The 72,089-nt window shown below is 35.7% G+C and overlaps 2 protein-coding genes across 2 annotated transcripts in view; both read left to right on the plus strand.

Moving 5' to 3' along the window:
- Nucleotides 1–33,030: 33,030 nt before the first annotated feature.
- LOC145692316 (uncharacterized) lies at nucleotides 33,031–38,209 on the plus strand. Its single transcript, XM_081767615.1, has 2 exons — nucleotides 33,031–33,958; nucleotides 34,587–38,209. The coding sequence occupies exons 1-2, from the start codon at nucleotides 33,031–33,033 to the stop codon at nucleotides 38,207–38,209; spliced, it is 4,551 nt and encodes a 1,516-aa protein (XP_081623741.1).
- Nucleotides 38,210–70,275: 32,066 nt separating this feature from the next.
- LOC145693242 (uncharacterized) overlaps nucleotides 70,276–72,089 on the plus strand; it is a 2,024-nt gene continuing 210 nt past the window's right edge. The window contains exon 1 of the mRNA XM_081769049.1: nucleotides 70,276–72,089. This exon is cut by the window's right edge and continues 210 nt beyond it. Coding sequence (XP_081625175.1) covers nucleotides 70,515–71,435 — 921 coding nt within the window. The 5' untranslated portion in view covers nucleotides 70,276–70,514 and the 3' untranslated portion in view covers nucleotides 71,436–72,089.

Here is a 72,089-nt window from a genome sequence, read left to right on the forward strand (position 1 = left end):
CGGCATAACCGTAGGACGTAAAACTCAAAGATTTCATTTTCATTTCATTTCAACACCTATAAGCAAGCCTTTAAAAAATATTCCATTTACAATCAACGCACCAGAAGATAAATTTATTTATCCGTTCTATTCTGGGTTTCAGTGAGAAAATAAACTTTTCAGATCATTTTGCACTGCGTAGTACAGTAAGTAGAAAAGATAAGAGCCACTTACGTTATTGTATTTCCTTTTCTTCATATCCTTCATACGAACTTTTATTTTCTTTCTTTACTGGTACATTCCTTCCTTTCTCTTCAAAATTTTTAAGCAAGTAAGTATTTTCTTTCTTTATCGAGTGAAGAAAACAAAACAAATAAAGTTCACTTATTTTCCGGCCGATTTTCTCTTTACAAGAAAATTCAATTCCGTTTGCCAAAACTTCCCATTTAGAAAAGTTCAGCTAAAGAAGTGCGTTTTATTGTTTGCTAGAAAATTCATAATACGGAATAAATATCTTTGAAAACTCTTCTTTCTTTCCTCCAACCTTACATCCCATCTCTTTCCCCTCCGTCTCCATTCCATTTTCCTCTGAATTAAGATAAAAGACAGAGAGAAATTAGAAAGAAAGGTTTGACAGAGAAACCCATTCCTTTCATCTTTTCTTCCTTTATTCTTACTTCGTATTTCTCAATCCAGCATTCCATTTTCATCTGCCTACACCCCTTTATTTTCTCTTTTTTTTCTTTCTTCAGCTTTATTATTATTGCTTTCATGCTTGCTACTCCGCCATTTTATCATAAGAGTTCGGCCATTTTGTTTACTGATTTTTTTAAAAAGAAAGAGAGAGAAATAAAAACTTCTTTGGTAGTGGTAGAAGGAGATTGGCAGTTCCACTATTACCAGTTTCTTTTCTTCTTCGTTTTCGATCCAAAACATATCAAGTTCTTTTTCTTACATTGTTTTAATACTTTTTTGTTTTTGTTCAATCTTTTATTTTTCAATTTGCCATCAAGAAAAGATTCTTGCTTCTGATTTTGGCGCTGAATCAGAAGAAAAGGCAAAGAACAATACATTTTTTAAAAAAATAAGAAGAAATGTGCGAAAGCAAAAGAAAGAAAAGAATTCTTCTTTTTCTGATGCCAAAGAAAATTCCTTGTCATAAAAACGCAGTCAAGTGCAGAATTCAAATTACGCGTTATGAATTTCCTACCCATTGTCTTCAATTCTTTGCCGTATTAATTACTTCTTAGATTCGAGCACAGGGGCCACACAGAGTAAAGAAAAGAATAATGAAGAGTAATGGAGAAAGAGAGAGAGAGAAAACATTCCTTATTACTATTATTGTTATTACTATTATTATTGATATTGCGAAAGCTTTTTCTTAACTCAAAACTCTTGCACCTCACGCTCAAACTTACCAAAGGAGTAAAGTAGAAATTAGAACATTACAACTAACTCCCCCCCCTCCTTCGTTCCCTTTTTTTTAACATTCTTAACGAAGAAGTTGGAAGTATAATACAAACCTTGGAAGATTTTCTTAAAGAATTCTTTGTCTTTTCTTCTGTTGTTTTTCCTTCTTCGTCAAACAGAGCTCAAAGTTAAAAGTTCTTTTTCTCTGTGTCCTTTTCGAGATTCTTTTCAAAATGGCGTCGCTTTTCTTAGTTCCTTTGCTCTCTCTCTCTCTTTCTTTTAAGTACGAGTATTTCTCCCACTCTTTTGTTGGTTGTTTCAGTTCAGTCTCTCTCTGTGTATACAATCTTTTATTCTTCTTTGTCTTTAGCCATTCTTCTCTCCCCTCCGTCTCTCTCATTCTTTGTGGACGAAATATAGCGAAAGAGAGAGAAAAGAGGTGGAAAAACTTGGAAAATCTTGAAACTACAAAGGTTTCATTCTTTAGCGTTTCAATTCCTTTAAGATTTTGAAATACTATATATATACATACATATCCTTATAAAAGACAAATAAATAGGCCCACACTCACAAAACTTTTAAACGTACTTTGTGTTTACTTGGTTTGGCTTTAACAGACGCGCTGTTTTGTATACATTCAGATTCTATACCTATAGCATAATATTCCAATATATTTCCCCTTCAACAGAAATTTCAATAAGCTTTTCTGAAAACAGAGTTATATGTCTTTATTGTTTCATATTCTATCGTGTAACATGGTATTCAACGTTTTCTTTCGAGGTTAGATATAAATGAGACAAGCTATATGGCTTGTTTTGTAGAAAATGCAATTGAAAACCAGGCCTTCATAAAAACAATTTAAACTCTTATTCAGACATATAGAACAGATCCAAACAATATAGTACAGCGAGTAATAATAACAATAATACGTACTTATACAAGCAGACCTACTCACATTTCGAATATAGTCAAAAGACTAGTGAGTATTGTGGGGTGCCCTCTATATACGTATAATGTAAGTGCTCTTTAAAGTTAAGAAATTCAAACATAAGTCATCTAAAGAAATTCTGGAAGTTGTTTCTTGAAGAAGTAATAATAATTCATTTTCTAATGGCGTTGGTTTTCTTATTCATCTCTTGAGAAAACTTTCCTCTTTTCAAAGGAGCAGAATTCACATACACTTATATGGTATACACAAAGATTTTCTGTAAGAAACATTCTTATGTTCCAATTGCTTCTGATGTATTCTGTTGTTATATTCATTAGTTTGAACTTCAGCGGTCTTTATCATTAGGAGCACGTATTTTTCCCTTTGTAAAGATTTAAACTCTTGTCAAGAATAACAAATATGATACATTTTAAGCACGTATTTTGTTTTACTAAACTTATAATCTCTGTTGAACAGAATTAAAGGAATTCACTCAGTGATTCAACAAACTTCACATCAGAAGGATTTCAAACCATCAATCTACTGACTACCCCTCCCTTATCGTCTGCACTTAATTTGATTATTTGGAGCTGAACGCCCAGTTTCAACACTAAACTTTATTACTCGTGACATCCTTCGAGGTTTTGTGTCCCCAGCGCATCCAACGCAGAAGCATCTATACAGAAAGTACCCGTATTTTCCTCAAAGAGGAGCTAAGTGATGTAATGATAGAATTTTTGGTAAGTATGCCTTCGACTGTTCTTGAAATACGAAAAGTATTCAACCCCACATACAATCCTTCTTTCATAAAATTAAGACGGATAAACACCCCGCATCTCTACCATGAGTAAAGGTGCCTCATTATACCTAACCGCACTCAAATTCATGCTCACACCATCAATCTGACATCACGCTCATATCACCACCCAGGGACGTACCCACGTCGGGGGTTCACTGGGTCTGAACCCTCCCTAAAACTTTGTAACTCGATATACTTTTGTACACTTTCCTAATAAAATTACACTTGTTTAGAAGGAAAAATGTTTGATGTAGACTAAAGGTCATATATATATATATATATATATATATATATATATATATATATAGGGTGTTAATGAACTATACCGACAAACTGTAAGAAAGAAGTGATTCCTCACATCAAAATAATAGAAAAAGTTCATATGGACCTAAATGGCGAAAAGTGCATAATTTCAAAGTTAGGGCTGTCCAAAATCGCGAAAAAGCTAAATTTCAATAGGCCCTATTTCGAATTCCAGAAACTGTGGATGGTCGTTCTTATCAGCGTAAAGGTCAAGCATACACAATCCAAAAAGGCATATTTCATTAATTATCAATAGGTGTAGAGGGTATTACCTACATGGTGTTTTCAATAGAGTTTTCAGATATATTTTCAATAGAGTTTTCAGATATACCCTGATTTCAAAAAGGGTCCAAAGTAGGCAAGAGGTAAACCTTGACAACAATAGACATTCAATGTTTCGGAGGGAAGGCGGAAGTGTTAGGAACCGGCAGCTCCATGTTTGTTTGTGTTCGCAATAAAGTGTGATGATATGTATTTCGTCACGGTATATTTCACTTTTTCTTCACTTACAAGCATCAAAGAAAACGCCACACTATGCGTTTTCACGAGTACGAGAGACCGTGCTGCTGACGATTCTTAACACTTCCAACATCGTGCCGAAGGATTCCGTGTTCATTGCTATCAAGGCTTATCGTTAGCCTACTTTGGACCAATCATAATATCAGAGCATATCTCAAAAGTCAGTTGATGGTATGTCTGGGAATTTCACCCTGCAGGAAATAATCCGTATACCCATTGAACATTAATGAAATATGCATTGCGTATGAGTGACTTCCTTTACGCTGACAAGGGCCACCATCCACAGTCTCTCGAATTCGAAATAGGGCCTCTTGAAATTTGGCTTTTTCGCGATTTTGGACAGCCCTAGTTCTGAAACTATGCACTTTTTGCCACAGGTCCATAGAACTTTTTCTCTTATTTTGATGTGAGTAATCACCTCTTAAATTTTGTCGGTATAGTTCATTAACACCCTGTATCTATCTATCTATCTATATATATACATCTATATCTATATATCTATCTATCTATCTATCTATCTATCTATCTATCTATCTATCTATATATATATATATATATATATATATATATATATATATATATATATATATATATATATATATATATATATTCTTCCTTACCTCAACCATAGGTTGGTGGGCAACATGGGAACATTAAAACTTCTCTCTCTTGGGAGAGCTGTTTTATACTTTGGTAAGGTCTCCCCTTCTGGACTGCATCTAGATATTCTACCCATGATCTTCTTCTTCCTGATTTTCCTTCTGCCTTTCCCTCTATCAACACGGTGATCCAATCACAGTGCCGAATAAGATGGCCAATCATGCTGTTGCTTTTTTTTTCCCTATTATCCTCATGATCTGTCGTCCTTCATTAGCTTCCTTTAGTACGTCTTCATTCCTTTTCCTTTCGGTCCATGATATGCGCAGCATTCTGCGCCAACACCACATTTCAAATGCTTCTAGCTTGGATATTTCAGCTTTTCTCAATGTCCACGTCTCTCATCTGTAAAGCACCACGCTCCATACCAGAGTCTTAATAAATTGTTTTCGAACATCCAACGACACATTTTTTTATGTAGTAGATGGTTTTGGAAGATGGCGCTAGTAATCGTGACAAGGAGCAAAAGTATGCACGGTGGATGGTCGTTTCAATCACGTTAGTTGCAAGGATGAGTTTATCACTAGAAGATCATGTGTTTTTGTTAGAGATGTATTTCAAAACGAAATCGTACAATGTGGTAAAAAAATCAATTTCAGATTCGTTTCATATGAAAGTAAGTAAATCAGCTATTTATGGATTAGTCAACAGATTTCGTGAACTTCGCAGTGTACAGGGTAAACCTCGGAGTGACAGGCCGACCGTTTTGGTGAATGATGTTTATGAAGTAGTGTAAGTATATCATACTTCTTTTTGTGTGGTTATTTGAAAGAAAATGTCTACGAAAATAATCTGAGGGATTTGGATACACTGAAAAACAACATCATCTAATGTATGACAGCAATTAATGTGCCTACTCTATGTCGCGTGGCACGAAACATATGCCGTCGTGTCCAATTGTGCATCCTACAATAAGGTGGATATTTTCAGCATCTGCTGTGATATGTTAGTATCTACTCAGAAATCTACTACAAAGCTACAATATCACCTCTAATCGGTATATAAGACCAATTCACTTGTAAAATGTCTTAAATTTCGGGTTCGGGGACTTCTCGATCATTCTGTAATATTGGACCCCTCACAACAAAAATTTCTGAGTGCGCACTTGCATCAGCCTGAACTCATATTCATTCAACCTCACACTCACATCATTTCGACATCACGATCTATGAGTAGTCTGAGATCATGGTCACTTGATCTCACACTGATGACATTTCGGCATCACACTTACTCAAATTCATCGTCACTTCCTAACGCTGAGGTTGGATGAGCGTGAATTTCGAACTGGTAAGTACTGATCACATGAGTTCAGGCAATTTTGACCTCGAGAGAACTGGAGGGAGAGTCTTGCGAAGAGAACTTATTTTCTTCTTCGTGACACAACGGTCCATAAAGACAAAGATCTATCAATCATCTATGACACTCGAGGTGTGAAACGTCTGAAATGTCCAGGATCTTCCTCCCTGTACTCTATTGTAATTTCCTTAAAAACATTTGATTTTAAGACAATTGATTAAAATGTACTCGATTTAATATTTTAGAAGGAGGAGTAAGCAATAAAATCTTGTTAGTTAGTATATGACAGAAGCTTCTCATATTTCCCCAGCGTACACGTCTTTGGTGTGGGAGACTCAGGTTTGATTCCCAGCAGGAACTCCTGTGGTTCGGAAATCCACGTTAAGCTGTAGGTACACATATCATATAGCCTCCTGCTGAAAGGGGTGCTAAACTAAAAATCAAATCAAAATCAAAATAGTTCCCCACCCTGATTCCGAAGGTGTTGCCAACACAGTTACAGTTTGGTTTACAAAACGACTGCGCGTGTTAAGACTCGATGAGATGTGTAAATCTTGTGTAACCCTTGAACGAAAATTATTATTATTACTCTTTTTTTTTTTTTTTTTTTTTGTAATAGATAAGTAGAACATTTACCTCGGCCGAGCTCATTAAAGAAGTCAATCTGCTAACATCTTCACGGGTAACCGTGAGTTTAACCAGGTCTATCCATATCCCATTTATTCATAAAGGTATGCTTCGCGTAAACGTATGTTACTCCACACCAACGAACGGAAGTGTATTTTCGAATTCACTTTTGTGTAATAAATAACTATAGCGTATATCTCAACCAAATTCGTGAATAAACCAATCAGTGTGTTACGATGACTTATCCATAGTCCAATTATTCATAAGTGTAAATTACTCAATATATTTTCCTTTTTCTAAATCTTTTTCCCAATTGGCTGAGGTTGACTTTTCGGGTCGCTGTTTCTGCTTGTTTCTATCTTTTGTGTCATATCTTCACTGTAAAACCACACTGCATCATATCGTTCTTCATACAATCTCTTCATTTCTTTCTTAGTCAGTCTTGTGCTCCTTTACCATTCAGTTCTAATAGCATTCACTCAGTGAGCTACCGGTACTTACTCCGAAGGTCTTCTTCTTACAAGTCCAAAACATCGAAGTCTATTTTCTTGCAGTTTTTCTACTACCTCACCTTTACTATTCTTCGGATCACTTCATTCTTAATTCTGTCCTCCCGTTTCACTCCACACATCCACCGCAGCATCTTCATTTCCGCAAAATGCAACTTTGTTCCCCTCTCTTCTTCGTCGTCCAACATTGATTTCGTATAATTTTGCAGGTCTTATTACTGTCTTCTAAACTTTTCCTTTAACCCTTTCTTTGACAACTTCTGTTCCCCTCTCTTCTTCGTCGTCCAACATTGATTTCGTATAATTTTGCAGGTCTTATTACTGTCTTCTAAAGTTTTTCTTTAACCCTTTCTTTGGCACGGTTGCTCTCAAGGGACATCGCATTCTATTGCGTTATCCGCACGAATCGTAACTTCAGTGATCATTTAATTAGCTTTCATACAATATTCATATACATAATTTGCTGGTCGCTTCTTTAGATACTTCTAATCTTCGTCAACAGTAGACAGTCAAAGTTAGTATTCTAAAAGTTTATCTCCTACGTTCCGCGAAAGCTCTTTTTTTATTTATTTTTTTTATTTGTGGTTTCTTGCTCTAAACTAAACTGTTGATAATTAATATTTTACCACAATAGGGCAATGCTGCTCAGTAGCTACACATAAGACCTGTTTCATCGCAACAGTGCTTTGAAATAAGCATCCTGTATTTTGTAACCAAAGTACAAAAATGCTTTAAAAATTACGAGATTATGATCAGGAAGACATGGTTCAACCACAAACTAAATATTTTAATGGTAATGCTATCAATGCTTGCCAATTAAAGGGTTACAGTATATATTGATACCCTACGATCACACGCTACTTCTGCTGCTTCTCTCCGTTTTGTTCCACCACTGTACATATTCTATTTCTGCATTTCTCTGTAGTACTGATCTCAAGTATTTGAAATTCTGTCATTACCACCCTTCTTCGTTGAGTCGTATACTTGTACTTTCGGCTACATTTTTACTGCCCTTTAGCTCTCCATCTGCACAGAGAAAAATCCGTTCTCCGGACAGCGGTACAAATATACAGTATCCTCTTGCTTACTATAGAAATCAGTACGGGACATACGTTATCCGTATGCTACATATATTCTAGGCACTGCCCTTAGATGTTACATCATGCCGTTGCAGGATGTCTGACATCTAACAGCTTTCCGTATATCACATGCATATACTTATGTTACCTTCGTCAGCTATATGTTATATACGTCCATTTGTATGTGAGATCCTGACCGCCTGACATTGTTTCATACGGAAAGTACGTATAGATGGAACACTTATACAGAAAGTATTATAAAACAAGCGGTTTCAGTTATACGTCTGCTGTACGCTAAGTCCAAAAACTACAGGAATTACGCATATAACCTATCTTTTAAGTACGCCACCTACATTTTTTTTCTCACTGTGTCTAATTTCTCTTGCAGAGCTGCCTTGGTTTCACTCACCAGCACGATGTAATCCGCAAATAGCATATTCCAAAGAGCTAACTCTTGGATATTCTTTGCAAGCTCGTCCATCACAACTGCAAAAAAAGTATGGGCCAAGACTCGATCCCTGATGAAGTCCCACTTTAATTGTGAACTCTTCTGTTATATCACACGCGCTCCTCACTCCTGACCTACTTCCATCATACATATATTGAATTATACACATGTATGTGATCGGAAAATACTTTTTCTTCAATGCCCACTATAAGATTCTATAGCACTCTATCATATGCTTTCTCTAGGTCGATTCAAAGCATATGGAGGTCCTTCTTGCAATAGCATCCTAATTCATATTCAATCCATTGTCGACAATCCTGACATGGAGCCAAATTGGTTTTCTGTTGTTCGGTCTCTTCTTTCAATCTTACTTCTATCACTCTCTGCTAGAGCTTCATTGCATGACTCATAAGTTTTATTCCCCTATTGTCGTGTTCTCGCACAACTCTTTAAAAATAAATAAATAAATAAAGGAACAACGTAGCTGCTTCTCCCTTATGCTGACATTTAATGTTTTCAAAATCCTATTTAAATATCGAGTTAACCACTGGACTTTTTTTTTAACCAAAACTTTTCCATGCTTCGATAAAGATATTATCCGATCCTAAGCTTTACTACTTTTCATCTTTTTCATGGCATTTTCCACCTCAACCATAGTCACAGGCCGAACAAGTCCCTGATACATGGGCAGATTTTCGGAATTTTCCTTCGAATTTTCTTCATTGAGAAGTTTCTGGAAATACTTTTTGCGATATAGTAATTTGCTTTCAAATCTCTTGAGCACTTGTCCACTTTCCACCACTTCGTTCGAACAGAAACATTTTGTTTCTTTCTACTTTTTCCTTGATGTAGATATTAGTTATTACTATCTATCATTTCTGTCTTATAATCTATATCCTCCAGTCTTCTTTCGTATTCTCGTCTTCATAGTCCTATATACTCATTTAAACCTACTAAGATTAGTTTCTCATGTAACGAAAAATTCTGCAGAGTACTATATAGCTGCATCCAAAATTCATGATTTGTCTCCTAATCACACCCACCTTGTGCGGCACAGGCGCTGACTATATTCGAAGTTTGTCTCTCTCCTAGCACGACCCTGTCTACCATAATTCCGTCGTTTGCTCTCATCCGTCCGTCAATCTCTCTTTCATATTCTTATCCAAGACAATCCCAATGCCATTCTGTCTGTTGTTGTTCTCTGTGTGTATAGGATTTATCCATTCCCTTTCCTTTAATCTTCAATACTTTCATTTAGCCTCCTGGATGCATGCTATGCTTACTGTTCTTCTTGCCAGTGTTTCCGATAACTCATAGCTCCAATGTCAAGATCCCGACGTTCCACGTTCCTATTCTAATCTTCTGCTAAGGCCATCGATCCGCGTGTCACTTCTGGGTTACGCCTTAGCTTTTTCTCATTCTTATTCCTTTTTCAATCCATATTTCATTTGCCAATTGTTTTTTCCAGCTAGTTATCAACCTAACGTTAGCCTCTAACCTGGAGGACTAGGATTTTCTGCTGGGCTTTTCTCCCTTGCTACTTCTGCTAAAATTTACCAAACTACTGTTAAAAGTACAAACCTACTACGAAAAGTTACAGAATTGCTAACACACATATTGATCTATTACTGAAAGTAACCGAACTATTACTTGACTCAAATGTAGAGAATATAACATAATAGTTGAGCAATATATGAATTTCATATATGCAGAATAATAAATATAAATCAAAATTAAATAAACCTCAAAACATTTAGGAATTATAGGTTGCATAAACATTAGGGAGGAGCATTTTGCACTTTTCTTGGAAATTCGATGAAGGCTAATGTGGAAAAAGTGTTATTAGTGGCACCGACCTTTCTGAATTTTTTGAGATTTTTTTCGGACAACCTCTTACCCTGCCCAAACAAGTTTTTATCACATCTGGTTAGGTAACAGACACAATACCAACGACAAAAAAGCTACTTGGGGTCGTTTTTAGAGTTGCCTGATGATTATAATACAATTATTTTATTTAAAAAATTGTAGCAATGCTAGTAAATAATTTACTAATATTTATGAGTCGAGTCCGTACGTACTGTCCTCTGATAAATTTACTCCTTGATAAATCGGCAACGATTGAACCGATCTTGGCACTAACTTACAGAAAATATCATTCTCTGAATATTACCAAAAACTGCAATTACATTGATGTATTTTTCTCGGACTTTTTGGTAAAATAAGTTTCAGCAGAAGAAACGAACTTTTGTTGCTGACTGTATATACAGAGCGAAGAGTTGCACAAAACAGATCGTGTTGTAACAAAGACTATGCTTACAATCCGTGGCATTTCGAACAACCTATGGGCATACATCCCAACAACTGAGCTAATATGGCTGTACTTTGACTCACAAACATTTGTAAATTATTTACGGGCATTGCTACAAGTTTCTTTTAATAAAATAACCATCGGGCAACTCTAAAACCGATTATAGTAGCTTTTCTGTCATTGATGTTATACGTGTTACCTAACCAGACGCGATAAAAACTGTAACTCCGTTGGGGCAGGTTAAGCGATTGTCCGAAAAAAAAAAAAAATCCCGAAAAATTCAGTAAGGTCGGTGCCACTAATGGAACTTTTCCACACTAGCTGTCATCGAATTTCCAACAAAAGTGTAAAACGCTCCACCCCTAATAAACATCTGGGCAAAAGTATTTAGATATTCATAGCTCTAATCCATATTATAAACGGAAGTCCATTCGCTCATAAATGAACATTTCTTATGATCTTCTTTACTGTCTTTAGCAGAGTATTTCAATTAGTGTTAATGATATGCGTGAAAACACAGAAAACAAGAAAAAAATATGGAATCTGGCTTTAACGTGTTCATTGAATATTAATGTTGTTTCGGAATATATATCTATTTACCTCTAAGGGCCATAAAAAAAGGAAATTAGAGCTTTCGAGAATGCGATAATTCTTAATAACAATTACATCAAGCACCAGAAGCCGGAAGATGCTGTCCAGTTTTAATGCACGTTTATTGATAGACAGGACGGCAAGCTAACTAAAGAGGCGCAGGTATTGAGCGACCAGCTCTTGCACTTCGCACATCATCTCATTTTCTTTCTACTCAACAGATTGAAAAAAAAAATAAAATGAATACGCCATAGAAACTACAGTAGAGAAGGCGATGATCAGCTGTATACACACTTTACAATCATAACATTCGCCTCTTCTTTTTTCTCTCTCTCTGTCTATTCTGTCGTAGCCCCCCCCCATTCCCTCCCCCTGATAATTCGAAACTCTTCTGGGAGATTTCACCTTAATGAACTTCCAGCGATGACAACAGAAGTGATGGTGAGTTCGAGTTAACGAAGAGGGACATTCAAAAATAAAAAAAATACTAAAACAGATCCTGTGACTAAAGGGAAAAGGGATAAATCTTGCTAGAAAACCAGGAAGAAAACAATTGGTATTAAAGAGAGGGGTTATGAAGGGGAACTACGGATCTGAAAGGGGGAGAACTTGAGAAGCAAAGAAATAGGGATTCAGTGTGAGGGAGAAAAGGGAGAAAAGACAGTTTATAATGCTTTTCACACAGAACTTTTCAATCACAGGTGCCCATGGGGAGGCGAATGTCCGAAGGATGGGATAGGAGGGAGATTATTTCCTTTTTCCAATGATGAATAATCAGACAAAGTGTTGAAGAGACAGAGAGAGTTTGAGACAGAAAGAGAGAATTTAACAATAGGAGTCAGCTATTGCGTAGAAAACAATGCAGTGACACGTCCTTATTTAAAGAAAGAAGGGAATGCGTCTATACATATACATACACTCGTGTGTGTATATATTGGTGACTGTATTCGAAGTTGGTAAAGGGGGTAGGTCTATTCATATATATATATATATATATATATATATATATATATATATATATATATATATATATATATACATTGAAGTCATTGAAAATTTTAACAGGAGGGACATTCATTGGGAAGATTAGACTAGATCATAAGGGAGAGGAATAGAAAAGTCAACAGTTTTCATCATCTCGACCGTCTATAGAAGAACGCTTTTCCAATAGATTTCAGATTCAATACGGACGTTAACTGATAGAGAAAGATGTAATTGGAATGAGTTCAAAACACTACTTTTACTACAGTTTTTATTATTACTACTACTACTAAATGCTTCTACTTATTATTACTACTACTACTAGATAGAAGGTAAATAATTTGGCTTTTCAGCTCCAGAATGGCTATGGTTGACCAAATGGAGCACGTTAAGCAGGGTTATACGTTGTTTGTGGATGGGTTTCGAACATCATTATAAGTACAAGGATTACCGCATATCATGGCAACATTTTTTTATGTAAATGATTATGAAAAATTGTACAAGATATTGTCAAAGTGCAAATTAAAAGTTAGTACATGTGTAAATGTTACATGTAAGGAGTTGGATGAACATACATACACCCTTCTGGATGTAGTACGAGGAAACAAGTACAACGAATACGTGTCTTACTTCGAATTACACCATTGCAAACCATTATAAGTACAATTACAGTTAATATTAAAGCCTAGAAACAGATTCCAACGGCATCTAGAATCCTTCAAAGAAACCTCATTGATGAATTATCATCATTTATGAATTTCGGGCCAGAACCTATGAGCGAGAACTGAAACGCCAGTCAGCAGAGTAGTGTCGTCAGAAATTTCGTCGCAATCCCTGCCCCCACGCTCCTATCAAGTTAATGATCATCACAGCGTTTGATATTAGGACGATTATTTTGTTCCATTTCGTTGCACATAGCTAAACTGTGAAAGCACTATATTACTCCAGCACTTTCCTGCAACGACATTACGTTGGGCTATTCGAGAGAAACGCCCTGAACATCTACAAGATGCTCTTATCCTTCATGACAATTCGACAGCCCGTATGGCAGCGTGTGTGTAGAATAATTTTGTAAGATGGGAAGAGCTCGACCATCCACCACATTCGCCAGACTTATTACCTTGTTATCTTGACCTCATATCAAAGCTGAATCAGCGTTGCGTAGGACACGCGTCCGAACACGTGAAGATTATGCCGCAAAAGTGAAATCAGACAATTTGCTCATTGTGAGGTCAATGGTTATTCTGCGCCTTCCACATGATTACAGTAGTAGTGTAGTAATTCTTTGGAGGACTACTTCGAAGGACTCTAGATGCTATGTGTATGTGTTTCTGGATTTTACGCATAAGTGTAATTCTATTTGTAATACCGTAGTTTGTAATGTTCGATTCACGTTTCAAAATTGAGACTAGAAGTATACAGTGGAGTCACGATTATCCGAGTTTCGATTAACCGAGGTTCTGTGTTATCCGACCTTAATCCAAACACACAAACAACAAAATAAAATAGAATAAAATCTAGTCTGAGTGAGTGATTGGATGCGAGATGATGAACAGTAAGAATTGTCTGATGAGGCCATTAGAAGACGACAGTTGAGATGATGAAGACAATAATGAAATGGTAAATGTTGAAAGAATCAGTCACACGGATGGTTTGAGCGCGATCGAGAAGACACTGCTCTACGTCGAACAGCAAAACGACACGGCATCAGCTGGCATTATGATCCTGCGACGCCTGCGCAATATGGCGGCCAAAAAACGAGGCAACTTAATGAAGAAGAAAACTACGAAAGACTTCGTTTTTTTATCATTTGTATGCTAAACCTCCTTATTTGTATTATGTTTTGTATTGTGGTTTACTTATGTAAGTACCAATATCAAACCTTCTTTTTGTTCACTACATTATGGCTAACTCCTTATGTACTGTACTGTATGTCCAAAAAATAATAAATACAATAATAGTAAATAATCTAATAAAGAGGAATAATCAATAAAGAGCAATGTTAAATACTGTACAAAACTATCTATGTATTCATCCGTGTTAACCGAGTGTTTGCTTATCCGAGTTAGATCCGGTCCAAATTAGCTCGGATAATCGGTACTCTACTTTATTTTTAATTTTGAGACAAGACGAAAACATGGCAATTCTAGTTACATTTTCGAGACAAGACGAAAAATTTCTCGACTCTCGTAAGGATTACTAGTTCACCCAAGTATTACATCTCACGTTGGATTGTACCCCGTGCCCGTTGAATCCATTGTGAATTGTAATTATCTACTGCACTAAGGTCCTGCTTTATACAGATTTATTGTGGCCCCTGGTATCGTAGTCACTAACGCTTTTGCTTTGTATGCGAGCAGTTTCGGCTTCGATTCCCGGTGTAGACACTGGGTTGAAAAGGTGTAGTAACGGCATTTTCAGGTCAGTCATCCTGTGAGAGGTTTTCCTGGGTTTTCTTATTTCATACCAGGCAAATGCCTGGATGTCCCAAAATGGTTTCCTCTTTCCCCCTTCTTCCAATAGTGCGGTCTTCGAGGGATGACATGCTTCATACGTGACCGGTTTAAAGCCATAGATGTCAGAAATGCGAAGAAATGTGCATAAATACTCGTAAATAAAATTGTACGGCAGTATCGTTGCAGCTCAGTGTTCTCCGTTGATTCTGCGTTAGATAATTATATATTTTTTTGTTTTAATTTTGCGTCTTTCCAGCACCGAGGATATATGGGACATGGACCCAAAGCTTATCGTGAAATTATCCGAACTACCGTGATGTGTTTAATACTCTTCCACCAGGAATCGCACCAAAGGCTAGCACGCTCAGAAGTTGAATTCGTTGTTTATTGTCAAGCAGAAGAACAGATCACCTACCAACTTTTCCCAGCCCCCGCCAAGTGAACTTTGTGGTGGACAAACACCGTGTGCGTAGGTTTTCTCGGGGTTCTCCCATTTCCTCCCACTTTCTTCATTCCACCATTTTCATTCATTACTCATCATCACCGTCTCCTTGAGCCTAACGGGCATAACCGTGGGACGTAAAACTCAAAAATTTCATTTCATTTTCACCTACGAACTTTAAAAATGATGGTAATGTTGAATTTTAATTCAATTTTTAAGTAATTGAAGAGTTCATATAACTAGTCCTCGTAGGTTTGTTCACGATAAATGAATTATGTCATATTGTCAGTCTGTTAATGAAATATTTATTTATAAAAAAAAATAATAAAATCACCAGAGTTGTTTTTGAGAAAATTGTCCGAAAATAACTCACCCGCCAAGAATAAAACTACCCCTTCTCGATCGATTATTCCAGAGAAATAACTTACACCACATGATGGATTTGTTTCTGGTAAATTGATTTACGAAATATACACAAAACTTATGGGTCATTTTTTCAGAAAATCGCATTTTGTTATTTTAACCTTTATTTAATTATCCTTTGTTAATTATCCTTATTTGTAGGGGTAGGAGGAAAATTTGAAAATGGCCTCTAGGTAAGTGTACATCAGGACTAAAAGACTGACAACGAACAGATGTCTAAAAATCACTTTTTCGATATCTGTGGGCCATGAAACGTATAAATCCATTGAAATTGATTTTTTTTTTTTTTTTTTAACGATCACTACACTTTATTCTCTTTTTCCGTCGCTCGAAATAAAAAATACAAATTTGTCAAATATGATCTTTTCTTTTCTGGAACTTTTCAATAGTCTGAGTTGCTCGTGATTGCAATGACCCAACAATAAGGAAGCACGTTCTCACCAATTTTATAATAACGTATTTTTCCTGAATATTTATTAAATACGTTGTATTTTTACAAAAAAAAAAAAAAAAAAAAAGTGTGCGCTTTTAAATTAGAGACTTATTCCTTTAGTTTTTAGTTGAAATTAAAGAGAGGGAGGATCGCTCGCTTCAATAAGCACAATCTCACTACTTTAAAAAAGAAAAGAGTTAGAACACCGCTTTAGAAAAAAAAATGCATACAGTGATGACAACCCGTGAGAAAAATTCCATTTTGTGGGATTTTTTGGCATTAATTTTCTAATAAAGATAAAGGGATTTTTTATCAAAATTGGCAACATAGGCTATAGATATGGGATTTTTCATATGGGATTTCATCAACGCCAACAAAATTCTCTATGAGAGGGACGTAGGTTTATGGTGCTTCAATAAACATGAAATCTGTGTTAATTATCAATTAAAAAAAATAAAGTGGATGTTAGTGTGAAAGTGATTTGTACAGGAACTTGTTAATCTAAAAAAAAAAAAAAAAAAAGCAACAAGATACGTAAATTGTAATGTGCAATTTAAAAAATTATGAACGAAAGAAAGTAAATTATCATATGAGAAACTGCCAAGTTCGAAAACGTCTCACTCGGAATAATTGAAGAAAGAAGTTTGTCTAGTTTCATTAGAAGGAGTAGAACATTATAGCATAAAAGCATGATGAAAATAATAAATTCTGACAACAAAATGTTTTTGTTTTCATCAACAATTTTAATAGTCTCTTTTAATTAAGGCAAATACTTATTAGGAATTTAGAAGATTGGAATTTACGAATAATTCACTCAATGTCGAAGAAAGTAAAATATAGTAGTTTCAATTTTGTAAGTTTTGAAAATTTTGTAATTGATGTAGAACTTGGGAAATTTAAGAACAAAATGGGAATTTCTACCTTTCAAAATGGGATTTTATAAGGTTCCAGGTTCGCATCACTGACTGCATGGCAGAAGGTATGCTAAAAGGAAAGAAGACTTGCTGCATGATAGTAACAGTATACAAAAGTCGAAATTCGAAACTTTGACTGATAAAAATATAGAAGTCATAGTTTTAAGGAATAATTTCAATCAACTACCTATTATAGAAACAAATTACCTCTCTCTCTCTCTATGGAGGTGGAGGTGGGGAATGTATGTATAGATAGGTGGGGAAAAACTAATTTTTCGGTTTCCGGTTTTTAGAGAAACCGAAACCGATTTTTGAAAATTTTCAAAAACCGGTTGTAACCTAAATCTGTTTCGGTTTTCTCCAAAACCTGTTGTTTTCACCGAAACCGGTTTCGGTTTTCTCCATAACTGGTTAAGTTTTTCATGAAAACCGTTTCAGTTTTTCCAAAACTGGTTCTATTTCTGATAAGAAAAGTGTTTCGTTGTTCTCCGGAAACCTATATTTAAAATATGTTTAAAAACCAATATGTTTAAAAACAAAACTGCTTTTGTTGTAAACGGATCCGGTTTTCGCAGAACAACGAAACTCTACTCTGGTAAGAAACCGAACAAGGTTTTGGAAAAAGACGAAACTAGATTCAGTGAAAATCGAACATGTTTTTTGAGAAAACCGAACCGGTTTCGGTGAAAATACTGAACTGGTTTTGGAGAAAACCGAAAACTATTTCGCTGAAAACCGAAACTACTCGTATATTTTTTAGAAAACCGAAATCGATTTATGTGAAAACCGAACCGGTTTCGGAGAAAACCGAAATGTCGGTTTTTCTAGAAACCAGTTTCCGGTTTTTATATAAAAAACGATTTTGCCCATCCCTAGTATAGATAGATAATCTTATCTAAACATTAATGTATTTCATGCATCAAATCAAAAACCAGGCTAGCAGAAACTCGGGAAGTGTGGACGCCGTGGGTGTCAAAAGAACAAGAGCTTCTATTACCAAACAAGTAACAATTAAGGTGAATAACAGCTACGAACGTTCAAATATCGTATATTGAAAGTAACTGTACTACCATTAAATCAGTGGTGCCCACCCCCCCTTATGTCCATGACGCACCCCCCCCAATTGTCTATCCGTAGGTGTTCTTCCATGAAAAAATCTTCTTTTCGATTAATTTTACCCCCCCCATCAAACATATTTATATAGATTTTTAACCCCCCCCCTAATATTTCAATGACGCAGTTTGCGTCATAGCCCCCCTTGTGGGCACCCCTGATTAAATTGTTTTAAACAAATTTACAACCAAACAAGTCAACTGTTGGCATTTTTATTTTGGTTTATAAAAATAACTCACTGTTTATTGTATGAAATTCAAACAAATAAGTAGAATAACAAAATTATTATGAATTGTTAAAAGACAAATATACAACTGAATTTAACCCAAAGAAAAAGGTAATAATGAACATAAAAGATTGAACATTAAACCTAAACTTTGTTTACCCAATGTATAGGATTAGATGCACAAAAGGTAATATTGTGATATAATACATGATTGTAAAATATGCATACAACGAAAGCATTAACACATCGGATCATCATTATTAAAATTCATAGAACAAAAGAACCATTGGATATAATTGGAAATAATTTGGAAATATACACATTGACAATGGAAAATGTTTTGTATACATCTATATGGTATTCATTCGCCGCATGAGATTTCCTTTTGTGTACAAAATGCATTGAAGTGTTTATATTCGTAATAAATAGATTATTTGATCCCCTATTTTATTAACTGATATGATGCAGTTTATGCTAGGTGGATATTCGATTACAAATAATAAAGTTGAATTAAGAGGCTTCAATAAATACTTTTATACAAAATACTACGAGTGTATACGTATACTGTACAGTATACAATGAAATCATGCAGGGCACATTGATTACATTTTTCTATTTATGTTTGTTTTGATAAAAATGAATTAGAAAAATATATCTAATTAACACAGAGGGATTAACAGTGATTAAAGTTGAAAGAGGTAAACAGATTTATCGTTTCTCAGTTGTTTCACACTTTTTCTTCAGATATTCTAGTGGGGGTGCATATGTCTGAACTCATATAGAAGATGGGTAAAAATAAACGTTGTGTTTTGGTCCATACATTCGTATTTAGAAAGCTAGAGGTATGATTTCGCTTAAATTTTCTCCCCCTATCTTACACTGGTGTGTAAAATTTAAGGACGAAAGCAAATTTCACATGCTATGTCATTCAAAAGTGGCATAGATTGGTGAAACTTAAACCATACATAGAAAGTAATGCTGTAGTATGATCAAGGATGATTTCACAATATTTTCTCTGAAGTGAGGTGAGGAATTTCAATACACTTATGGTGAAAAGTAATATTACGCAAATACTGATAATCTACACTGAGCACGATAGGATATATGATCCCGGCGGAGAATTTCGTGGCTCAGAGCCAAATTCTTCCGGGCCACCCCCTGAAATTGTGACAGTATGATACGGGAAACAACAGAAAGAAACACTTGATTAGTAGAATAACAATGACACTTTTATGCAGAAACAAAAACTGACACTGAAAACTGCGACTTATACTTCACTCCTCCTGACATTACAGGATTGAAATGGTGTTTAGAAGAGTGTGTGATCACCGCGCACAGCGACACATACTCTGCAACGTGCTCCCATGCTGCTCACAAAGTTTGTAATGGGCTGTTAAGGTATGGAGTTCCATTTCTCCACCAGCGCTATTGACGACTGTTGGAAAAGGTCCTTTATGCATCTGGACACGCTGCAAGGCGTCTTCCCATAGCATTCTACATGTGTTCGATGGGATTTAAGTCGGGAGAAGAGATAAACTTGTTTATTCGCCAAATATCCTCTCGTTCCAAGAGCTACGCTACCTAAACTATTCCATGCGGTCGCATATTATAATCATCATTACAAAGAAACAGCTGAGGTCGACTGCACCTCTAAAACGACGCATATGGAGAAGATGTAGTGTTCCAATAATGTTTACTGGTGAGTATTCTACGTTCAAAGATTGAGAGGTTGGTATGCCCATACAACATTATGCATTACCATTTAAGAATATCGGGCCAAAAAAAAATCATGTTCGACAATGTTCTTTGAATCATTGCTTCTCCCACCTCATGCCAGATAAATGTACGTCCAGAATATGGTCTCATCCAAGAAAAGAATGCTACCATTTCTTCTCCTCGGTCCAATCTTGATATTTTTGTGACCACTTCAAACTTGCCCCTAATGTACTTGTGTCAACGAAATACGACATAATGACCGTCAGGTAAAAAGACCAACCCCCATGCAGTCAACGTACCACTTTGGAACATGAAGCTGAACGAGTTTTAGTCCTCTTAGATGTATTTGCAACTGTTCCTGCTGTTTGACGTCGGTCCCTTCTTGCCTGCTTTATAATGTAGCGGTCGTCTTTTGCTGCATTTGGCAGTGGTCGACCACCTTCTCTTCTTCGCATAGCATTGCATGTGGTTCGGAATGCTCCTCATGCACGTGAAATAATGCTGTGTTCAATACCAAATTCGTGGGCTACACTCGTCACACTTCAGAGTTTTCCACTATCCCGACGATTCTTCTCCGTGTGAGGTCACCCACATCTTAATCTCCGGACCATGTTGTTGTGAGTAACACCATCACAATGCACATTAATAGCTCTCTGACTGATGCACATTATCCCGTCCTTTTCTTTCAATTACTTCGTGCCCATACGGCGCTAAGATCATGCTGACATCAAGTGATGCGACGTCTTGCTCGTTACGCACGTGTGGAAGAACTCTGACAACACTCTGCTGGACTTTCATTTATTTCCATCTACTACGTAATATCCCATGTTATTTAAACTATCTATCTCATCCTTAATTCTGGCACAGTGGTATATTCATAATGCAAAGACATATCAATCTATGAGTAATACTAATATGTAATCTTGAAAACTAAGAGTTAATAGTGTCAGAAACATCTAGTAATTCCGTACAAAAAATATGAATTGTGTTCTAGGCTTTACATTGTTTTCCTTAAAACTGGTTACGGACCTGATTTCATATGGTCTTTTCTGAATTTAGGTCAGGGTCTAAATGGAAGAATTTTGTGGCTCTCTATGCTAGTCTACTGTCTAACTTGTGCGCCTTTGATGCATAATGTTTCGGGTTCGATTTCCTGTAATAATGTGAAATCAGGTTATATATTTCTAAGGGAGAAAAAAGGAAAAATCTATTTATATTTGAATTTAACACTCAATACTGCAACTTGGATACCCACTTAACATAGGGCATTTTTATTGTTTTTTTAATAGGTAACTTACCAGCAATTTTGAGTATGTAAATACAAAAAAAAATACAAAAAGTTGTACTAAAAACCTAAGGTAATCAAATTTTATATAAGGTAGGTGCAGGTAAATACGCCATGTTAAGAGTTGTACTTTTATGGCTTTAATTTTCATGAAACACAAAGAACAAGACATGTGTATTGCTGAGTAGCCTTTTCCGCGTGTAGACAAAAATATGGCAATGATGCGACTTACTTATATTTTGTGCCCAAGGCAAAATAAAAAAGTGTTACAAAGTGGCGTATTTACCAACACGTGCAAGTAATTACGCCAAGTTTCGGATACTACCAGAAACCTGTAATAAATCTTGCAACTGCTTACATCGTCTTTATTATACGAACTCAAGTATTACTACACAAATTGGCTGAAGCAAAACAATAGAATAAGCAAAGTACAAGATGAAGATAAAAAGATAACATGTAAAAACGATAATCTCCAAAGCTGAAATGAAGTTCCAAACTGAAAAGTCTTAGTCCATAAGAAGATGAAAGAAACAGTATCACTGTAATGTGACAAAAAAAAAAAAAAAAAAAAAAAAACTACACCGATATTACATGGAACATGTGGGGTAAATGAAAACATCTTTGTCTTCTACAGTCAGTTCTGCACAAGCCCTGGCGTATTTTGCTGCACCACGCTTGGTATTGATTTAGTAGCAATGGAATCACAAATACTGAAATTATACTTATAAAACAAAGTGTTCCTAGACGGACACGAAATAAGGCGTGCAATGCTATAAACAATCACGAATGTTATGAGTTAGCAAAGTACTAATAACGGATTCGTACCTCTATTGAAATAATACCGTCCTTCCACGGAACCTTCCCGAAGCAAACAACACTGCACTGCGTGGTGGTCTCAGCGCTGTCTCCCGGAGTATTCATCAAGTCGAATATGTCCAAGACCGTGGCACACATTGAAGGCGGATTCTAGTGGATTTCGTCGGAAACGTCCCAGTACTGAACACTTGGCGTATTTAGCTGCACTGGCGTATATAACTGCAGTTACCTTAGGTGCCTTTCATTTCAATTCAGGCAGAGCATGTACTCCCATGCGCAAAAAAAATTGCCCTTATACTGTAACTCACGATTTTTCGCAATTATTTCATTTTCCTTATGTTTATGGGTAAAATTCAGTTATTAGTATGTGGAGATAATAGAAAGCAATCCATCTAAGGAGGTATTTCCAAAAAATATAATAAAATAATAAAAATATAAGCAAAAAACAAAATTATGTTCGGTTTTGTGTATACTGGCAATAATGTTTTCGAGGGAATTTTTGGAGCAGCACAGCACGATTGTAGAGGGAATTACAGAATTGGTAACAGAACAGTTGAATCAAGGAACAGGAAAGTGGAGTAAAATATTGCATTTATTGGCTTAAATCTAGGGTGTAAATTGTCTGCCAAATATAAATTAGCTTCTGTAACCAAGATGTTGTACGGAAATATATAAACAAAGAGAAAAACTGTTGTCTTAAGTTTGGAAGTGACATGCTCTACAGCCATGAGCATTTATTTCTTAAGGAAAAGATAAGCAAGAAAAGAAAGTCTGTGTGGTGAAGTGGGTAGAGTGACGGATTAGTAATTCTTATACTCTTTTGACCCCAGATCGAATCTCATCCGATCCTGTTCATTTTTTTTACGAAATATTATAGAAGTGTATAATTTGTATGTTAATAAAAACTGAAACAATACAATAAAGAAATAACTTTTTGTTTCCTCTGATGACGTATTTATTTAGAATTAGTGTACTATTAGTAATAGCCATTGCTTTCAGTTTATGCTGTTATATAGCTTCTTTTATCATCCTCTTTTCTTGAAAAAAAAACAAGTTTGTCTCCAATAAAGTATGAAAAATATATACAGACAGAAACAGACATCTTAGTATCAAACGTGATTTATCGTGATGAAATAAACAAGTTTCCCGTTATTAAAAAAGAAAAATATAGAAAATCATTGAATTTGGTCTTTAGGTTTTTAGCATGCAATATATATTCTTTGTAAGACTATACTTTATAAGGCAAGATGTGCGATCATACCCACAAATTTAGCTAGTGGGTGAAAGATGTTTTCGGCACAAATATTTTACAGGTCTAGGTGCATGAAACACCAATACGCCATGGTCTTGACCTTCGTTTATTTCACATTATTATCCGACATATCATAGCAGGTAAAAAGCAGCATCAATTGGCAAGAAAAACTGCAAGTTGTGGTCTTAGTCTGTTTTTGATTCTCCGGACTCGATCGCCTAGCACTCCCGTCTATACTTTGACTCATACGTCTATCATTCAGTGCAGGCACATATCCAGCTTTACTTTTCGGAGGGGACCTGACACGAAAGCTCGTAAGCACGTAATTCTAATGTTTCAAAAATATCAATAATAATAATAATAATAATAATAATAATAATAATAATGCAACTGTTCTGTATTTCTCTTAAACATTTCTTACTTTTCATTTATGAACCGGTCAAACTGCATTCTAACACAAACGAAATCAAAAAAATATTTTCTAGAGACATGTAAGGAAAACTGTCTGCTACGTATATCACATAACAAAAATAGCAAATGGCAATGAGTGTATCGTTCTAATACAGTAAAGTTATAAACAGAACGGAAACGAAATTGTATTCCCATTTAAAAGTGTTCTTTAAGTCCACCTGGTATCAATGGCATTACGGTATATTCTTACAAGTAACACTTCCCAAGTGTAACACTCCGATTTTGATAAAATTTGACAGGCAGATACTACACTTAAAATAAACGAATACATGCTTTTTTTATTTTCTGCGGAAAAATGGTTTTAGGGGGCAAAAGCCCTCACCCAAAATTTTGAAAGTTAACGCCCGAAAGACAAAAAAAAAGTGGACCAAAGTGAACGAAATTGTGCACAGATATGGCAGACGTAAAATGAAAGAATACGTGTTTTGTATTTTCCTGGAAAAACGGTTAGGTGGGGCACAGACCCCTCCAAACCTTTGATAATGAAATATCAAAAGTGCTAGTAACAATATGTCTGATGTGTGTAAAGGACGAAGAATTCCAACGACACTTTGTGTATGGACAATACGCAAAAACTAAACGAATACCTGTTTTTTTTCTGCGGAAAAATGGTTTTAGGGGACAAAAGCCCCCATCCAAAATTTTGAAAGTTGACGCCCGAAAGGCAAGAAGAAGTGAACCGAAATGAATGAAATTGTGCAAAGATATTGCAGACGAAAAATGAGGGAATACGGGTTTCGTATTTTCCTGGAAAAAAAAAAAACGTTTGGGTGGGACACAGACCCCTCCAAAACTTTGATCGTGAAATATCAAAAGTGCTAATAATAGTATGTCAAAAGTGCTTAAAGGACATGAAGAATTTGAACGACACATTGTGTAGGGACAATACGCAAAAAACAAACGAATACGGGTTTATTTTCTGCGAAAAAATGGTTTTAGGGGGCAGAATTCCCCACCCAAAATTTTGAAATCGTGCATAGATATTCTAGACGTAAATTGAGGTAATTGTGTTTCGTATTTTCCTGAAAAAAAAAAAAAAAGCGGTTGAGTGGGGAACGGACCTTCTAAGCTGTTGATTACGAAATATTAAAAGTGCAAATAAGTATACGTCAGAAGTTCCTAAAGAGTATGGAGAATTGCAACGAAACTTCGTATAGGGACAATTTGCAAAACAATAAATGAAATGCGTTTTAATTTGTACGACAAAACAGTGTTGGGGCCTAGAGCCCCTCAAAAAAAAAAAAAGTAAATATTACCGTAAAAGTGCAGGAAGGAATGGACCGAAGCAAATGAAATTGTGTGTAGATATTGTATAGACTGCATGTAAAATAAGGACTTTCGTGTTTTTAAGATGTCCCTATCAATTTTGGCACATCAACAACAAACAGGAAATGAATCGGCACGTGTTTTTGTTTATGCGGAAAAACATTATAAGGGTTAAAGTTGCCTCGTGATATACTACAAAATACGCTAACTGTTTGTGCTTGTTGTTGATCTGCCAAATTTGAAGAAATCTGATGGAGACGCTTGTGAAACACGAGAGGCTTTATTTCTCATATCCAATATCTACAGACAATTTCATTCGCTTCGGTCCTCTCCTTCCGACACTCAACGCCTCGGTCCACTCAACAGTTTTTTTTTTTTTTTTTCAGGAAAATACGAAGCACGTATTCCCTCATCTTACCTCTACAACATTTGTGAACAATTTCATTCAGTTCGGTCCATTTCTTCTTGCCTTTCTTGCGTCCAATTTCAAAATTCTGGGTGGGACCTTTTGCCCCCTAAAACCGTTTTTTCGCAGGAAATAAAAAAGCCGTATTTGTTTATTTTTTGCTTATTGTACTAACACAAAGTTTTGTTCCAATTCTTCGTGTAAATTTAGGCACTTCTGGCGTACTGTTATTAGCACTTTTGATATTTCATGATCAAAGGTTTGGAGGGGTCTGTGCCCCACCTAGCCGGTTTTTCCAGGAAAATACAAAACACGTATTTCCTAATTTTGTGTCCGCAATATCTGTTCACAATTTCGTTCACTTTGGTCCACTTGTTTTTGCCTTTCGGGCGTCAACTTTCAAAATTTTGGGTGAGGGCTTTTGCCCCCTAAAACCGTTTTTCAGCAAAAAATAAAGAAGCACTTATTTGTTTATTTTATATGTAGTATCTACCTGCCAAATTTGATCAAAATCGGAGTGTTACACTTGGGAAGTGTTACTTGTTAGAATTATAACAACAACGCATTGTCCACAGTTTGGACACTGACTCAAAGTAATCTGACATAAAAGAACCTCAAAAGGGAAAAAGTAGTTTTATTAAAAAGTGCTTGAGGTTTGGTAAGGGACAGCTTCCAGGACCTCACGCTGGATATGTCACTGAGTCAATGCATTGTATTTGTTTCTTGCAAAACATGATAATTAGATGCGTAATATGTAAAATTATATCATAGTTTGACTTTTAATAGGTCTTTCCTTAATACATCCATATTATCCGGCGTTCTGCCTGCCTGTTTCATGTCGGATAAGCGAAACTCTACTGTATTTTCAAAGATAGCATATACACAGGGGCTAGAGATCTGCACGGGCCGGAATTTTTAGAACGGACCCGGTCCGTCCCCTTTAATTTATAATCTATAGGCATTAGCGGATTAAGGGCGGAGCCAATGGGGCCCAGGCTTCGGGGCCCCAAGCTCAGGGGGCTCTTTAAAATCCCTCTGTTTAATACTAAAATATAGTAATCAACTTATTATATTATAGGCTTCAGACCGATGCTATTTTTTTTCCGCTCGTTACGCTCGCGGTATCGCTAGATTTAAGTCTTTCTATCAGCAGCATTTACCTGTTAATAATGAATGCAATTATTTAATTGCTAATAATGAATTTAACTAAACTAATTATTCTAAACTTGGAGCACATTCAAATATTACAGCATAGTTCTCAGTAGTTCCATAAGCCTATGAGGCTGTGGAAGGCAGAAAAGAAAATTTATGCACTGGAACTATTCTTAACATAGGGCCCCCTTAAAACAGTCGGTTCTAGGTCCCCAAAAGTCTTAATCCGCCCCTGTCTATAAGCAATATTTCACGAAAAGCTGGTATTTTTTAACAAATGTATTCATAAAGTAGTCCCTTTCTCCTTTAAGTAATTTCAGAGCCCACGGTGTTTAAGTGGTAGAGCGTTCACCTCTGGTGCATGGAGTCCTTGGTTCGATCTATGCTCGCGCCAAGTGAACCTTGTGCTGGACAAACACTGTGCGTGGGTTTTCTCGAGGTTCTCCCGTTTTATCCCACTTTCTTCACTCGATCATTTCATTCATTTCTTATCATCACTGTCTCCTTTAGCCTATCCGGCATAATCGTGGGACGTAAAACTTAAAGATTTCATTTCAAATCATTTCAATCAAAAAACAGTTGCAGGAAGTATGTAATTTCGAATAAAACAAACTACTATATACAATTCTGAGTATATTATTCTTTTATGAAATTCTCGCGAACCTTATTTCTAAATCGAAGGGTAAGAAGACTAAATTCACTCTCTTATTATTATAGATCCATTTCAATTGAAGCAGTTGGAATAGTTGGAAAAAATAAAAAAAACATACCCTATATTCCAGTGTGCCACAATCGCTATAACGCGGCACACTGGTGTGTCCAGCAAAGTGAACTGTGTGACGAAAACTTTTTATTATTATTATTATTATTATTATTATTATTATTATTATTATTATTATTATTATTATTATTATTATTATTATTATTATTATTATCAACGATTCTTCCATGGATCAGCTGTCTGTATACCGTTAAGCAACCACAAGTATCACATTGAGGGAATGAGTATAATTATTTACTTTAATAGTAATACAAAATCTATTTGCTTATATATTCTACTGGGAGTAACTGCATCCGTCTAGAAAGCTAGGACTAACAACAAAGGGATCCGAAGTTGTGACCACACACCGCCCCAAATCGTGAGTGCCACAAGTTCCCTTCTACGCCTTAGCACAATAAGGGCTGTTGCGTTCAGGGAGAGAGAGAAACAACTTAATTCCATTGCAGTTATATGCTTATTAAATGTTAACTTATATTTATAAATTATGTAAGTGATCGTATCGTTTTCTGTTTATTATTATTATTATTATTATTATTATTATTATTATTATTATTATTATTATTATTATTATTAATAATAATAATAATAATAATAATTCTTATTATTATACATTTCTTATTACGTTGATTGCCATGTGTATGGAATTCCATACACACGGCTCTCCTGTGCTGTAGAGCGTGATTATTTTCCATACGCAAACAATGTAAATATTCCAAGTTTGTTGTGCTCGTTCTATAGCTGTGTATGTAATTAGATACATATGGCGTAGACATCAAAATTTAATGTCCATGCCACGTATATGCAAAACCATACACAAAGACATTTATGAAGAAAGACATTGAGTTTGAGTTTAACGTCTCGCTCAGCAACGAAGCTATATGAGACGTCGGCCTACTGATTAACGTGGACTACGAAACACGTGAGCTCTCGCCGGGAATCGAAGCCGGGTCTTCCACGCCAAAGGCGCGTACGCTAACCGCTTAGCCACTAAGGATCTCATGAACAGAGACATTTAAAACAAAGGCGAAAACAAAGATGTGTGATGTGATTTTGAGTTTAACGTCCCTTTCAGCAGCGAGGCTATATGAGACGTGGACCTACTGATTAACGTAGAATCCGAACCACATGAGCTCCCGCCGGACGAAAACAAAGGCCTTTGGAATTGACAATAATCGTTTGGACATTTCAGTCGCACCTACCTAATATTAACAACATTTCTACGATAATTTCGTAACATTGTATTATTTCTTTTGTTGATTAGCTTGGTTAGGCTTATTTAAACACTTTTTTCTTTGCACCGACGTGTCACATCTCTTGGATGAAAATACACTAGCTCTCACTGGAAATCAAATCCAGAACCAATACACTTGAACCATTTGACCACAACAAGGCACATTTAAAAAGAAGTTTCGATTTTGTTCGGAAAATTGTGATTAGGTGTAACATTAAAAAATATATATTTAAGAAAGGATACGGAGCAAACGCACTGTACTTTCTCGCTCGAATTTTTTACACTGACTTATGTTAGGCTGTAACTATTATTGAAACATTTATTTGGGAAATTGCGAATAAAATAATGTTTTGGAAAACTTTGCTAGAAGAAACTTCAGGCGCAAAAGTAAAGTACACATTAGTCATATTTTCGTTAGAAATAACTTGATCCATATATTAGAATTATTAAGGATATAATTGTATGTGAACTATAAGCAAAAGCGTCTGAATAATTTCTGAGAAAATCATGAAAAGTCACCCCCAAGAATAAATTATCCCTTGTGGATCTTTTCAGGACAAACGAGCTATGCTATATTGTTAGTGTTTTCGTAAAACATTTATTTATGAAATACGAACACAATCGAATGATCATTCTTGAGAAAATCGCAGGGTAAAACTTACTGTCAAAAGTAATATACCATTTCCAGTTTTTCCGGATGAGGGAATTATACCATATAGCTAGGTTATTTATGTCACATATATTTATAAAATATGAACAACAAACATCACCTGAGTGTTTTTTAGGAAGGTCATCGGGAAAAGCTTACCCCCAAAGGTAAACTCTTCTATCTGTAATTTTGACAGTATATCGAGTAATTTTTAAGCAAATCGTCGGGAAAAAATTCACTGTCAAAGTATCTCTTTTGGATTTTTCTTTTCGGAACAAGCGAGTTATACCATATTGTAAGATTATTACAGAAAATATTTTACTGAAATTAGAACAAATTTGTCTCAGTTATTACTGAGAAAATTGTCCCAAAAAATTCAACCCTTGAGAAAACCACTTCTTCTGTATGTTATCGGAATAAACGATTTATGCTGTATGTTAGTTTATTAATGAAACATTTCTTTACGAAATATGAACAAAATTGCCTGAGGCGTTAATGGGAAAACTATCGGGGTAAAGCTCACCCTAAGATTAAGCTACTCTTTCGAACGAGCTCTTTGTTAGGTTATTAATGATACGTTTATTTATGAAATGTGGTTGAGAAAATTCTGCAAAAAGAACGCATACCATACAGTAAATTACACCATATATATTTTTTCAGAAAAATTATTCATATGCGGTGGAGATTCGTTAATAAAATATATATTTATAAAAAGTAAATAAAATCGTCACAGCTTCTTTTACTTGAGAAAATTGAATTATTTTAAATTTTAATCCTTCAGTAAATTACCCTTACTTTTAGATGTCGAAGGACATAAAATTCGAAAGATAGTATGTTATTAAAACATTATGTCTAGAATTCGGTCCAGATACGTTGAACAGTATGGCCTCTATTTGAGTGCGTGTAAAAGCGTGACGGACCGAGAGACGAATAGATGGACAGACATCGAAAAATCATTTTTTCGATATGTAGGAGCCATGTAACTTGAATTCATTGAAATCTGGTATTCGGTTTTTATAACTATAACCACACTTTCTTCTTTCGTCGCTCGAATATGAAAACGAATAGGCCTACACCGACACGTAATGTGATAATTTGTAATCCCAAAAATTTAATTTGTTATGTTTAATGTGTTGTCACGCTAGAAAAAGAAGCTTATGCATGTTAGATCATTTTATTATCAGTTTTTCACGCTACTGTATAATTCGTCGGAAGCATTCGTGTTATTCACAAACAGAGCTGTAAAATTTAGTTTTGTTTAAAGAAAGCATTCTTGATTTTTTTACACAGACTTGCATTTGTTGCACTTGTTGATATGAAACAAAAGGAGAGAGAGAGAGAGAGAGTCAATACTCTAAAAAGGAACACACACACACAGAAACACTAGAACAGACAACGAGCTATGGCTGTGATTGTGTTCGTCACGCTGTGTGTAAAGCTGCAGGTCGCGCTTGTTTTGTTTTTTACAGACACACTCGCAGTGAGTTGAAGTTTGAAGTTACTTCTGCTGTGTTAAAAAAAACGGAGAGGGAATGATTAAGCATACCATACCATAAACTAAAAACAATCGCTATTAGTAATAAATAGTAAGCTAATTCTAAATAAATACTTCATCAGAGGAAAAAAAATTATTTCTTTATTGTATTGTTTCGGTTCTTATTAACATAAACATTATACACTTTCTACAATATTTTATAAAGAAAAAAATTGAACAGGATGGATGGTATTCGATCTGGGGTCAAAAGAGTATAAGAATTACTAATCCGTCACTCTACCCACTTCACCACACAGACTTTCTTTTATTGCCTATCTTTTTCTTAAGAAATAAATGCTCATGGCTATAGAGCATGTCACTTCCAAACTTAAGACAACAGTTTTTCTCTTTGTTTATATATTTCCGTACAACGTCTTGGTTACAGAAGCTAATTCATATTTGGCAGACAATTTACACCCTAGATTTAAGCCAATAAATGCAATATTTTACTCCACTTTCCTGTTCCTTGATTCAACTGTTCTGTTACCAATTCTGTAATTTCCTCTACAATCGTGCTGTGCCACTCCAAAAATTCCCTCGAAAACATTATTGCCAGTATACACAAAACCGAACATAATTTTGTTTTTTGCTTATATTTTTATTATTTTATTATATATTTTTGGAAATATCTCCTTAGATGGATTGCTTTCTATTATCTCCACATACTAATAACTGAATTTTACCCATAAACATAAGGAAAATGAAATAATTGCGAAAAATCGTGAGTTACAGTATAAGGGCAATTTTTTTTGCGCATGGGAGTACCATCATCATCTCAGATATTGTTGAGACTTTTTTTTATAGCAACTAGACATGTTTTTAAGAGAACCATATTTTTTTGTTTTGTCTAAAAAAATTCTCGCCAAGTAATGGGCCGTCTTTTTGTACATAAATTAACAAATGAATGTTAGTTTATCTGAAAAGTCGAAGTTGGTGACTTTTTTCGAGCACTTCCGGTTCGAATTTTAAAATTCTGTTTTCACGGTTGGTAAGACCTAGTTACTCGCTTTCCGGAAAAAAAATATATATATCGCTTCTGTGTGCAACCATTTCGTCGCAAAAAAGTTCGAGAAATTGTCAAATTTTGAAAATTCGTCATTTTTGGGCGCCATTTCTCAACAACACCATATTTTAAAATTCTGAAATTTTGTCAGATGGTTCAACTTTACATGAATAATAAACACACCAAATACCATTCTCGACCAATGCTTCATGAATTAACTACAGCCTTCAGTTGGCAACACTGGAAACAATAAAAGTGCAAGAATTTTATGATGTTTATGATTCACATTCATTAAATGAAGAATAAAAGTTTTTCCTGACTGCTTTTTATTATTTTGATAAAAAAAATACTCTCTGAAATTGTTTGGGATTATTTGTGTATTTAACAGTGTGTGTGCCTTTAGCTGGCAACAGTGTTCAAGTTGCTTAACGCGTTTCTATTGTTTGGTGAAGTGTGTGTGAGTGTGGCAGCAAGAACATTCAGTTTGGTGGACCATATATCATGGTCGAAGATCATACAATACAGCACAAACAATAAGCCATCGTATCAAAATCATTTACAACTAAGGACCTTGTGAACATGTTTATTCTCGTGTATTATTTTTGTGTGCAAACTGTAGTTGTAATCATTAAATACAGTGAATTTATATTTGGTTGCATTCATGTGGCATACGAACCAAGCCTTACAGTCCACTAGTATGAACATTGTTTTTAGCATTGTCATTGTACTTGAGTGAAGTTACAAATATATACATTCATATTGTGCATTTGGTCCTATCCGGGCCACATGAGTGCGAAGATTTCTGAGAATTGTTCTGTGTTGTTGTGAAGTGAAATGTGTTTGTATCGGCCTATATGTGGTGCTATCACGTACGTTGGACAATAATCACGTTTTTTGTGTAGGCGGACAGCTGTTGTACCAGGACCAGGCTTCTGGAGTATATTTCATAGGTAAAAAAGAAAGAAAAAAAACATCATCATCAGGTCAGTAGTTTTTTATTCTTCATATTTCTGCGTAGCATTTAATCATGACTGAATCACACCAGCGTCTTTTAAGGCGAAGATCTGCATACAGAGGCCAGTTAACCAGAATAAACACCTTTGTTCAGGCCTTTGATCCAAATGAAGGCAATATAGAAGAAATACGTGCACGCTTAAAACATCTCAATAACGTCTGGGCAAAGTTGCAGGAGGTGCAAGATACTATTGAAATCGATCAAATCGAACCCGAAGCGGAAGCAGAAAATGTTCGTGCAGAAATTGAAAATGTGTATTTTTCTTTAGAGGCTCAAATTCAAGCACTTGTTTTAAAGCATGGAAATAAAGAATCAGCTGTTAATAATAACACTAGCAGTAGCGCACAAGTTAAATTACCGGTCATACAGTTGCCTGCATTTGACGGGAACTGTAAACATTGGTTATCATATAAGGACACTTTTATATCTCTTATTCACGAGAATAAAGACATTTCCACAGTACAGAAGTTTCAGTACCTCCGAACTTCTCTTAAGGGCGAAGCGTTAAACCTAATTGAAAATTTACCAATTACCGAAACAAATTATTCAGTAGCATGGCAATTACTCGTTGACAGGTATTCAAATAAAAAGCTAATTGCTTCTTCTTACATTCACGAAATACTACAAATCAAGCCAGTGTATAAAGAAAATGTAAGTGAACTTCGCGCTTTTATAAATACAGCTACTAGCAATATAAATGCGCTACAAGCACTTGAGCCAAACGTAAACCTCACAGACGTAGTTTTGACCCAACACTTTGTATCAAAATTAGATGCAACTACTAGAAAGTCATGGGAGCTTCAAAATACGAATTCTAATTTTCCTGCTTTATCAGAATTCTTTTCGTTTCTCGAGAAACGTTGTCAGGTGCTTGAGAACATGAGAACTAGTATTGATGGTGTGAAGCAGGGTAGTAGCGTACAAAACAAGCAAACAAAAGGTATTCAGTCATCAAAGGCTTATTTATCAACATTTTCAAATGCATGTGAATTTTGTAATAGCCAGCATCCCTTATATTCTTGTTCGTCTTTTGTGAATGCGGCATACAGCCAAAAATTAGACTGCATTCGTAAAAATAAATTATGCATGAACTGTTTGAAAAGTAATCATTTTTTGAAGAATTGTAAATCGAGAGGTTGTAAAAAGTGTTCCAAAAAGCACAATACATTATTGCATGTAGACGTAACAAAAGACAAATCAGTGCGGTTTCCAAGTGTAAGGAGTGCCGTGGTGCAAGAGCGTAGTAACAACTCAGATTCCAGTGAAAATTTAGGGCAAGTGTCATATTGTGCATTAAAGGCTAGGCCTAACGCAAGAGTTGTTATCTACTGCAATAATAAAAGTAAGGGATAACAAGGGAAATTTGGTTCCTTGTCGCGCGCTTCTAGACAGTGTTAGTCAGACCAATTTCATAACAGAGAATTTGGTTCAACAATTGAACATCAAACGGTATAGACAGTATACTCCAATTCAAGGTATAAATCAAGCAATTTCTAATACAAAGTACTCTGTAGATATTTGTATCCATTCATGTGTTAACACATTTTCATTGAATATAAGTTGTTCAGTTCTCCCTCACATTACAAGTAAACTACCGGAAGAAAGAATTAATTATGACGATTGGAACATTCCCAAGGACACTGTTCTAGCAGATCCTACTTTTAATACGCCTGGAGACATAGATATTCTTTTGGGTGCGGAAGTATTCTACATAATTATGAAGTCAGGACACAAAACGCGGCCAGGTGATTTTCCAGTGCTTCAGGAGACAGAATTGGGATGGATCGTGGCAGGACGCAATCCTCAAGAACGTGACCCCCATATTCCATTAACAACATGTTTTGTGAAGACAAACATGGATCTACAGCAACAACTACAAAAATTCTGGGAACTAGAAGAAATTACTGTTACACCTAGATCAAGCGAAGAGCTTGCATGTGAGCGACATTTCGTTCAGAATACAACAAGAGATCATACAGGGCGTTTCATTGTACGATTGCCTTTGCTTGAAGACCGTACAGTTTTAGGCGATTCTTATCAGCAGGCATTGGTTAGATTAAAGCAATTGGAAAGAAGATTCGATCAACACCCGGACTTTGAAGCTAAATATACGGAATTCATGCAAGAATATGAAGATCTTGGTCACATGGTAAGGATAGATGAGAGTAAAAAGGAGGACGTCAGCGTTGCATACTATTTGCCACATCATGCAGTTTTTAAGCCCACAAGCTCTACAACAAAGCTCCGTGTAGTGTTTGATGCTTCAGCAAAATCTGACAGCGGAAAAAGCCTCAACGACATTCTCTTAGTTGGTCCTACAATACAGCAAGATTTGTTTTCTATCATTTTGCGCTTTAGAACTCATTCGGTGGTATTCACTGCAGATATCGCTAAGATGTATCGCATGGTAAATGTTCATCCAGAAGACACGCCATTACAACGTATATTGTGGAGAAGATCTAGAAATGATCCGATTCAAGTTTTTGAGTTGAAAACACTAACGTATGGTACGGTATGTGCTTCATTTGTGGCCACAAGATGCCTACAGCAATTAGCAGACGAAGAAGAGTATAATTACCCTGTAGCAGCAGAAATATTACGTCGAGATTTCTATATTGATGATGTTTGTAGTGGCATGAGCGACATACAGCAAGCTTTAGAGGTCCAGAAGCAATTGATAGAGTTACTGGGAAAGGGAGGTTTTATACTTAGGAAATGGAGTTCGAATGATCCAAGGTTATTGGAATCCATCTCGCCAGAGCTTCGAGAAGTGCAGCGTCCAATCCAGTTCCATGAGGGCCAAGGCGTCAAGGCATTAGGATTGTCATGGCATCCAGACAAGGATATATTTCTCGTTGAAAGCAAGACGTCACCAATGAAGGTTCAAGAGTGCATTACTAAACGCCAGATTGCTTCCATCATTGCCACTATATTCGATCCATTAGGAATAATTTCACCAGTTGTCATTTCATACAAAATATTTTTACAAGAATTGTGGCGGCAAAAGGTTCAATGGGACGACAGTATACCAATGGAATTAGCAAAGAAATGGACTAAATTGTACAAGCAACTTCCATTAATCAATCAGATTAAATTTGACAGATTTGTACTCGTTGAAGGAAACATAGCGGAGATTCAGATCCATGGTTTTTCAGATGCTTCTCAAAGAGCATATGGAGCTTGTATTTATATGCGATCGATCAATCAACAGGGAGAAATATCAGTCAAGTTATTATGTGCTAAATCACGTGTGGCTCCAGTCAAGAAAATCACTCTCCCACGTCTGGAGTTATGCGCAGCAGTTGTTTTGGCAAAATTAGTTCACAAGATTTTACCAATTTTAAAATTGAACATAAGTAGCGTCCATTTATGGACCGACTCCCAAATCGTGTTGGCATGGCTAGCTTCTCCGTGCAACAAATGGAAACCTTTCGTGGCCAACAGAGTAGCTCAAATTCAAGACTTAACTGACGTTAGCTGTTGGAAACATGTAACTTCTTCAGACAACCCTGGAGATTTGATTTCAAGAGGAATAGATGCAGTTTCCATAAAGGACAATTCATTATGGTGGCACGGTCCACAATGCCTTTCTAGTTTAGAATCTAATTGGTCAGTGACAAGTAAGGATTCATTGCAACCAGATCAAGTTCCAGAGAGTAAGGGAACCATAACATTGACAGTCACTTTAGACAATTGGTGCAGTAAAACCATAACAAGATTCTCAAAATTATCAAGGTTAGTTAGGACAATAGCATATTGTAGACGTTTTGTTCGTAACATTAGACACAAGCAAAACAAACTAACAGAAGGTCTTTCAGTACAAGAACTCCACACAGCGCTCCGTGTTTGCATCAAATGGACACAAGAAATTGGGTTTCACAGAGAATTGCAGCATCTTCGTAATGGAAACATTGTTCCGTCAAGAAGTAAATTGAACAATTTACATCCATTTTTAGATAGTGAAGGCATGATCCGAGTTGGAGGAAGATTGGAGAATAGTCAGCTTCCGTTTGACGCCAAACATCAAATAGTTCTGCCTTCAAACCAACACTTGACAAAACTTATAGTTGAAGCAGAACACTTAAGATTACTTCATGCTGGACCCCAATTATTAATATCATCACTACGCCAGAAATATTGGATCATCAGGTGCAAACAGGTAGTAAAACAAGTGATCCATCATTGCTTCACATGTTTCAAGTTAAAGGCCAGTGGTTCAAAACAACTTATGGGACAGTTGCCAGCAGCTCGTGTGCAGCAAGCCAGACCATTCCTAAACGTAGGCGTGGACTACGCTGGAGCGTTTTACATAAAATCAGGAGCAGTTAGAAATAGATCTGTACGTAAGGCATATGTTGCGTTATTTGTTTGTTTATCCACCAAGGCAATACATCTGGAATTGGTAACAGATCTTAGTGCGCAGTCATTCATAGCAGCTTTACGCAGATTCATAGCCAGACGAGGAAGATGTCTCAATATATACAGCGACAATGGCACAAATTTCGTTGGAGCCAACAACGAATTGAAAGAATTGTATCAGCTGTTTTCATCAGATCCTTTTAGTTCTCAAGTTCATGATTTTACATCGACCGAAGGAATTCAGTGGCACTTCATACCACCAAATTTGCCGCATTTTGGAGGACTATGGGAAGCCGGTATAAAATCAATGAAATACCATCTAGTTCGTATTACAAAGGGTGCAGTGTTAACATATGAAGAGTTTGCAACATTACTCACACAGATTGAGGCCTGTCTCAACTCTCGACCACTTACAGTGCTATCAAGTGAGCCTAACGACATCAGTGTTCTCACCCCTGGACATTTTTTAATTGGAGAAGCACTTACAGCTTTACCAGAGCCTAACCTCACCGATCTACCACACAACCGCTTATCTCGTTGGCAGAAGATACAACAACTAAAACAACACATTTGGAAGAGATGGTCCCGAGATTATTTACATGGTCTTCAACAACGCTGTAAGACAACTTCACCGCAACACAATCTCAAGGTCGGAGATGTAGTTTTGCTGATTGAAGACAACGTTCCTGCATTGCAGTGGAAATTGGGCATCATTGAAAAAGTGTTCCCAGGAAAGGATTTCTTAGTTCGTGTAGTGACGGTTCGTACTACAACTGGAACATATAAACGTTCTATCAACAAACTAGTTGCATTACCATACAACAAGGATTAGAATTGAGATTTGAGTAATCTAAAAATAAGTACAGTTCTTCAAGTTTTGTGTTTGTTTCGTTTTTTATATGTATCATTTTGCTTTATTTGGTCAGACCTTAGCTGACCAACAGGGGGGAGTATGTTTGGGATTATTTGTGTATTTAACAGTGTGTGTGTCTTTAGCTGGCAACAGTGTTCAAGTTGCTTAACGCGTTTCTATTGTTTGGTGAAGTGTGTGTGAGTGTGGCAGCAAGAACATTCAGTTTGGTGGACCATATATCATGGTCGAAGATCATACAATACAGCACAAACAATAAGCCATCGTATCAAAATCATTTACAACTAAGGACCTTGTGAACATGTTTATTCTGGTGTATTATTTTTGTGTGCAAACTGTAGTTGTAATCATTAAATACAGTGAATTTATATTTGGTTGCATTCATGTGGCATACGAACCAAGCCTTACAGTCCACTAGTATGAACATTGTTTTTAGCATTGTCATTGTACTTGAGTGAAGTTACAAATATATACATTCATATTGTACAGAAATAGTAAAATGAGGCTCCCCCCTACTCCTCTGTTTTCTTAAACCGAAATAATCTGAGGTGGAAATTACGATTACGAAACACACACACATTTTAAGGTTACTTGAAACGGCCATCCAAGAAATTCTGATGATCTATAAAATGCCTGAACTATTACCTCAGTGATGATTTGGAATGCTTTGGAAGTCCCAATAAGTGCGATGTCATTACAGTGGTCGAAAATGGACAAAAAGTGTAAAAAATCGAAACGTTTTTTGTTACGCGTTCCATCAAAGAAATTTACGGACTTTTTTAAACAGATCAATCCCAGCATAAGAATGGATCACTCGAAATTTTATAGTATTCGTCCAAAGTGGGTCAGTCCGCAACCTGCAAGAGAAGTGTGTGTGTGTGTGTGTGTGTGTGTGTTGTGTAAATTTTAAGTTAGCTGCTACTGCGTTGCAACAAATCAAAGGTGCAGCCTGTATTGAAGCTGTCATGAGTGACTATTTTCTTTATCCGTATGATCCGTAGAAAATGATAGCTGTCTTCTTCAAGAATGTGGTGAATCTCCTGGAGTGGAAGGAATAAGTGTGGAGTGTTTAATTATTGATCCTGATGAAAATGAAAGTGTTAGGTACGTCATATGGGAAAACAATGATCTCGTTAAAAAAAAAACTGTGCCACTTTCTGTTTTCGTATCGTACGTTGCTGGTTTAACTGTAAGAATTTTAATTCATGACTACATGAAGAAAATCCAAAGAGAATTAATTGCTACAGAAAAGCATCGTATAAAATTTCAAGATACAAATTCTATTTTACTTCATGTGGACTTCGCTGAAAACGACTGTTATTCTGCAAACCGGAAAAACGAGCAAATTTCCATCTTTACGGCAGTGGTGTATTATTATGAAACAACTGACAGTTTTGTTGTAATAAGCGACGATTAAACACATGATTAAGCTCACGTATTCATAGCCATAGACGAGATTTTAAAAAATACTCGAAGAAAAGAGAAAACAAAAAAAGGTTCGAATACGTGAAAATAAGTGTCTACAATTTTCCAAACCGTGTCAGTGATTTCTGATGGTGCTGCATCCCACTTTAAAAATCGCTTTCAGATATTCGAGACGCAGACATGTCCGGTAAAGCAGTGATTTTTCAGTGAAACTGGCCATGCAAGAGTCTCTGTGACGGTATGGGGGGAGGGGCTGTAAAGAATATGGCAACGCGGCATAACCTGACGCAAAAACAGATACACAGTATTAAAACTCCAGAAGAATTCGCGAGCATAGTGCAAGTAGAAACTCCGGGTATTATATATATATATGAAAGAATGGGAAAAAGTGTGCTACCGGTAACTGGTATTCAAGGAAGTCATCTTTCGCTTTCGGAAAATGGCGAAGTTTTTATGGCAGTAATGGGTCACCATAAACTACCTTTATGTTTTCCCCAAAATCGAGCTTCTGTAATTCAAAGTGTAGATTTAAGAAGTCTGCAAAAAGGAACTTTTGTTTTAACTACATATATGATAACCAGTGTTGGGTAGCAGAAATATTATGAATAAATCATCAATTACATGAAGTTGAAATGCTGTTTATGCATTCACATGGACCTTTAGCAGGGTACAGGTTTCCAGAAGAACATAAGAGCAATACTGTGCCGTGGAAAATTAGCGCCCGGGACGAGAGTATACGACGTCGCCTAAATAAATATATTCCAAGTAAATTTTCCTCTATTTTTCCCTTTTTCTCCCGAATTTTGCGCCCCCTTTATTTCGGCGCTCGGGACCGTCGCCCCGCTCGCCCTCCCCACGGCATGGTACTGCATAAGAGAAGTGAAAATAAGTGTTTTGTGATTATCGACAATGTGCTACGAGCAGTGTGCGAATTAGATCATCTATATTGGGAGGAGATAAAATTAGGCCAACTGGACGTAGAGTCTGAAGGGGCAATAATTTAAAATGAGACACTAATGCCTTTCTCCCCGATATATATATATATATATATATATATATATATATATATATATATATATATTATCTGACATCTGTAATAAATAAGAGATTTATTAATTCAACAAATCTACCGACAATAACTATGTACGTATATATTGTCTGACATGCACACACCACACCTAACCTTTCTGAATGTTGTACTCACTCTTTATACCCGTATCTCTCTAAGGTTTATTTACTTAATAATTCGGTCCGAGCGATAGCCATGATTACAAGCATATGTTAATGTTTCCACTCATATTGAAATCTTCCTCTTCGCGTTTGCAGAAGAAAACCTACTTCTAGGCATGGGCGCGAGACCAAACGAGACGAGAACTGAAACAAGTCTCGTCTCGTCTCGTCTCGCAAAATCAAAAGCTGTTCTCGTCTCGCGTCTCGTCTCGTCTCGCAGACCTAAGTTCTCGTCTCGCGTCTCGCAAAATTTTGGAAGTCTCGTCTCGCGGTCTCGCGCGAGACTTCTCGCGTTGGTTTCGCGGTCTCGCAAATCAATACTGGAATAATGTAGTCTTCATTCGACCCTTTTAAAATAATGTATACTCAAAGTTTATATAGTTTTGTTTCATAGTTGCATTGTTACACAATGCTTATCCACTCATTCCGATTCACAATGCTTGATTTTACACCCCACATTCTCGGTATTAAAAAATGCCAGTTTTCTGTAGTCTCTGTCTATGTAAAGTATGAATGAAATCGGCACGTTACATTTGAGTAATCTTACTTGCAAGATAAAAGCTTTCAAATAACTTTTTAAGACGGTAACTCAAATAGCCGTGTTTATAGTAAACATGCAGCGTTAGTAATATATATTTCACAACTTAAATGCACTTTCATCTAAACGTTTTTTTTAACAATTGAGAGTTAAGAGATTAAACTTTAATAACTACAAGAAAGACTACAATGAGCTTAAATAAAAATTTATTCAGATCATGTGTATGTTTCTTAGACAAATACCCTTCCATCACAAAAGAGAATTTCACTAGCACCACTTATACTCAATACGAACCGTCTTTCGCAAACTGAGGAATGGAATGAAATTCACGCAACGAACCAAGTTCATCTGAAATTATATTTCAAACTGTTTGCAATCTGAAACACTAGTTTTTTCCTCAAAATCAAAACAAAACCATAAAAAAGTAGTGGAGTACCGACAGCATTTTTCTCCCCAGTGACGACGCTAGCTTTAAGTTCTTAGGGAGGCAGATACATTTTCAGGGGGCGGCTATTTGCCATGCCAAATATGACATATTTATTACGTTTGACTTATTTTACATTATATTGTGTAATTTCGTTTCTGTTTTTATATTAGACCTATATGATTATAACTTAAACTTATTTCAGGTAAAGTTTGTAACTAACAAATAAGTAACGTCTGCATATGAAATATTTTTCAATGAAACTTTTGAAATCTAAACATAAATTGAATTACTTTCGCGTATGCTACGAGTAACACATTCGTCCAGTACTATATGCTACGCATCTCTCTCTCTCTCTCTCTCTCTCTCTCTCTATATATATATATATATATATATATATATATATATATATATATATATATATATATATATATATATATATATATATATATATATATACGGAGAGAGAGAGAGAATTTACGAGGAGTTGCTGAAAATGTCCTAGTCCAATCCAGAAGGAGTGTAGGTACTAGGTAGAAAAATAAAACCGCAGTTTAGAAAAACATATCTCTGTATATACAAATACAAATTTGCATATTAATAATGAAATTCTTATTGTTTCTCAGGCTTCTGAAATGATTATGTGTGCCCAAACAGATAATTTCACGAACATCCAGATCCTAACTGTTATAACATTTTTGTTCCACCAAGGAAAGTCACCGAAGTATATTAATTAGGAAATCAGTGAAACACCACGGGACTCTCCTCCGTTATATACAGTGGTGAAGAAGTAAATGGCTTAGTATAAACGTGGCGATTTCTCAACAAATTATGCTTTACACCCAGGATGATTAAAAGCAATGACTCTTCCCGAAATCACGGATGCAATTTGTGACATTATTCTTGGAAATTGCAGCATTTCAGCCAGTGGTGGATATAGCCCGGGGCCGGAGGGCCAAGGCTACCCCAGTTTTTGAGTGACAAAAATAATTTAAGCTATTATTTATATAGTTTCTATATTATTTATATACATATTATAGTCTGAGGTCTGGCTGTACCCCGCTTTCTTAGTTTTTACCTTCTCAGCAAAACTTGTGTCAGAGATTCTGGGCATTTCTTTGGAACTCGTCGGTAGCATAATTCAGAATGGCTTGGGTATGCTCAAGTTTTCGACATAATGGGTTCCCAAAATATCTGTCAGGAGAATAAAAGAGTGACGGCATTAAGAGAAGTCTTCTTTCAATTTGACCGTAATGCTGATAAATTTCGCTCACGAATAGTAACCATAGATGAAATATGGTTGTACCACTATGATCCTGAATCGAAACAACAGTCAATGGAGTAGTAGCGCTCATTTCTCCAACGCCCCAAGAAGTTCAAGACACAGAAGTAGGTTGAGAAACTGTTTGCAACATTCTTCTGGGATAAGTATGGAGTCGTACTCATAGACTACCTCCGCAACGGTCAAATAATTAATCCAGAATCTCTACATTACTTACAAAACTGAAAGAAAAATTCAAATTTCAACGCACTGGAACATGAAAAGAAAGGAATTCTCTCTCTTTTTTTTTCTTTTTCAGGAGAATACATCTGTCCATCAAGCCCCTGCGAACACAACTGACATTGCATAACCTAGGATTTCAATGTCTAGATCATCATTCTTATTCCGCAGATTTAGCTCCGTCTAACTATTACGTGTACTTATTTCCCAAACTTAAATAACATTTGAAAGGATGCCATTTTAGACCTGATAGGGATAGTGCTACGAACAGTAGTGCGAGGAAATCTTCAGATTTTTTAACTTTTCTGCAAAAACTGGAGCACTGCACAAGGTAGTATATTGACTTTCGGGGGAAGTGTAGAAAAAGTAAAACTTCACCATTCCACGTGCACTCCTTCTGGGTTGGGCTACGAATTTTTCAGCAGCTTCTAGTCAATATGGTAGACGTCACGTCAGTACTTTGAAACAAAATAAGTAAGGGAGCAATAGTGTAAGACAATTACTAACTAAAGATCAGCACTCTGACAATACGTTTTATTGGGAATCAATTTAATTCCATAAATTTATTATTATCATTTGCAGGAAGGAAAAACACAACTCATTTTATCCCCATCAAAAAAATTAAGCCCTGGTAGTTGCAAACTAAGCTGTTATAAGCACATCCTCTGAATATTGAAAGCTGTGAATAATGTTTCAGAAAAAATAAGTATAGAACCTTTAAATAAAACAAAATATGAAACTGAAAACTTCAAACCTGGATAAATACAAACAAGTTATGTAACTGGTTTTACCTTTCTTTTGTTTCCAATCGAAGTTGATCCAATGAGAAGAAAACAAGTCGACCAAATCTACTATTGCTCCCTAGGCACAATAATTAAAAATCATAAGAAGTATAACTAAAATTTACCTCAAAAGGCGCTGAATTAGAAAACAGAAATACTCAGACGCTCAAAGAAGAAAGCTTGAGGACTTATCTACCACATAGTAAATCCATGAAAAGTACAGTAGACTACAATTTGACAATGAGATTGGTTATGATACTGATATAAAATACTACTTGTAGAATGTTTAAAGATTGTAGGAGTTTGGGGGGGGGGCAGTCTAGGTAGCAGTCAGAAAGCAGAAGTAGCTACTAGGGGGCGCTCGCCCCCCTTGCCCCCTCCCTCTGGCGTCGTCACTGTTTCTCTCTCTCCTTTTCTGACGAATAAAAGCTAAGCAGATATCAGTTCTGGTTTTGGTGAGGGGATCCGTCTTGCAGCCATAAATCCATTTATCCTAAATTTATGTTTACGGAAAGAAACAACTGCTTTATTTTGACTAAAAAAATTTCCTTCTTAAACAAGCCAATAGGCCCTTTTTCTACCTTCATAAAACAAGTTACCGTAAGAAAACAATTTGGTGGGCAGGGGGAACAAATCTGTTCTAAACCCAGAGGCTTCACATCACATTGGAACTAAACACTTGCCTTTTTCCCTCATATATATATATATATATATATATATATATATATAATGCATTGAAAATAGGAAGAAGAAAGTCAGAGTGTCAGGGACAGACAGAAACAGAGAGAGAGAGAGAAGATATGGTATCCTCTGACCGACGCCTCGAATTTCTGCACTGAAGGAAAAATCAAAGCGAGCCGTATATTTTTGAACTAGGATATTTTTACCGAGGGTGCAATAACAGAAGACCGGAAACCGCAGCCGCGAATATGCAATGTTACCTAAGTTTATTGTTTCCGTCTAGAAAATTTTCCGAAAAGACGTCGTCCAAATATGTTCTCCATAAAGAAATAAAAAAAATAAAATGCATTGTACTGGTGTTTGCTATCCTGCTTTTATGATTTGTCAAGATGTAGTCTCATCATCAGGAGGAGGGTGGATACACAAGGCAAAACGTGTCGTTTTTCCCCCCGATTTTCCTCCCCCTCCTCAAGAACTTTATGACGAAAGATCTTGGCTCACGACCTCAAAGAGAAAATAAAGAAAACAGTGTAGATAATGGAAGAATCTATTTTATTACATTTTGGGAAAGTAGTGACAAAAAAAAAAAAAAACTAACACAATCTTTATTTCTTGAATCTTTTGTCATGAGGAAATCTCCTAAAATAACTAGATTTTGATTAACCTTGTTAACTTAAACCTATCATGAAATCAGTAATTGTGACAATCTGACCAAACCATTTCAAGAAGCAAGAACAGCTAACTAAGCAACTATCAGTGTTGCCGAAAAGTCACAACACTTACCCCGTTAACTAGATACTTTGAAACTTCCAAAATAACAGTAAAACATTTTTAAAAAATCAATAGAAATTTTATAATACAAAGGAAAATTGTATTTTTTTTTATTTCCACTAGTCGACATAATTTATAGTAAATGTTCAAATAAATGCTAGCCCAAAAGTTTAGAAATAAACTATTAGTTACTGACTTGCCTTCGTCTGCGATTGTCTCTACGATTTCAGGTGATGATGTTGTGTGGAAGGGATGTTTCGATGAAAACCATGCACTTCTAAGGTATCAATTTTGTAGAACATTAACATCTTTGGGGAGTTCATAATTATGACAGCATTGTTCCTTACTGCAACATACAGCACGAACGCACAATATTGATTTACCTTTTCTGGACCCATTCTGTTCGAGGGTTGAGGACGAGCAAGTTCAAACAAATTTTCTTTAAATTTGGCTTCACTCGAAATAAAAATATTTTATATCCACTCGAGAACTCGGTTCAAAAAATCTCCAATTCGACTCGATATTTGCTCAAGTTTCGAGTAGTGTCGGGACCAAACAAATTTAATTCTATAGTATTAGTAGTTTTTATATTAATTAGTGATAGATGCGCTCACGAGTTGCGACAAGAGGAAAAATTAGTCTATCTTGAGATGTCGTTAATGTATTATCTCGAAACAAATGTGAACTGTTTCTTGAATATCACCAGTCCTGGTCACGAAGCGAGACAGATTTGATTTTGTCTCGCCCAATCTCTATCTCTCGCCTCAAAAACAAAATTAAACAAAACAAAATACGGAAATTTAGCTGTTTGTTTAGGCAAATAGTAAACATTTTCACTTTCGGTATGACCGGGCCTGAATTCAATTCATTTTTGGTGTTTATTTAGCGTGGTAATGGTACAAGAGGAGTTATATAAAGAATAAATATGCGAAATCAGTGGACAATTTACTGAAGATATTTTCAGCGAAACAATTATTGTTGTTCTCCTTCTTTTGCGAAAGCTTCATCCTCAACCATATAAGTGTCTACACGTTCAGCCGAATCTGATCGAATTCGTCGTCTGAACCGTCTAAATTCTTGTCAGCATGTCAGAACTTTTCTCGAAACTGTTTTCGTATTGAAAACATGGATGATAAGTTCCGAAGGCTTTTGGCAACAACAGATCCTTTCATTTCTTCTTTAGGCAAATCCTTTCATAAGAAAATGAAGAATTTGTCATCTGAAGCCGTAAACCTTTTAATTATTTCCAACATGGAAGCTAACAAAAATTTAGACGACTCAAACGAAGGTGATGAAGGGAATAACTTCAATAGAGATTCGGCTGAACATGTAGACAATACCTATAGAGTTATTCCATGTGGAAACGACAAATTATACCAAAATCTTCGTGCGGTCGCATTCGAGATTTGAGTATTTGTCTGAACACTTATCAATATGTGATAGGAAGGAAAATGGAATGGTTTGTAATGCACGGCATTCATGTTGAAGATACGACCATAGTTGAATATTAAGTTATGTTCATTTTCTTGGAGCTCTATCGAGATTGAAAAAAAAAAATAAATAAATAAATTCAAAATTGCACTATAGATATGTGGACAGTCCTTTTTTTTTTTTTTTTTTTACCACGTAGTAGTGACGCAAATACACATTTTGGGTTACGAAATATTTGGATCTTTTTAGTCCAAGTCGATGAATTAAACCAAAATTATATTTTCGGAAGAAGTATTGAAAAATTTGTTGTGTCAAAGGGAACGTAATTTTGAGAGAATAATAAGTATCATCTGTACTTTCTATAGAAAAAAAATCATCTTTTGTGTTTCTAATTCCTATTAGTGCTAGTGGTATAAAGTATATAGTGCATAGAGAACGGATGCTGAGCTATGCCCCCTCTAACTTCTGATCGGAAATGACTAAAACGCTCAAATTTGTGTTTCTGAGCCTCACTAAAGTATCTGTTTTCATGTTGTCACTTTATATTGTTGTTGTTGCTCCAAAATTCGAAAAAAGAAGAAAAAGAAGAAAGAAAGAAAGAAAGAAAGAAAGAAAGAAAGAAAGAAAGAAAGAAAGAAAGAAAGAACGAAAGAGAGAAAGAAAGAAAGAAAAGAAAGCAATACATATCAATCTCTAAAACAGATGTGACCATTACAACTTTTTGAAGCTCCAACGCTACATCAAGATTGTTGTGTTGTCTGCATTCCAGGGTCTGAAACCGCTACAAACAAAATCAAATTTTGCAAGTAATTACAAACAATCGTGAACTGAGTCTACTAAAAGGAGTGAAAACAGAAAAACACGACTCTCGTTTGTGATTGCATTCCTTTCTACACCCGGACTTTGTTTACAAGAATGTTTTTGTGTAATTTTACAGCTGCTAAGAAACGTGAAGCAGCAAGGAACGTACAGCCACGTAAACACATGCCGGGACAGAAGTAAGTCGAAATACAAATTGAAATTTTCACCACTTGTGGAGGAAGCATATTTCTTGCTGGAATCAAAATATTGTTAGTATTCCACTGTGCCTTTTTGTTCCACACGGCTTAGAACTTTATATATATTTCTGGTTATTATCATTCACATAATCGACCGTCTTGCTCGATTTTTCGCTTTCAGGTGGAATGACTCTATATGGTTGAGGACTAAGCTTTCGAAAAATAAGGGGGAGGAGAACAATTGTTTAACTAAAAAATTAAATTGACTTCATTAAGTTATATTTTAGTTAATAAATGACTGGTAGATTGACTCTGTCCTAGCTATTGAAGTAGACAAAGTATCTTTCCCTCTCGAATCTCACTTTTTCAGACGCATTCCGCTATATGGATCCGCAATTTTGAATTTTTAAATTTTAATGTCAAATTAGTAAGTTTGTAATCAACAAAGTCAAATGCACCAATGTACCAAGTCCAGTTCGCCAATTTTACTTTTTCAAAATTTTGTCCTCCATTTTTTTTATTTGATGTCAAATTGATAATTAACAAGATCAAATGCCTCATTATAGCAATTTTATGTCCATTTTTACTGATTTTGAATTATGACCACATTTCAAACATTTGATCCATAGTTTATCGATCTCTGTGCGTCGCCCTTTTGGACCGTCGGTCTCCTGGCTGTCGCTTTCTTTGTGCGTCGCCTTTTGACCCGTCGATCTCTTGGCTAACGCTTTCCTGGTTGTCGCTCTTTTATCATCACTCTCTTTGCTGGCGCTCTACTGTCGGTACACCCATGTTTATTACAAAACTCGATCCTGACATTATTAACTATCTTCTCTTCAATATGTATGATGGTACTTGGAAAAGAATACCATATCAATATCACAAATGTAAACTATGCGAGACCGCGAGAAGTCTCGCGAGACTTCTCGCGCGAGACTTGCTAATGTCTCGTCTCGCAAAAGATATCAGGTCTCGTCTCGCGTTCTCGTCTCGCAAAATATTATAAGTCTCGTCTCGCGTTCTCGCGTCTTTCGCCCATGCCTACCTACTTCACTATTATGAGAACCACTAAAATTATCAGTTAAACCGGGCTTACTTTTTAAAAAAATCTAGGTATTATCCTATTATGCGAGAAATGCTGGTCTCGATTCTGACATCAAGTTCAAATCGAAGGCAATTTTTTTTTTAATCGATTCCGTGACGGAGCTCAGGAAGTCAAGACTTACAATTACTTTATTGTTAGATTCCAGCAAAAAGAAAGATGGAAAAATGAAGGGTTAACTTTAAAAAGCCCGCTCCAGTTGAAGTGCTTATACAGACACGGACAATGACACGGAGAACAAGTCGTATTAGCAAATGCTGAAACAAATCTTCAATTATGCGCTTACTCACCTTCACTAACATGTCTGCTCACTAGGGGTGCATCCCCAGCGTGTACGTTAAGATATAGCCACGAGAGAATATACCTCAGATTTTGAGTACAGTTTCGAAGTTCATTTTCGCAAACTGTAAAAGGCAGTGACACTTTGTGGCAGGTGTGCTAACTACTACAAATTAAGTGCAACTTTTGAGTTGCGTACACGCAAACTGCTAGGGAATGAGGTCCATGCGCTAACAAAGAATACACTGGAAAATGAAATATAACAAAAAATTAAAATAAGATGATAATCGATAAAAAATATAGGGGATGAATATGACATGTCCGACCATCGCCAAGTATGGCGGAAGAAGCTATTTGTTTACTTCTTCTTGGCCAACCATTAAGAGCATTTATAAATCCATATGTAACTTTGTTATGAGCAATTAGTAGTATACATTCAAATTCACGGACGATGACGAACTGAAGGGTACGAAGGTACACTAGCAAGTAACAACCGTATTCATAATAATATAGTTCAACTAAACAACGGTGAAAATAGTGGGGAAATCAGAAATGACCAAAAGTTAATAGTTTACATCGCTTATTTCGAAATACAGCTAGAAGATTAAACTTACAAGAAATGACAAAAATCAGTGAAATTTGACGTTATACTAAACATAGTTTGGGGGGGAAAGCAAGCATCCCCGGTGGGGATACTTCAGTTGACCTCTTTGGGGGCAAACAAAATGTGGAAAATCCCCCTTATCCTCCTCGGTAATTCGCACCCTGGCTATGAGTTGTGATGATTAGTTCATGTGGAAAAAAAAATCAGTGAAATTTTGTTTCCGAAGACCATTTTAAGTAAGTGAACTTGAAATTTGTGTGTTTCGTAATCGTAATTTCCATCTCAGATTACTTCGGTTTAAGAAACCGGATGAGTAGGGGGATTGGCTCATTTTACTATTTCAGAGAGCATTTTGATCAAAATAATAAAAAACAGTCAAAAAAACTTTTGTTAGTTATTTAATGAATATGAACCACAAACATCATCAAATTGTTGCTTTTATTATTTCTAGTGTTGCCAACTGTGACATCTAAGTTGACGAAACTTCGCTAACTTCAAAATGCTGTAGTTAATTCATGAAGCATTGGTCAAGAATTGGCATTTGGTGTGTTTATTATTCATGTAAAGTTGCACCATCTGACAAAATTTCGGAATTTTAAAATATGGTGTTGTCGAGAAAATGGCGCCCAAAAATGGCGAATTTTCAAAATTTGACAATTTCTGGAATTTTTTGCAACGAAACGGTTGGACACAGAAACGATTTGCTTTTTTGCAAAGCGAGTAGCTAGGTCTTACCAACCGTGAAAACAGAATTATAAAATTCGAACCGAAAGTGCTCGAAAAATAATTGCAAACTTCGACTTTTCAGATAAACTAACGTTCATTTGTTAATTAATGTACAAAAAGATACGCATAAGCAAATCAAACTATAATAAAATATAGTTTATTTATATCCCTATGTACATACCACAACAAGAATTATAACTCTACCTGTCTCCATAGCTGAGTGGTGGGGCTCTGAAGTTGGCCATTTTCCATGTTTTCTACAATTCATAAATTGCACTCCCCGTCTTTCACGGCCCATTACTTGGCGGGAATTCTTTTTCGACAAAACAAAATAATATGGGTCTCTTACAAACAAGTCTAGTTGCTATAAAAAAAAGTCTGAATAATATCTGAGATGGTGATGGTACAATTTTATTATTATTATTATTATTATTATTATTATTATTATTATTATTATTATTATTATTATTATTATTATTATTAATTGCCTGAGTTGAAATGGAAGGCACCCTTATTATTATTAATTATTATGTATTATGTATTATGTTATTTATTATGTATTTTATTATTTACTATTTCGAATAAAATATTTATTCAAAAAAATAATTATTTCAAACCTATTATAAAAAGAATCATTCAAATACTATTTCAAACAAAACAAAATTAGATTACTGGTGCAATAAATTTTATACATGTTATGGATAACTGGAAAATTATAATGTTCAGTATCGTCTATTATAATGCTGTGGATCATCAGTGGTCCGCGGATTACTTTTTGAAAAACACAATTATATACATTGAAAGCAAATTTGAAAATTGTGTTACGTAGTACGATGTTACTGCTTATCTTCCAACTATAAGGAAAATTTTAAAAACAATATTTACGATTCGTTATAATAATAATAATAATAATAGTAATAATAATAATAATAATAATAATAATAATAATAATAATAATAATAATAATAATAATAATAATAATATCCTAATAGCTATTAGTTACATTTGTTAACATCTTTAATTTTTTTTTTCGTAACTTCTGCACCAACTAAGGCTCTCTTCTTTTCTTCAAATTTATCATACTCTTTGGCATGTTAAATTGAATAATGTCGCTTAACGTTAAACTTCTTTGAGCAACTTCTTAATCTTTTTTGACATATTAAATATCTATTACTATTTCTGTCTTCTATGAGAAACTATAAACCCAAGAGGAGCTGAATGAATTTGAGATTGATGATTTGCGTTTTGAATAAGCAATCAACTCCACTCAATGTGGTGTCACAAATATCGAAATAGAAACACTGACGTTACTTTGCATGTTTGTTCATAACAACTGGCTAGTTGTGTGGATTTTCCCTGAAATGATTTTCTACTTGTGGTTATTTCCCGAAAGTAACGAGCCCGAGTTTAAAGTTGAACTCCGCGGATCTATCCAAATCGAAAACGAAATGAGTGATTGAAATTAGCTTTTTTTTTTTTTGGGGGGGGGGAGTCAAATTGCTCCGCTGTCAAGTTGCTCTTTGATTAATTCCATAATCCTTAATTACAAATATCTGAATGTGTTGCTAACACACAAAAGGGATATTATACTTTAAATCTTTATAACCATTAGCAATTAATTTTGGAAAACTATAAGAAAACAAAAAAAAAAAATATCTCATAGAAGGGAATAGGATATTGAAGTTCCCTTTAAATTCCGTGGACAGGCGTTCGACCAACCTATGTTATTTCTTGAGATTAGAGTTGTTATAGTAAGTATACTATTACGAATAAGTTTTGGGTAAAACTGAAAGCGGAGAAGTTAGTGGAGGCACATATTCATATTCAGATAGAGTTTGATTGATCCTAAATATTTGAAATTATTCATTTTATCGAAAATATTATTTGATATTTTAACACATTTATAATTTGCAGTATTACGATCCCGACGGACTTCCATGCACTTCTAGCTATAAATTTGCCACAATTTTAGATGAGTTAAGTCATTTTTAGCTATGTTCAACAAGTCATTTTAAAACCGAAAGATTTTATTTCAACAAGTCATTTACCAACTTCCTGGCAGTTCCTGTTGGTAACACTGCTCCCAACACCCACGATATAAGGAATTTCTTAGTAATTCAATACATTTTTTTAAATTACAGTGGACTCTTTTTAATTCGAAGTCCAAGGGGACACGACAAAACTTCGAATTATCCAAAATTCGAATTATCCAACAACAATCATTTTCACATATATAACAACAAACAAACCAAACTACTGTACATCAGAAACATATTCATATGGTGTAGACTTTACCTTTAAAGCAGCTTATTATTTGTGTGATCGAATACCGCAAACTAACAAACGACATTGACTCCACATAATTCAAACTACGTGTACAATGGAAAATATATTTACGCACGACACTATAACATACATTGAATAGCCCAAGCAATTAAACACCAGTAACAATTTGAATATTCTGTTCTCACTTTTAAGAAGTCGTAAACCTCATTTGCTTAAATTTGATTGTTTTTGTACGGTCAATAAATCTTGAATTTCATGTATTGCGTGGAATACGATATTAACATTTGGTTGACTTTATCAATAATTCATCTTAAATTTTCAACCAATTCTGAAACAAAATGAGTGGCACACGTTCTCTATCTTTACTTCTTCCCCATCTCACCTTCATCTTTATGATTACATGGATTTTCTATTTATCTTTAGTATTACTCTTCCCTATGGCTGCATCTGGATAACTGAAAACACGTTAAAACTGTATTTCTCTGTTTACATCTGTCCAACATTAAAAATTTTCAACTGTATTTACTTCGAATTATCCAAAACATAGGTTCAAAAGTTCGATTTATCCACGACTTTTTACTATTGTTTTCAATACAGTTTTCAAGGGGAATGGACTTCTGTTCGAATTATCCAATATTTCGAATTATCCAAGTTCGAATTAACGAAACTCCACTGTATTGATTTTGTTTATATTATAATTGTTATTTATCCCATTATATCTGTATTATCAACAATCAAACCGTTACTAAGAGTTAAGTTTATTTTATTTGTGCGCTATGGTTAAACGTCGTGCAAACAGGTAAGTATCCCCACTTTTTTTTTCTAGTGGCGTTGAGGTTAAAAACGTTACTAGGAACGAAGAAGAAACGTGTACAAGGACTAGCATGAATGTTAAATCAATATGCTAGTTTGTAACTTGGCTGTTAAGATTACTTAGGGGCAACAGAGGGAAGGGGAACAAGACCCTCTATGAAAAGGAAGCTTAGACGGTTGTTTACCTTAATGGTATCTTCCTCAGGTTCCTTTCCCCTTTGTAATTTGCAGGCCATGGGCGCTGAGGGCCTTTATACAATCAATTGGCATCTTCTCAGGCCCGGCAAATTCCCGAAAGATGCTCTAGTTTGTAAAATTTTATTTATTTTACAATAATAATAATAATAATAATAATAATAATAATAATAATAATAATAATAATAATAATAATAATAATAATAATAATAATAATAATAATAATAACACATTTAATTTTACTTTCAGTGCTGTGAACAGATCTTAGGCAAAAATACACCATCTTGTAAACTATTAACATAACATTTACGATAGACTAGAAAAAATAATAATAGCATATATTGAAATATAGGATAATTCTCATCTAAGAAGGTTTAGGCTAAGCGTTCAGAATGTTAAAATACCAAATTTCCAAGACTCAAATGATTTTTAAAGTATGATTACAATTAAAAGATTCAGTTTCTTAATATAGATACTATTTTCAGAAGAACGTAAATTAGTTTCGTAGTTTTCATTTAATAAGAATTAACCTTTTTAAAACTTAGCCTATATCTTACTACATTACTAACTAAAATACCCATTCTTCGCATGAGTCAGATAAAATACCTATGTAAACGAACAACAATGAAAGGAAAAAAATATCGGTCATTTTCAACTACTTTTATGTAGTCCAGTAAACGCCCCCTGAGACCCTCTGGTTCGAATTTTGAAAAAAAAAAAACACCTCTCCCCCCCCCCCCCAGCCGATGGGAACTGTATTTTGAAGTCAACGCCTGTGGAATTATCACTATTCGTTTCAGCGACCCCGAAAACTATGGATTTGACACTAATATCGATCATTTCGGATTATTTTTACATTCCTCCTTCCAGTGACCCCAGACCCAAATAGGGTGAATTTGGAAAGTAATGCGATCGAAGTTTCACCATTGATCTCAGCGACCTCAAAATCTATGAACTTAACACTAATATCGGTCATTTTCTACTACTTTGACATGTTCCGGTAAAGGCCCCCTCTGAGACCCCCTGGCTCGAATTAAAAAAAAAAAAAAAACGATTCGTATTGATCTGGGGTCTGGTCCAAGGTACCCGTGACCAAAATTTGGTAACTGTATGTCCACTCGTCTGGTCCCCAGGCCGCACACAGACACACAAACAAACTCTTTCTTTTATTTATATTAGATTGCCATCTTTGATAATAACACGATAATATAAATCTGTCTGTCATCAGTTTTTTGCATATAAAGGAGTCACCTTGAGCCATCAAATTTTGTAAGTAGGTAGATCTTCATTATATCTAGTCCCATACAAAACCATTTCTTCAATTTACGGTTGGAGGACGGAAAGAATTTGGGTTGTTCAAAATTTATGGACCTTTCTGGTTGTTTCTAAAAACGCCTTGATTCAGGCAAACACAACATTCCTGTGTGTCGTCAGGCTCCGTACTCACCCGGCATGGCCCTGTGTAATTTTTTTATTTCCCAAGCTGAAAATGTCACTAAAAGGAACCCGATTTGAGTCGAGTGAAGACATCATGCTGAACGCGACGCGACGGCGTGGTTGCTCACCATTCCAAAAACTGCGTTCCAAAATGTTTCCAATGATGGCGGGAACTCTGGGAGAATTGTGTACATCACCAAGGAGACTACTTTGAAATGGATTAGTGTTTTGGATTTTCAAATCAATAAATGCATTTTTGCCAATCAAGTTTCGATATTTTTTGAACACACCTCGTAGACTGGTAACTAGTAAATTTCCCTATAGCGGAAAAAGAGACTTCCTTTGATTGATTTTTAGCAAATCTTGGTTTTAAATACACACTACAATTACTTCAGTACTTGGACTACAGGTTGTTAAGTGCAAGTCCGAAATTTGATTACCAATAATTTGGCAACCAAAGGTCTTTAACGAACCAAATGCGAAATGTTGGTAGACGTTATGAAGGTTAAAACGCATATGAAATATCATGGTTTGCTAGTTTTCGTTCTAGAGCTATTTGTCATCAAATTTAAAGTTTGAACTCAAATCCAAATCTCAAATTTGATGGCAAATAATTTAGGAAACCAAAAATTTGTAAACCATAACATTTCATATATTTAATAAACTTTTAATCCTCTAGAACCATGCCAAATTTGGTCAAGGTATAATTAATTCCACCGATTGCATCTAGTATTTTTTTAAATAAAACTTTTGCTATTTTAAATCCGAATTTTTGTGGTTAATAACTCGAAAACTGAAGGTCTCCCCTTGATCATAGGCTATATGGAATGGTACTAGACATTAAACAGCTTAGTTGTTACGTTAAATCTTGTGTTGGTAGGTTTCTTCAGCTCCAAACTTATTGTTCATGAAATGTGAATTTCGACATAGTAAAAAATAATAAGTTTAAATCCCAATTTTGATGAGCCAACCAAAGTTCTTTATAACATAATATTTCTCGTGTGTACTAATCTCATCAAAATCTATTACCATGTCAATTTTGGTCAAAACCAGGTGAGTTCCATCAATCGCATTTTAATGAAATTTCTCGACTTCACTGATTCCAAATGCAACTTTGATCGCCAATAACTCGAGAACCAAAAATCTGCACACTATAGAGGCCTAATATTTCACACAAAGATTGCATGTGTACTCGGTTTGTAAAATTCTACCATATTACTAACTTTGGTCAAGATAGGATGAGATATCTACCATGTTATTAACTTTGGTCAAGATAGGAGGAGAAGTCTACCATATTACCAACTTTGGTCAAGATAGGATGAGAGGTCTACCATGTTACAAATTTTGGTTAAGATAGGATGAGAGATCTACCATGTTACAAACTTCGGTCAAGATAGGAAGAGAGGTCTACCAATTTACCAACTTCGGTCAAGATAGATTGAAAGGTCTACAATATTACCAAATTTGGTCAAGATAGCATGAGAGATCTACCAAGTTACCAACTTCGGTCAAGATTGATTGAAAGGTCTACAATATTACCAAATTTGGTCAAGATAGGATGAGAGGTCTACCATGTTATCAACTTTGTTCAAGATAGGATGAGAGACCTACCACATTATCGAGTTTGTTCAAGATAGAATGAGAGGTCTATCATGTTACAAACTTTGATCAAGATAGGATAAGAGGTCTACCATGTTACCAAATTTAGTCAAGATAGGATGAGAGGTCTACCATGTTATCAACTTTGGTCAAGATAGGATGAGAGGTCCACCACGTTATCAAGTTTGTTCAAGATAGGATGAGAGGTCTACCATGTTACCAACTTTGTTCAAGATAGAATAAGAGGTCTACCATATTACCAACTTTGGTCAAGATAGGATGAGAGGTCTACCATGTTATCAACTTTGTTCAAGATAGAATGAAAGGTCTACCATGTTACCAACTTTGTTCAAGATAGAATAAGAGATCTCCATATTACGAACTTTGGTCAAGATAAGATGAGAGGTCTACCATGTTACCAACTTTGGTCAAGGTAGGATGAGAGGTCTCCATGTTACCAACTTTGGTCTACCATGTTACCAACTTTAATCGATAGCATTTAGTGGAATTTTTTGATTTCACTGGGTTCAAAGTGAAATGCGATGGGCAATAACCCGGGACCCAAAGTTCTGGATTGCTTTTGGATTCTGTGAATCACTAAAATTTAAGAAAATATTTAATTTCATGTTGATAGTTGATGTTTTGGTAACTAGAAACAGTATGACATCATTACTATACAAATATTAGTTACGTATAGACCCTACGTGAAACTTAGAACAGTATATGGTAACTTTGTCAAATACTCTTTGTAAAAGTTATACTCTCGCTCTTTTTCTCTTTTTATAAAAACTCAGTTCTTAATGAAACGATCTTCATGAAATCAGATGAATAATCCATTTTGACAAAGCAAGTTTAGGAAAACAACTTGAAAAAGTCATTTTACAAGGCCCAGTTTTTTTTTTTTTTTTTTTTTTTTTTTTCGAAACACGACGAAATTTCCGGTGGGATGAAGAACAAAGCTTACAATAATGGTGTTCAAAGAACTCCACTTTAAAAAACGGCAGTGATGGTAGAAAGACTAATACTTCATCGTATTTCAGCGCAAAGGTTTCGGTACTGCGGTTAACACAGGCCTAATGTTACCGATTTGATACAGAGGTGGTGTTGAGTGCCGTGAAAGCAACATTGCGGTGGGGTTAAAGAATCAGGTAAATAAAAGAAGGAACGCGAAAATAGCAACAGCATGACGATGCTCTTTCAATAAGTATCATGTATTGTAAGTAATAGCCCAACCTGCATGATGAACGCGTCATTTAAGCATTAATATTGATTTCTTTAGTGATCAGTCAAACCTTCCATTTGCTAAGAACTGTAGATGTATTACAGTCATCTCAAAATTTTGTGTATAAGATACGTAAGCAATACTGTAATTTTCAGCGTGCATTAAATTTGTTAACAAACCTGTTAGAGTGTTATACCCACTTAAAGGAAAGGAAGTGTAGGACTAGGTGGAATGAGCAAATGGTGGATGGTCTACGTGAGGATATTTTATTCACTATTTACATACTTATTTATTATTCCACCATATGGGACACTATCATCTCTGCGATCATAACTACTATGAAAAATGGAACGGAATTACTGCGTACATAACACTATAATTGACACAGTAAATAATATGTATCATAATAAGCAATAATTGCTATAAGGGAAGGAAGGGCAGGTGAAGAGAAACGATGACGATCTATCTTGGAGAAGAAAAGGTATACAGCTGTGAAATTTTACAAATAAAGTTTAATAATACATAAGAGCAGACTATGAGGTATAATGGGTGTGAGAGATGTTGTGAAGTACAAAGCAATTACCTTCTGCCTAAGGGCGCCGCTAGGCTTTGAGGACAGGGAGAGCCTTGTTAGTTACAAAAGTGTGTACTGTACATTATATAATAGAAAAAAGATGTAGTAGATAATAATATAAACGATAGTCTCGAGCAGTGTAAGGTCCAGATGACCAGAGGAAATGTGTAGCAGTAAAGTGTAAAGAGGAGACAAACGACGCGTGGTAATATTAAGAGCGAAATATGACAACATTGACACGCTTACTGGTGACTCATTATGGTCTACTCTCTCGTAGAGAATTTTGTTGGTGTGAACTAAACGTATAGTGAAAAATTCCATACGTGTTGTCAATTTCTACGAAAATTCCCTTTATCCCAATGCTAGTAATTAATGTCAAAAATTCCACGAAATGTGATTTATCCCATGGGTTGGCATCACTTGTTAGCCTTAGTTACTAATAGCTTCGTCAACATTCGTCGATTTTTGTTGCATCGTGTTGAATTTGAATTTGTAGTTTTCGTCTGCTGAGAGCGGTTTAGTGAGTGATTGTTATCGCTTACTTTTGTAATTCCATGAGACGGGCTGAAGGCTACGGCAAAATAGCCTTCAATGTTTTGTTTCAGGAGCTCTACTTCAAAATGTATTATTACTCGCTTGCAGAGTCGTAGCTACGGGGGGCGAGCGGGGCGGTTGCCCCGGGCGCTGATAGCAAGGGGGCGCCAAACAAGCAAGAAGAGAGGAAATGTGTCGGAAAAGAGTAAACGACGCGGCGCCACGTAAAAGAATTGGTGCCCTATTAAATCAATATCTTTGCCAGTTGCAAAAAAATACATTATTAATAATTTTCTTGCTCGCTCCGCTCACAACCCAAAGTTTTCAATAAGAGTTACAACAAGTTTTGACTTATACTTAAAGAAAGTTACTAGCCTATATACGATTTGTTAATGACGATGTCATATACAAGGTATCGGTGATGAGTTTGCTTAGTTAAGCATGCTTTTGTATTCAATCGGACTAATCACGATGATGAGAATGAAGGTATGAAAATATGAGGAGTGAAGAGAAAAAATAAATGAAATCTTTAAGTTTTACGTCCCACGGTTATGCCGGTGAGGCTAAAGGAGACGGTGATAATGAGAGATGAATGAAAATGGTGGAATGAAGAAAGTGGGAGGAAACGGGAGAACCCCGAGAAAACCCACGAGCACGGTGTTTGTCCACCACAAAGTTCACTTGGCGGGGGCTGGGATCGAACCCGGGACCCCAAGCACCAGAGGTGAACGCTCTACCACTGAGCCACCGCGCCCCCCAAGGAGTGAAGAGACACACACAAGATGCTGTTTACGCGAGAAAATTAAAAATGAAGGTACACGAGTGGAATAATAACATATTCGAAATCGTAGAATAGGAACTGAAAGGTTCAGAACTTAACCCAACGAATTTCGTCTTTTTCAAAGACTAATTACTACCAGAGATTTTTAAATTAAATTGACATATGAAATGCTTCCAATTTAAAGGAATTTATTGGGATCATTTCTCCATCAACTAAATGAATCACCAGGATATGTTTTCTGTGCATACGTATCATTGTGCTGTGTTTTATCTATCTACATACAGACAAAACACAAACTTTCTGAATTTCCTTTATATTTCACAAAATATTTTTTACCGTAAAAGGACTAGCTCCTGGCCTATAGAACCCGGAGGTTCATTGCCGCGTTCGTAAAACCTCTTCCAAGACTTCTGTTCTTATCCAACTGAATCCAGTTTCTACTTTGTATTCTTATTTCTGCGAGATTAACCTTAATATTGTCCTTCCATCTTCATCTAGGTCTTCCTAATGGACCTCTTCCGATTGGATTTCCAGTCAAAACTTTGAAAGCGTTTCTACTTTCTCTCAGTCTCGCTACATGATCTGCCCACCTGAGCCTCCTAGATTTGATGACTCTAACAATGTTTGGTAATGGGTGTAAATTATGTAGTTCCTCGTTATGAAGTTTCCGCCATTCCCGATTGCCATTCCTCTTGGGTCTGAATATTCGTCTCAGAATCTTGTTCTCAAATACTTCCAGTCTGCGTTCTTCCCTTAAAATAATCGACTATGTTTCGCAACAATACAGAACAACAGGCATGATTATTTTTCTATTTTGAGCTCCAAATTCCTCGACAGAATTCGCGACGACAAAAGATCTTGAACTGAATAATAACACGAATTCCCTTTTTCAATCGACATGTAATTTCTTCGTGGATATGATTTTGGTCTGTTAATATTGATCCCAGATACTTGAAAGTATCCACTTTATCAAGAATATTATTTGATAATTTGGCGCGTCCATAATTTATCGTATTACAATCCCGACGAACTTCCACGTAGTTTTCTCTGCATTTGCTTCTAAACTTGCAAGCATTTAATAATGTCTCTGCATTTCTTTCTATTGTTCTTCTACCATCTCCTATCAGATTTACATCATCAGCATACGCCATAACCTGGTGAATACCATTCAGCTTTAGGCCCTGGTTGCTATCTTTGATTTTCCTTATAGCGTATTCTAGAATGAAGTTGAATAATAATGTCGACAATGCATCTCCATTCTTGACGAGGAAGCTCGTGAACAAGAATTTTCCTACCCGGACTCTAGCTTTTTCGGTATTCCAAATTCTGCAAGAATGTAATAATATTTATCTCCTAATAGAATCGTAAGCCTTTATGAAATCAATAAATAACTGATGTACTAGGCCATTGCATTCCAACTTCTTTTCGAGTCTTTGTCGAATGGTAAATATTTGGTCGATAGTTGATCGATTTCGTCTAAATCCACACTGATAATCTCCTATAATTTCATCCGCGTATGGGATCAATCTTGCTAATAAAATGTTTGAGATTATTTTATAGGATGTTGACACAAGAGAAATGTCTTTATAATTATTACAATCCGCTTTGTTGCCTTTCTTGTGAATGGGAACAATGATTCATTCTTTCTACTCTTCTGGTAATACCTCCTTGTTCTAGATAAGGTGAATGAGTGTGTATCTTGTTCCACAATTTTCCTCACTAGCTAAAATTAACTCAGCCGGAACTTCGTGTACGTTTGTTTTGTGTTTCTTTAATTTCTTTATAGCAATTTCTACTTCTGTTCGGCAAGGCTCTGAAATTTATGTTCAGCTGTACATTTCTCTTTCTCCATGAGCATTGGTTTCTGGCTGCGTGGTAAGCAAATCGTCAAAAATATCCTTCCATCTATTCAATATACTATCTGTACCAGTAAGAATTGTTTTGTCGTCTCTCTCTAATGTAGGTAAACGTGCGAGGTTGATACCCTTTCTTAAATTCGTTGATGCCCTTGAACATGTCTCGAATTTTTCTCTTTTACTATTATCTTTAAGTTCATTAATTTAAGCTTTTAAAAATTCGTGTTTCTCTCTTCTAAACATTTTGGAAGTTTCCCGTGTGATGCCAACGAAGTTTAGTGTAGTTATCTATATCTTTCAGATTTTGTAGCCCAATCATGATATATTCCTATGTATTTCCGCGTGCCCCAATTTTTCTCTTGCTGAAATTTTAATGGTATCCCTAATTTGAACCCAAGTATCCTCAACATTAGTGCTCTCTAAACCTTCTAAAAACGAGACTTTATTACACTTCAATTTGGTATTCCCCTTTCGCCCGGTTTCCCTCTAATTTCTTTACACTAAACCTCTCCGTTTTCAGATGTGGAATATTCTCTTTATTCAACGATAATCTCTCTCTCTCTCTCTCTTGTTATCGCTGCTACCAAATAGTGATCAGTATCACAGTCGGGTCCTTTGAACAAGCGAATATAAATTATGCTAGACTGTCTTCTTCTATCTTCTAAAATGTGATCAATTTGATTGTGTGTTCTTCCATCTGGCGAGGTCCGTGTGTATTTATGAACATCGCGATGTAAGAATTTTGTACTCTTCACCATAAGGTTTTTGGATGTTCCAAAGTTCACGAGTCTAACATCGTTGTCATTACTTTCCTTATGCAGACTTTCTTTCCCTATAACCAGTTTGAAAATATCCTGTCGCCCTAGCTTCGAATTGAAATACTCTACTAGAATTTTCATATGGTATCTTGATCGTGAGACTTGGTCAAATACTAGTGATATTTCTTTAAAAATGTTTTTTATATCGTCATCCTTATCTTTTGTTGGGGCCTGTACATTTAAAATAATATCGCATCATCGACCGTTAAGAGTAATAAAAGTGCATCATTAACGAATTCAACCCGTTTAATTATAGATATTAAAAGAATAGAAATTAAAATGCTATTTGTGTGGTCATATACAGAATAAAATTACAAAGGTTTACAATTATTACTGGAAATTAATGCTGTCACCCATTTCGAACATTTTAAAAGTACGTAGTTTGTGATGTATTGAAATTTCATTTCTTATCGATAGTTTGAAATGTCATAAATAGTTGTACTGTAAATTCCCATAACTGATCTCCAAGTGGATCTGTATACCAATCAAAGGTACTTTTGTCAAGTTTAACAAGAAATCTAAATTTCGTCTCTTGAAAACAGTTCTTATTTGTAAAAGAATATGTAATGATCGCTTTTGGCTATTGCAATAGTCTGTCTAAACAGCTTGATAAAAAAAAAAAAAAAATCAAGATAGTACAGTATAGCTAACAACAGAAGCTACTTCTCTTACATGCAAAAAAAAAAAAAAAAAAAAAACTTGGTGTAGTGAGTGTAGGGGGCCCCGAATTCTACTTCGCCCCGGGCGTCGAAATCTCTAGCTATAACTCTGTTTGCTTGGCGTATAAAATAAATTCATTTTAATAAAATTCATCGTATTAATTTCTAAAAACATCATTTAAGACTGATATATAAAAAAAATTGGATATGCTTAGCCTCATAGCCTTAACAGGCTCTATGTCTTTGGGGAAATCCTACGAAATTAACATTAGGGGAATCACCACGACGGGGAAATACCATGGAATACCATGGAACCTTCTGGCTAGTTACATGAGTAGATCGACTCATATGCTTTTCGCGAGTGAGCAGAATTTTGAAGGAGATGTGTATTATTTTACTTGTCGTTTGTTTAGCTTTGATGACAAAAATCACGATTCAATTTGAGAGAAAGCGTGAATCGAAACATGACATTCAGCAACTTCTGTCAGATGCATAGATTCTACAAACTGTCATTGTTGACTTTAGAATGTGAAAAGAAAGAAGAAAAAAGAAAAAGAACTAAATGTAACAATAAGGAAACGAAACAAATAGCTGCATGAATTTATGAAGAAAGAGAAAATCACAATCTTAACTGACGAAAAACTGACCTCATGTAGTTTCAAATTGAGTCACTAGATGGCAGAGAGAATCTTGTTGCACGCAGACAAACCTGTATTTCGTTCCTCTTTTCCTTCTCTCTTTTCCATTTTCAAAAATACGCACTGTCCAGTGGCGCAGTAGAGGTCTTTCTTAAGAACCCATACCTTTTACTTCCCAAATTATTGGGAGAAGTTCAAAATAAATCAGAAACGTAAAGGTGTAATCTTCTTAATGCAGACTTTGAAATATGTTATTACTGAAGAGATTTTCACTTTAATTTGCTGTTTGTAACGAGGTAATATCTAATGCTGATTATCTCCAATGATAGCGTTTGTGTTATCTGGGTAAACCCATGAATTAACACACTTAAATATCTTAAAATAAATATAAATTAAGCATCTGACAAGTTTGCAACTAAACGAACTAACTTCCTTACTGTAAGTGACGTTAGTTACATGATCAAAACATAGATAAAGTTACCAGTGCTGGCAGGTATATTGAAGTTATGTTTTCTTGTGTGCGCTTCCAAGCAAGAAAATAAAAGTTAAACTGAATCTAATGAAGATTCCATATTTCGCAAGCGATATTAGTGTAAGATCAAGACATGCCGTGTTCATACAATAGATCGTACTTCTTACGGCGCTCTGCACACAGAGCGAAAAAAACAGTCGGACGTAAAATATCAGAATTCACCAGACTTCTATAAATAAACTATACGGTGATGGATTGCATCAGTGTTGCCAAGCAATCTTTTCTTGAATTGTTACAGGTAGACTATCTTGTCTCTTTGTTTCTCGTTTCTTCTTTTCGATTATTTTTCGGTTTCCAATCAAAGTTTTAAAGGTGGAGGAAGGCAGTGTGAAGTTGCCCTCCCAACTTTATTTTTTAAATATGTCTTGAAGTTTATCGGAGCAAACTATTTCTTCTTAAAAACAATTAACAACAAACGATTGATTTTGATTTCGAGTCGAAATTAGAATGTGGAGAGGAGAAAGGGTCACTTTCACACACACGTTGCTGTTGGTGGCTGACAGAATTGCAGGCGGCTACGTACGCATGTATTTATTTAAAATACATTGAAGTTAAAATACATCACCATTTAAATTAAATTTTTAAGTTTTACGTCCCACAGTTATGCCGACTAGGCTAAAGGAGACGGTGATAATGAAAAATGTATGAAATGGTGGAATGAAGAAAGTGAGAGGAAACGAGAGAAACCCAAGAAAACCCGCACACATGGTGTTTATTCACCACAACGCTCACTTGGCGAGAGTTGAGATCGAATTAAGGACCCCATGCTCTAAAAGTGAACGCTTTATCACTGAGCAACCGCGAGGAATTTACGCTGTTTGAATGTTAATAATAAAGAAGATATTAAAGATAGGCTGATCAAGTTATTATTTGGCACTTTCATGACTACTGTGTATAGCCATTCATTTTCTTTCCCATTCATTTGTTTTTCTTTTATTTTCAGTTTACTTGCCAGTAGCGACAAGTAATTAACAAAATGGATGAGAACCTTTGCTTTGAGCAACGAAAATTGATTTTAAATTTTTCTAGAAATATGAGAATATGAAAAAGTGCAGAGATGATGGTGGATAGAATTTGATATACGCCACTTGTCAAGTGTAACAATAACAAGATTACGCGACGAGTTTGATAGGGAAAAAACTGTATGAAAATTTTTCACCTGATTTTTTTTTTTTTTTTTAATTTCATGAGAAGTGTTCAGCGTTCTTCCGAGTCTAGAGACGTTCACGAAGAGCGTGCTATAGCAACATTTAATCCATATTGTTATTATTGAAATATATTGTGTAATGACTTGCTTATCTTTACATGTTGATAAATGATCTTCACTATATCCATACAATCAGTAATTATATCAATTTATATTTATTTTTTTTAATACTATGAATCGTGTACCACTAAAACACTCTTTGAGATCTACGACTTAGGTGAACTGATATTGCCCACGAAGCTTGAGAAATTTCTTGTCTCCCAAATGAGACGAGACTTGTGTTTCTTGTCTCGTCTCGGATTTTAAAATATAATTTTCATCTCAACGTCGTCTTGTGGGCAATCTAGTTGAGAATCTCAAACAGGTATATATATAGATTTATAGATTATACATCTTAGTAAAGATTATACAAATTCTAATAATTGATAAAGATGTAGCTCTATTATTATAAAATATCTATGCTTGACAGCCTTCAATTCTTCTATTCATGCGAATAATTAACGCTATTTTAAAACAATAAGTATACTGGCATACTTATGCTGAAAAAGTAAAACAAAAACAAAAAAAATGATAAATTGCTTTCGAAAAGACAAAGCTGCATGGTCTATAGGGCACTCTATTAAAAGTGGTTCCCACTTGAAAAAATGTTGAGAAACGTTAGTATAATACATTCTCATTCAGTGCAACACACCGTATATAGAGATGCGCACGAGACGAGTCGAGACATGATTTTCCTGGCAAAATTCGAGTCGAGACACGGCTCTTCCAATAGCGAGTCGAGACATCACTTTTACAGCACGAGACAGACACAAATCTTGTCTCGTGCGCATCCCTAACCGTATATATTATAAAGAATAACCTATTCGCTGTTGGAGGTAGTAGAAAAGGTTTTACGAATGAAGTGTAAAAACCGGTGAATGTATACTAGTGGTTAGTAATCTTGCTCAAAATTTCAAACTCCGACATCCTGTGGCGGAGATTTAGTCTTGAAGCTTCCTCAGTTACACCAGGTATATTTTTTTCTACTATACACGGCGATGAAATCTTTAAATTTAGACCCTAACTAAGCTGATTCCACTTGCTTCCCCATTATTATTGTTATTTTTGGTATTGGTTCGAGTGAATATTAGACTCGTTGGATTTATAAAAAATATCTAGAAACTTTTTTTTTTATTTTTTATTTGTCGCCCGGGGCAAGAACTCGGCTTTGCGTCTTCGCCCCTGCCCGACCACACCTGATGTTGGCATCACACACACAGTCATTCACCTATTCCATTTTTTCTTCAAGTGGTAATGCTTAATTTCAAAATTTCAGTACATAGTTTATTTTTTAGTACAAGATAGATAAAACACCACAACTAATTATTGTTTGATTACCAAATAATCTGAGAGTAGCATGCTTGACATATTCTTATAGTGTTATCATAATAACTGCAAATCTCAATGTTTTTGGAGTTATGTCAGGTTGTGAATATGAGTAGAATAAATCAACAGTCTGTTGCTTTAGAATAGAATATTTGATAATGACAACAGTCAAGCTGTTGTCTAGTATTATACTCGGACATTTTGCAAATCTTTTAAGTCGATGCAAGTTAAATGAAAACACAAAAAGCTGGAACTAAAATTTAACTTTGCGGGCTCTTTTGGTTGCAAAGGTTTTTATAATGTCTGAAGCTAACTTATAGGCCCTATTCTATGGATATGATCCTAAAGTTTGTGAGTCGTTGTTCTGTTAAGTTTCGGAGGTAATCTTTTATGATCTTTAGTTTGCTAAAACTCCTTTCCTTAACTTGTACTGAAAATAAATATTTGCCCAGCTTTACGCTCCCAATCCGGTGCCCGGGGCACAACCCCTGTTTTTTCCCCTTAGTTACGTCACTGGCAACATCCATATGAAGTTATTATAGGTCTATATGTTCACCTATTATGTTTGATTTCTCGTACCTAACTTATAAGTGTAGTTAGTTCTACCTAATAGACCTATTATTATATAAGATTTAAAAACAATGAAGTCCCTGAAATTACACTCCATGTAAAGCTCTCATTGAACAGATAGCGCATGTTCAACTGAGTGATGTATGAGCAGGGCGTCAGCTCCCAAAGCTATTGTTTTGGCTTCCTAGAGCAAGGTATAATACTTCTTAATGGAAATATTATCCCAGCTGCCTCTTGTTATGGAAATATTATGGAAATGTTATGGAAATGTTATGGAAATATTATGGCAGCACTGCATACTCTGTGGCTTTAGAGTCGAACTCGGGTCTGCCACCAATAACACATAGAACACTACATAGAAAAACTAATAAGTAATATAGTAGTTGTAATGGACCTACCTAACGTACCTATTATAATAAGTAGATGAAAAGTGATTAGGCTACATATGCAGGCCTATTCTCTTCTTGTTAGTATCGAGAAGTTTGAAGAAGCCTGAAGAGCAACAAGGGTCAAATCATAATTGGTTGTTTTTACAAATTAGGCCTAGTATGTGTCACCATTGAGAGAAGATAGCTAAACAGATATGATCAGCTTCTTAACTGTAATTTTTTCACATATATACTATAAATAAGTAGGTGTAGAACAAAACGTAGGATAGGAATATATCGGTAGGATAGGAATTAGCAATAAACGCCATACATACAAACAGCACCACAAGAATGACTTTATTTCGAAAATTTTACATGACAATTTACCTCAATGCTCGTCATTTTGTTCAAAATCTTTGAGTTTTACGTCCCACGTTTATGCCAACTAGGTTAAAGGAGACAGTGATGATGAGAAACAATTGAAATGGTGGAATGAAGAAAGTGGAAGAAAACGGGAAAAGCCATGCACACAGTGTTTGTCCACAAGATTGAACCAGGGACTCCATGCACCAGAGGTGAACGCTCTACCACTGAGCTACAGGGGCCCTCATTCTGTTCAACTCGATTTAGTCTATACATTCATCTTACTTTAGGACAAATATTATAGTGATGGGTAACATGGTGGCTCAATAGTAGAGCGTATACCTCTTGTGCGTAAGGTCCCTGGTTCGATTCCTAGCCAGTAAGTTTGTGGTGGACAACATCTATCATGTTTGCGTAGGGTTTCTCGAGATAATCCCGTTTCTCATTCCACCAATTCTTCCATTATCATTTATTGCCTTAATTATTCGTATCCTTTAGCTTAAAAAGGCATAACATGGAAAGTTAAACTGTAAAATTTAATTTAATAATAATAATAATAATAATAATAATAATTAAAGTTCAAGAGTTATTAAGTTATTAAAGTTATCAACTTCAAGATTTATTAAGTTCAAGAATTATTAAATTCAAGAGTTATTAAAGTTCAAAAGTATTTAAAAGTTATTACTATTAAAGTTATTACTATTAAGTTTAAGAATTATTAAAGTTCAATAGTAATTAAGGTTCAAGAGTTATTCATTATGTTGAGAGGTAAATCCATTAACGTTTTGTCGTGTTGCTAGAAAAGTTTGATGAGGGTACCCTTCAGCTTCAGTAACAGCATTAGTTTCATCTTAAGTGCATAGGCATAATCATACGTCAGTTATCATATACCATAGGTTTCTAGGCCTGCCCCCCCCCCAAAAAAAAAAAAACTGTTTAGTTAACTTTTCCGAAAATTAAAGAGAATTTACACACTAACCCATCACTGTTCAGCTCCTGTTCTAATCGATTAATAAGTAAATGTCAATTTTTTGTGCATCCCCCCCCCCCATTAAATTATAGAATTTGATTTCAAGTTTATGTTTATCCCTTGCAACACTAGGCCTATACGGGATAATGGAAATCCATAGTTTATTATGCGAATCGTTAACATTTGAGCTTCACTGGAAAATCAACCAGTGGTCGTTAAGTACAGAAAGTGAGTATGTTAGCCGCTCATTATTCATGGGGAGATACGAAAATTAATAACATAAAAGGATAAGAAAAAAAATCACTGGAGGGGTATACTGATGAGGACGTATGTTCATCAATATCCAGCAGGTAAGTGCTGGTATTCCTACGATATTACAGTTGACTACAAAAGAGGAAAAAAAGAAATACGGATGAAGTGTTTATGTGTAGGGGAGAACAAACGAAGAACGCGTCAAGAAATGAAGTTAATCTTGATGGAGACGCAGCAGCAACAACGAAGAATAAAAGGGACGCATTTCACTCCACAGAAGCTATGATTCTTTTCTCTTCAATTCACCCGTTGTCTTGCTGTTCACGCTGAGGTCAAAGGGTTGAACACAGTCGCTTTTCAATTTAGCCAATCGAAGCATGGGGCGGAGTAAGAGGTTGTCTCCAATCGCCGATTGGCTGAAGCTAGCTCCGCCTTCCCGCCACCTTCGCCGTGTGACGTAGCCACGCTAGAAGGGGGAGAAAAGATAATCGCACGCGGAGGGGCGGAGCAGCGGTCAGTGTCTAGGTATACGGTCAGTTAGAAGGAGCTTCGAAAAACGATTTCAACAAACAGTTTAGTTCGGTGCTTGACACGGTGCTGAGATCTGCTTAGACTTCTGCGTGACTTAAGTGAAAACTTGCATCAGCCCGTGTAGTGACTGTGTGGTTCTTACTTTATAAGCATCAGTTTTAGTGTGTATTATAGTAGCCTATAAGTGGTTCTACATAAACAGCCATGGACAGTATGTATTTGGGCGTTCGCGTAAGTGACGAACTGTCATATCCTACTATATCGGCCGCTACGGCTGCGAGTCTTGGCGGTGGTTCCCAGGACACATACGGCAGTGCCAAAAGTTCCGGTAGCCCGGGCAATGTAAATGCTTCGACCAACTCAGACCACATAAAGAGGCCTATGAACGCTTTCATGGTGTGGTCCAGGATTCAGCGACGCAAAATAGCGTTGGAAAATCCGAAGATGCACAATTCTGAAATTTCCAAGAGGTTGGGAGCTGAATGGAAGATGCTGTCCGAACTGGAAAAACGACCTTTCATCGATGAAGCCAAACGGCTACGTGCTCAGCATATGCGAGAACATCCTGATTACAAGTATCGGCCACGAAGAAAGCCTAAAACTCTACAGAAGAACGGTTATTCATTTCCCATTCCTTATTTCCCAGCCCCAGTGCCTGCAGATCCTCTGAGTCAACTACATGCCGCATACTTCGATGACAAGTCTCGTCTCCTTGGATACCCACCGTCTACAGTCCCACATCCTGCTTACTTTGGTTCAGCGTTCGATTCTGTGCATTTATCCAAGTTGGCGTCTTCGTCGTCATCATCAATATCACCATCATCAGCGTCAGCATCACCACCTCTAGCTCCTGCAACGGTTGTGTCTACTGCTGCTACCATGAGTGAACCAAAAACCCATTCGCCAGTGACTACTTCTACATCATCACCATCACCACCCTCATCATCATCGTCAGTTGGTGCAGTGGTAAGTTCGCTATATTCTTCTTTGTACTCGAAACCTCATGCTGGATTCTTCACACCAAGTTCAGCATCCCCAGCTGCATCCCTTTTCCAATGCCCTCCAGCGGGGTATCCACCTGCATCCATGGACCAGCTCAGAAGGCCCGTGTCCGTTATTTTCTAGCCTAGCTGTTGGTTTTAATAGTACATTTATTCTCAATGAACTGCGATGATTTAAAAAAAAAAAAAAAAAAAAAAAACAGTTTTAGTGTGATTGTGTTCCCAAAGCAGTGATGTGCCAGTATTATTATTATTATCATCTCATCACCTCTTGAATCTTGTGAGTGTTGTACCTTCTTAATTTCGGACAATACTATTAGTAAAATAAGTGTTGAATTTTAAAGAGAGCGTAAGTGCATAAATTCACCTGAGAACAATAAAAAAAAATGTGAAAAGTTCAGCAAAGACAATTTTACGTCATATCCAGTCAAAATTTTGTTTGTGTATGTGTATATTTGATCGATATTAAATAATCCTGTTGCTTTGTTTTCTTCGAAGTTGCCATATCGTTTGTGTATTGTGTACTAGAAAGAAAATAAAAACTTCACGTTCTGAATAATTATCACAACAGGACAATAATTTTAACAAATAGTTTCTCATCTATGATGCGAAAAGAAAAAAGAACTGATCACAAAATTTATTTTGAAAGACTTTTGAATTACCCAAAAAATTATTTTTTTTTTCTTTTTTAATTGTTGATATTGTCAGAAGGTGCGTTTGTTGCAGTTGCCAAATGTAAATTTTATTTATGAAAAATTGAGGGGGCGGGAGGAAAAAA

The sequence above is a fragment of the Thermobia domestica genome, chromosome 8 (genome assembly GCF_964235325.1).
Source record: "Thermobia domestica chromosome 8, izTheDome1.hap1.1, whole genome shotgun sequence".
NCBI lineage: Eukaryota > Metazoa > Arthropoda > Insecta > Zygentoma > Lepismatidae > Thermobia > Thermobia domestica.

Coding starts and splice junctions, on each gene's coding strand:
- LOC145692316 (XM_081767615.1), top strand. CDS start 33,031: ATGACTGAATCACACCAGCGTCTTTTAAGGCGAAGATCTGCATACAGA. Junction 33,959..34,586: donor ACAAAACAAGCAAACAAAAG/GTATTCAGTCAT, acceptor TAAGTTGTTCAG/TTCTCCCTCACATTACAAGT.